Source organism: Ranitomeya variabilis, chromosome 6, assembly GCF_051348905.1.
Source record: "Ranitomeya variabilis isolate aRanVar5 chromosome 6, aRanVar5.hap1, whole genome shotgun sequence".
Classification (NCBI taxonomy): Eukaryota; Metazoa; Chordata; class Amphibia; order Anura; family Dendrobatidae; genus Ranitomeya; species Ranitomeya variabilis.
In genome coordinates, this window is record NC_135237.1 from 425,147,644 (window position 1) to 425,219,732 (window position 72,089).

Genomic DNA, 72,089 nt, shown 5'->3' on the forward strand with positions numbered 1-72,089 from the left:
TGTTTCCTCCAGGTTACACCTCTCTACTGCCAGCTGGGGAACAGGTGTTGGAGGCATACATAACAGATGCTGTTAGTGAGGCTTTATTGAAGTTAATAAAATATTATACTGTACATAAATATTTATATACATACACACATACAAATACACATATTATACACATAAGCATGAACTAATATATTTACAAAACAAAGTATATATTTTTTTATTATTATTATTATTATTTATTTATATAGCACCATTAATTCCATGGTGCTGTACACTAGAAAGGGGTTACATACAGAGTTATAGATATCGCTTACAGTAAACGAATTTACAATGACAGACTGGTACAGAGGGGAGAGGACTCTGTCCTTATGGACTTACATTCTACAGGATAATGGGGAAGAGACAGAAGGTTGGGGGTGCAGCAGCTCTGGTGGTGGTGAGGTGGCAGCTCGGGTGGTGGTGAGGCAGCAGAATGGTTATTACAGGCTGTAGGCTTTCCTGAAGAGATGGGTTTTCAGGTTCCATCTGAAGGATCCAAGGGGTGGTGGATAATCAGACGTGTTGAGGCGTGGAATTCCAGAGGATGGGGGATATTCGGGAGAAATCTTGGAGGTGGTTGTGTGAGGAACGAATAAGTGTGGAGGAGAGTAGGAGGTCTTGGGAGGATCGGAGATTATGTGAGGGAAGATATTGGGAGATTAGTTCAGAGATATAAGCAGGTGACAGGTTGTGGATGGCTTTGTAGATCAGTGTTAGTAGTTTGAACTGGATTCCTTGGGGAATTAGTGCCAGTGAAAGGATTTGCAGAGGGGAGAAACAGGGGAGTAGCAAGGAGAGAAGTGGATTAGGCGGGCAGCAGAGTTAAGGACAGACTGGAGTGGTGCAATGAGTTAGCAGGGAGGTCATAGAGGAGGGTGAGGAAGGGACGTATTCTGGCAATATTTTTGAGTTGGAGGTGATAGGAGGTGGCAAGAGTTTGGACGTATGGTTTGATGGACAGGGCAGAGTCGAGAGTTACTCTGAGGCAGCGGATTACAGGTGCTGAAGAGAGCGTGATATCGTTTACCATAATAGATAGATCGGATAGGGGACATACACGAGATGGAGGAAAGATGATGAGTTCGGTTTTGCCTACATTGAGTTTTAGGAAGCGAGAGGTGTAGAAGGAGGATATAGCTGATAGACACTCCGGGATTCTGGACAGCAGGGAGGTGACATCTGGGACAGAGAGGTAGATCTGAGTGTCGTCCGCATACATGTAAGGGGGTTACCTTCTCTGCTCCATGCCTGGAACCATGCAGCTGTGCAGCAGGTTTCCCTGGGGGCAGACTTAGAGCCCGGTCTGGAAGGAAGCCGGGCTGAGAGAGAAAAAAGGCACGCGCTCGAGTGTGAGGGCAGCGTGTGCAGAGCACAGAGCATCGAGTGCAGCGGGGAGAGCAGCGTGTACAGTGGTCAGAACAGCACGCAGCTGCGCTCCGGGGAGGAGAGATAGAGCTCCTGGTCGGAGGACGAATACAGAGAGATTGTCCAGAAAGACTGCATCTTGTGAGTACGTGAAAGCGGACTCTGCTGTGACTGCAGAGGTGCACACTGATGCCCATGCAGAGACAGTGACCCATGCAGAGACAGTGGCCCGTGCAGAGACAGTGGCCCGTGCAGAGACAGTGGCCCCTAGTACCCACGGTATTCGTACAGAGCCCTTGATTCCTGTTGAGAGACTCAATAATAGACTGAGCATAATTCTCCCAGGATTGGCTGTACTGTTAAAGCAAAAGACTCAGAGCAGAGGGGACCCCGTTTGCCTAGCATCCCCTCTGTCTATCACAGTAACCCCTTAAACCCCAGGTCGTGGGTTCCTAGAGACTGCACAGATAACAGAGGGATGACTAGTGCCACTGTTTCTCGGTGCCTATGTTAGAGGAGACGAACCTACAAGCAAGTCCTCATCAGACTGATAAGTGTTTTCTCAAGATATTCCGTTTACTACTGTTACATTGTTTGACTGTCTGGGAACTTCTACTACTTTCCATATATTTGCACAGTTATATAATTAGTTTATATCCCACTGTTTTCTCCCTGCGAGGAGAACCTTATCCCTGTTAATAAACTCCTCAACAGTTGGTCTGTCTGTTCCGTGGTGACATACTCAACACCTGCATCCTATTACATACAGGTGCTACTGGAAGCCATAGGTTTTGAGTTGTCTGAGGCCAAGGGTATAGATGGAAAAAAGTAGGGGCCCCAGGACAGAGCCTTGAGGGACACCAACAGATAGAGGACGGAATGAGGAGGCAGTGTGGGAGTGGGAAATGTTAAATGTGCGGTCAGAAATGTATGAGGCAATCCAGGACAGAGCAAGGCCTTTGATGCAAGGGAAGAAAGAATCTGTAGCAGTAGGCAGTGGTTGACTGTGTCGAAGGCAGAGGACAGGTCGAGAAGGAGGAGGATGGAGAGCTATCTTTTGGGTTTGGCTGTGAGTAAGTCATTAGTAGTTTTGGTCAGGGCAGTTTCGGTGGAGTGGTGGGGGCAGAAGCTAGATTGGAGGTTGTCAAGGAGAGAGTTACCGTAGATGAGAGGTGGGAGGAAAGTTGAGCATGTTGCTCAAGGAGTTTTGAAGCAAACAGGAGCAGTGATATCGGGCGATATCTGGGCATAGCAGTTGGGTCAAGGTTTTTTTTGAGGATGGGTGTGATGGTGGCATGTTTGAATGCAGAGGGGAACATACCAGAAGATAGCGATAGGTTGAAGAGATGGATTACGACTGGAATGAGTGTGTTAGTGAGGTTGGGGAGCAGGTGGGAAGGGATGGGGTCAAGTGCACAGGTGGTGAGGTGTGATTTGGAAAGGAGGTGAGTAAGCTCTCCTTCACTGATATTGGAGAGGGAGGTTATTAGGGAAGGGCAGAGGACTGGTATATGGAGTGGTTGGGGTGGTGGAACAGTAAAAGTTTGCCTTGCTTGGTCGATCTTATTTTTGAAGTAGCTGGCAAAGTCCTTGGAAGAGATGAGGGGAGTTGGATGTGGCAGTGGTGGGCGGAGGAGAGAGTTGAATGTACTGAACAGTTGTTTTGGGTTGTAGGATAATGAAGATACAAGGTTTGTAAAATAGGTCTGTTTAGCAGAGGTGAGGGCTAATTTGAAGTCAAGTGTAGCTTGTTTGATAGCAGTGAAGTTGTCTGGCAGGAGTGTTTTCTGCCAACGCTGCTCCGTGACCCTGGATGCTTGTCAAAGTTTTTGGGTGAGATTGTTGTGCCATAATTGTTTATTGATTTGTCTGTTATGATCCCAATGGCAGAGGATCTCTGATATTCCGGCAAGATAGCAAAAATATAAATACTGCTCTAGGGAGGTGGAAACTGGGCTAACCGCATACCTGATCCTGACACAAACAACTAAAAGTAGCCGGTGAACGTGCCTACGTTGGTTCTAGATGTCTCGAGCCAGCCGGAGAACTGACTACCCCTAGAGGGAAAAAATAAGACCTCGCTTGCCTCCAGAGAAATTGAACCCCAAAGATATAGAAAGCCCCCAACAAATAATAACGGTGAGGCAAGAGGAAAACACAAACGTAGAGATGAACTAGATTCAGCAAAGTGAGGCCCAATAGTCTAGATAGCAGAAAATAGATAGTGGACTATGCGGTTAGCAGAAAACCCTACAAAACATCCACGCTGAACATTCAAGAACCCCCACACTGACTGACGGTGTGGAGGGAGAATATCAGCCCCCTAGAGCTTCCAGCGAGTCAAAAAAACAAATGTAAAGCAAGCTGGACAAAAACACTGAATAATGCAAACGATCCAAATTGTACAAAACAGACTTAGCTTTTCTTGCATGAGGCAGACTGAAAGGAATCCGGAGGAGACCAAATAGGTCTGGATACAACGATGCCAGGCAAGAGACTGAGTCCAGAGGAGACTCAAATAGGAAACACCCGCTGCTTAACGACACAGCTGGAGCTCAGGCCTGCAACAAGACATACCTAAAACAATACCGTTAGTGACCACCAGAGGGAGCCCAGAAACACAGTTCACAACATTCGTCGCACTTTGCCATGCATGAGAGGGGCGACTGAGTTCGGTGGTCGGTATATGACAGCCATTGGAGATTAGAGGGAGAGTAGATACGGACAGAGTGAACCTCAAAAGAAGGGAGAATATGGGATGATGGGGGTTGGATAGGGTTGAAGGAGCAGTTTTTAGAAAGAAGGAAACCCACTCCTCCGCCATGTCTGTTGCCAGAGTGAGGAGTGTGGGTAAATTGGACACTTCCGTAACTCAATGCAGCAGGGGAGGCCGTGTCATCAGGCATCTCAGGGCTTGGAAGAAAAGGTTGCAGGAAGTAAAGAGATAGTGGATCACGTGGAGTTTGTTGCAGATGGAGCAGGCATTCCAAAGTGCCCCAGAGAGAGGAAGCAGGGGGATGGGGGTCAGTGGCACAGATTTTAAGTGTGAGGGATTTTGGTAGTTTCTCTTAGTGTGAGAAGGTTAGGGGTGTTGATTATTGGGATGTATGAGGCGGGGGGGGCAGGATTGAGGGATATGTCGCCAGCAGTGAGAAGCAGAGAAAGGGAAAGCAGGTGGGTGAAGGAGAGTGATCGTCTTATATTATATTTTAGTAGGAGAGGTCTGAGGTTAAAGAGCAGGTCTGCAGATGAAGTGAGGTGGGGGTAAGAGAGAGGGGGAGATAGTTATTTGGTTCGAGGGTGCAGGGGTTTGGGGATAGTGAAGGAGAGTGAGGATTAGTGGAGCAAAAACGGTGAGGGCAAATGTGAGCATGGTTAAAGAGCAGGGGAAGAAAAGAAAGGTAAGTAAAATTAGAAGACAGTGAGTAAGTTTACCTTCTGACCAATTTGTGGACTATTTCTGGTATATTTCTGATGTTACACTTAAAAGATGTCACTTCAAATAATGTCACATCTGACCAAGGTCATATCTGACCTGCTCTATTCAACTAATACCATTCAGATGTCCATGAAATGAAGCCAGGTGAGAGAATGGGGGGCCATTATATGGTTTGCAGGGCTATATGGGGAGTCTTTATATTGTTTTCAGGGCTTTGTTGATGGAAATTATGCTGTATGGAGGGCTGTGTGGGGACACAGTTGCGCCATCGTACTGTGTGGGGTCACCATACTTTGCCGGGGTAAAGGGGGATTAGTAGAGTAATCCTACTGTGTGTGTGGATAGTACTTTGAAGGAACTCACTGTGGGGGTACCATACTTTGTTTGGGTGGCACTTTTTTGGGTATCATACTTTATGGGAGGGGAATCTAGGGTCTTCAATAGGAGAACAAATACTTTGTAAGGGCTGCAAAATTGTGAGATATGCTGCTCTGTGACCCCTCCAAATTTATTTTTTTTGCAGTGGGAGGGGGCACCAATTAGAAATTTTGCTATGGAGCCCCATAATTTCTATGTTCACTCGTTTATCACCCAAAATTGTTTTGAAAAGTGGTAACCCCTTCTAGAATTATATTTCATATATAGTTTTACTGTCTATACGGAACCAGTCAAAAGTTTGAATCTATAATTTTAATCAAAAACCATAACCTAGACTATAGTATTCAGTTCCAAAAGCACAAGCACAAGGCAGGAACCAATAATGATGAAGCGGAGGGAAGAAAATATATCAAATAAATAACCTTTAGTGCAAAAAATAATTTGAAGAGAAAATATAATAAATTAAAATAATCCCAACACCCAGGACACAATTGACACATGTTCGAGAAATATTAAAAATTAATTCTAGTAGAGGGCATACTTAATGCAAAGTGAAAAATGCATAATAAGATTAAAAAAACGGCATGCCAAAAGGGAAGTATGTAAATGATGTAATAAAAATCACTAATAGAAAGCAGTAATATGCATTGTGGCCAATTTGGAGAGGCTCACCCACCAAACACCAGTGCATTTCACAAATGCTTCGTCAGGGATGGCTGGGATACTTAAATGAGACATCATCAAGGGTGCAGAAGCTTCAGTCAGTGCACTCCCTCGCCAGCTCGGATGAGAACTGATGAGTGAACAATAGAGTGAACTGTCAGTGCACATTGAAAGGAGAGAATGCAGCGAGGAGAACACCAGCCCCACCTCCAAAATCTGTTTCGGGGGTGGTACTGGTGTCTGCTCACTGTGTTCTTTCCTTACAGTGCGCACTGATAATTCTCATCGGTGCCAACGAGGGAGCACACGGTCATTGTGCATTGAGAAAAATATTTCACAGGAAGAAAGTAGCTCATACTGAGCATATGTCAGAATTGACAACCGATGCCTGCTCAGTAGAGCATGGACCATCCCAGACCCTGAAACAAACATCACTGATGACTAGAGTTGAGCGAATTTGTTCAAATTCAGTTCCGAATACAATCGGCATCGAATATTGTTTTCGCATTATTCGTCGAACACAGCTGACATCATTAAAGTCAATGTGAGTAGAACTTACCGAATATGTTCGGAACCGATCATCAAACATGCATTTGGCATGAATAGGGTACCAATATGTCACGAATATGGCAAATTCAGATTCGGCGACCAAATCAGAACAAATTTGCTCAACTCGACTGATGACGCTTCGTTTCGGTTCAGGATGGGGTCAGAGACTGCGGCAGGGACTGTAGCCTCTGCCTCCTGATGATGTCCCATTTGAGTGTCCCAGCTGAGGATACTCAAGCGAAGCAGAAATAGGTTAAAAATAAAATAAAGCAGTTATATTAGCGAAAGAGTGATGGGGACTTTTTAATTAAACCGTGATAGAAAAAGTATTATATTATTAAAATAAACTGAGAGACTTTTAGGATGAAAAATCAATATTAGTTTTGGAACATGCCTTTAAGGGCTTTGTTATTTCTATAGCACTTACATAATGTTTGATTAATCATGTATATTCTGTATTTATTTGATAGCATTTCAGCATTCTATTTTTGTATCATGTAAATCACACTTGATTTTTATATGTTTTAAGATATTTTTATTATGTGATGAATCAATAAAGACCATAATAAGGACCAGGGGCCACTCATTACAGGTGGAAGAAAGGCGATTCCGGCAGCTAAATAGGAAAGAGTTCTTTACAGTTAGATCACTCAGAATGTTGAATGCTCTGTTACAAGAGGTAGTAATGGCAGGCACTATAACAGCTTTTAAAAAAGGGCTGGTTGATTTACTCAAAAAATATAACATTGTGGTCATAGTTAACCTCTTAACGTTCAATCATGTACATAGCCTTTCATGGCCGGGTGTCTGTTCCCACATCAGGACGGGCTATGTCAGTCATGCATTTAACCCCTTAACACCCAATGACGTGCAGTGTCCGTCATTGGGTGCCTCCCCCTGTTTGGTGCGGGCTCCGGTAATGAGCCTGCACCTTTTCCGGCACACGACAGCTGATCTGTCACTATCTACACTTCTGCAGTGCACCATTAAGACCACTGGTTTCACATGCCCTCACTTCCCTCACTGGTAATTGAGAGCACTTTCTACAGTCAAGCCAGAATGTCCATCACCAGTGAGAGACGTGGGGTAAGCAAAATCATTGGGGGCAGAGGTGCACTAAGCCTCTTAGCCATGCCAAATGTGCACTGGGAACCCTAAGGCTATGTGCACACGTTGCGGTTTTTACCGCGGAACCTTAGCGTTTCTGCAGCTGCAGGTCCGCAGCAGTTTCCATTGTGTTTACAGTTACATGTAAACCTATGGAAACCGCAATCCGCTGTGCACATGCTGAAGGAAAAACCGCGCAGAAACGCAGCGGTTTACATTCCGCAGCATGTCACTTCTTTGTGCAGAATCGCAGCAATTCTGCACACATAGGAATGCATTGATCCACTTACTTCCCACATGGGGCTATGCCCACGATGCGGGAAGTAAGCGGATCATGTGCAGATGGTACCCAGGGTGGAGGAGAGGAGACTCTCCTCCAGGCCCTCGGAACCATATTTGTGTAAAAAAAAAAAGAATTAAAATAAAAAATAATGATATACTCACCTCTCAGTGCTGCACGCGGCCGTCCGGTCGCAGGGTTGCTGTGCGAGCAGGGCCTGTGATGACGTCACGGTCACATGACCGTGACGTCACAAAGGTCCTTCTCGCATAGCATCTTTGGAACCGGACCGCCGAGTGCAGCGCCGAGGAGATCGGGACGTCAGAGGGTGAGTATATAACCATTTTTTAATTATTTTTAACATTACTATTGATGCTGCATATTGCTGCATATGCAGCATCAATAGTACGAGTTAAACCCGCAGCGGAAACCGCAAGACAAACCGCGATAAATCTGCAGGGATAACCGTAGCGGATTTGCCCTGCAGCTTTATCAAATCCGCTGCGGGAGAACCCGCAGAGGACCCTCCCTACGTGTGCACATAGCCTAAATATCATATTTGATTACATTTCAGTTTCTATATAATGGAGGCATTAGAACAATAAGGCTATGTGCACACGTTGCAGATTTACCTGCGGATTTTTCTGCACTAAAAACCGCAGCTCTTGGCAGAAAACGCAGATGCGGTTTTTGGTGCGTTTTTGGTGCGGTTTTTGATGTGGTTTTCAGTGCGGTTTTTAATGCGGTTTTCTGTGCAGATTGTCTGTGTTTTTGACACAAATAAAGCTTAGAACTTCAGTGGGAAAAAAAAAAATGATGTCATTTCCTTGTTCAACCCCTTCTTCTTCCATCCTCCATTTTGGGAAAAACACACCATAATGAGTGGACGTATTTTGAACCGTGACAGCGCTCCGCAGAGTGCTGAGCGTAGCCCAGATTGCAGCGTCACCGCAAGGTAAACGGACATGCTGCGATCTTAAAAGACGCGCCACATGTCCGGAATCGCAGGGCCGCCGGGTGCGTGTTACCACTCATAGTGGAGACGGGATTTCATAAAATCCCCTCCACTGTGCTGGAACATCTGGACGCTGTGTGTTTAATGCTGCGGCTGTGCGCAGTGTCAAACACGCAGCGTTTCCTGAACGTGGAAACATACCCTAAGGGCTCATTTCCACTTGGGAGAAACACGTCCGTGTCTCGCAGGTTAAAACCAAGATCTGGCGCCGGCAATCCTGAGCGGAGCGTGCGGTTCCATGTGTTGCTGGGTGGCCTCACGCTCCGCTCTGGATTGCCGGCGCCAGAGCTTGGTTTTAACCTGCGAGACACGGATGTGTGTGGACAAGTGGAAATGAGCGCTAATCACAACACTATAGCTATCCCAACCATAACCCTAATCTCAACACCCACCCTAATCACAATCCTACCCCTAACCTAAATACTATTTTTTTTAAAAAGAAAAAAATAGGTGATGTGGCAAAAATTAGGTTGGCCTCCCGTGGAATTATCAGCACCAGAGTGGGAAAGCAGACCGCTTTAAATACCCATGGTTGTTCCCAGGCTAGGAATAATAGCACACAGCTGTCTGCGTAGCCTTTCTGGCTCTCAAATATAGGGGGACCCAAAAAAAAATGACGTATGGTCCCCCTATATTTTTAGGCCAGAAAGGCTAGGCAGACAGCTGTGGGCCAATATTTGTGGCCTGGGAAGGGGTTAAAATACTCATGGCTGTTCCCAGGCTAGGAATATTAGCCCACAGCTGTCTGCGTAGCCTTTCTGGCTCTCAAATATAGGGGGGGGCCCCAAAAAAAATGACGTAGGGTCCCCCTATATTTTTAGGCCAGAAAAGCTTGGCAGACAGCTGAGGGCCAATATTCGTGGCCTGGTAAGGGGCTCAAATACCCATGGCTGTTCCCAGGCCATGAATATTAAGCCCACAGCTGTCTGCGTAGCCTTTCTAGCTCTCAAATATAGGGGGACCCCAAAAAAAATGACGTAGGGTCCCCCTATATTTTTAGGCCAGAAAGGCTAGGCAGACAGCTGAGGGCCAATATTCGTGGCCTGGTAAGTGGCTCAAATACCCATGGCTGTTCCCAGGCCATGAATATTAAGCCCACAGCTGTCTGCGTAGCCTTTCTGACTCTCAAATATAGGGGGACCCCAAAAAAAATGACGTAGGGTCCCCCTATATTTTTAGGCCAGAAAGGCTACGCAGACAGCCGTGGGCTTATATTCATAGCCTAGGAAAGGGGCCATGGATATTTGCCCCCCCCCCCGGCTACAAATATAAGCCCGCAGCCGCCCCAGAAAAGGCGCATCTAAAAGATGCGCCAATTCCGGCACTTAGCCCCTCTCTTCCCACTCCCGTGTAGCGGTGGGATATGGGGTAATAAGGGGTTAATGCCACCTTGCTATTGTAAGGTGGCATTAAGCCCGGTTAATAATGGAGAGGCGTCAATAAGACACCTATCCATTATTAATCCTAATAAAGTTTAAAAAAAAAACAGACAGTAGAAAAAATTATTTTAATGAAATAATTACACACACTTTCTGACAATTCCTTTATTGTACTCTAAATCCACCTGAAGACCCTCGTCCTGCAAAAAAAATAAAAAAAACAAACCAAATTCATACTCCCTGTCCGCAGAAATCCAACGAGTGTCCCACGACGATCTGCCATGGAGAACAGACACATCCGGAGATGTGTCTGCTCTCCACAGCTGCAGCAACACGCTGACAGGAGCTCCGGCTCCTGTCGGTGTGTAAACTGCGCATGCGCGAGAGTTTACCGGCGTTCATTGACCCCGGTACTCTCGCTTTACGGCACTACTGCGTGGGAAAGTTCACACGCAGCTCTAGTGCCGTAAATAGAGACGCCAGAGCCGCAGAACTCCGGTAAAGTACGCGATACACTGCTAGGAGCTTCGCTCCTGGTAGTGTATCGCCGGAGAGCAAGCAATCGGCGTGGGATAGTCGTTATTGGATTTCTGCAGACAGGGAGTATGGATTTTGTTTATTTTGGGGGGATTTTTTCCTAGGGGACCGAGGGCTTCGCGTACCTGTATGTGCTGTATGGTGAGTATATACTCTATGTTATATGGTGTATGTAATGTCTGTCATGTATGTTACGTGTATTGTATGTGTATTTTATGTGTTTTGTGTTTTACTGACACTTGTGCTAAGTCGCCGGACACAGGGACAACTCTCCCGTCCTAATACCGGATGGGAATAGTAATCCCATACGGTGACTTAGCATAATTGGGTGGCACTATCGTCGCATGGGGACACATGCACACATAGACAGACTTCACACACATAGACAGACTTCACACACATAGACAGACACACACACATAGACAGACACACACACAGACAGACACACACACACATACATACCAGATCAATCAGACGCCTGACATCAATCCCCATGCGACAGTATGCCTCCATGACGACGGTCACTTCCGACTTGTACACGACCACACTCCGCCCACGCACTTACTCCCGCATGCCATCACTTCCTGCTGCAGCAGTTTCTGACACCAAACCCGCAGCAAACACGCAGATATTTTTTCATCTGTGGGTTTTACTGTGGGTTTGACCCTCACAATGGAGGTCTATGGGTGCAGAACCGCTGCAGTTCTGCACAAAGAAGTGACATGCTGCGGAAAAAACAACGCTACGTTTCTGCGCGGTTTTTCCCGCAGCATGTGCACAGCGGTTTGCGGTTTTCATAGGTTTACATGTTACTGTAAACGCAATGGAAACTGCAGCGGATCCGCAGCGTCAAAATGGCGGCGGTTCCGTGGTAAAAACCACAACGTGTGAACATGGCCTAAGGGTATGTGCACACGTTGCGGATTTTGCTGCGGATTCGCAGCGGATTGGCCACTGCGGATTCACAGCAGTTTTTCCTGAGTTTACAGTACCATGTAAACCTATGGAAAACAAAATCCGCAGTGCACATGCTGTGGAAAAAAACGTAGTGTTGTTTATTCCGCAGCATGTCAATTCTTTGTGCGGATTCCGCAGTGGTTTAAACCTGCTCCATAATAGGAATCCGCAGGTGTTAAACCGCAGATGGTATCCGCACAAAAACCACAAAAAAATTGCAGTAAATCCGCAGTAATTCCGCAGTGCGGTTTACCTGCAGATTTAACAAAATCAGTGCGCAAAAATCTGCAACACTTTCCGCAACGTGTGCACATACCCTAAAGGAGCAATTCTCATAGGGGCTATATCTCCTAAAAGGCTATGTGCTTAGCTTCTTCTGACAGTATGGGCTGAGAGGCACTTTTTAAATTTCTTATTTTGGCAGGGACTGAGTTAGAGTACAAAACAAATGGAAAATAAAATTGAAATGTCTTCTTTGGAGAAAGTGATATAGGAGTGAGAAACACCAGCAATGAGCAAGTTAAAACTATTGTAAGACTTCATATCTTTAAATATCATTTTCCTTCTTTAGTAAGCCATCATTTATCAGAGGCAATTTCTAAACAGATCATTAGTGAGTGTAAAACTGGGCACATGTGTTTGTCCCTTATCAAAAATTTCCTTGTGTGGGATTGTATGACAGATTCAATATTTCTATTAAACCAGACAATGACAAATGTTTGACTGGTGGAAGTGCTATTTTGGTGGAATCATGACAGAGAACAGGAAATGCAACTATCTAGAAGACCATCTCCAATAGATTTTGCTAGGAAGTTTTTGGTGAGACTTCCTGTAGGATATTTGGTGGGTGGTCAACTTGTGATCTGTCAACACATACATTACATCTCTACAATTCTGTGTATGGCGTCTTTTCTATCCAGGATGTGTCTAAATATTAACAATGCAATGGAAAACAGAATCTATTGTTGACTGCCACTGGTAATTTCTTCCTTAATGATTGTATTCCTAAACCTGTGAAGTATGTAGTATAATAATTGGCTCTTATTATTGTACAACTAAAACCATGGACTTAAAGTGTTTTTCCGATCTTAGATATTTATAACGAATGCACAAGATTGTCTGTATCCCGCGCTCTTAGGGTGCACATTGTGTTTAGGCTCACGTTTGCTCTGGCGCTATTATAGTCTTTGGTCCCATCGGCGCATACGTCCGAATCCCGTTTTGTGAGGGATTGTAAGCCCCGATTGGGTCACTGAACAGGTGCCTGGAGGCAGTGTGAAAGCATCCTTAGAGAAGCGAATGTAGACAGTAGTCCTTCCATGACCACTGATCCATTCATAAAGGGTGGAGACAGAGATGAAAGACTACTGTTCTAGAGATAGGTGAGGTTCCAATGGTGAAATCGGGGAGAGAAGTCTGAGGGCTAGCAGGAGATATCTGCTAGGTAATGATGATCTTGGAATTCACACAAGGTTAGACCTCACATCACAATAAAGGGGCAAAATGCATAGATGCAACCGATCTGGTATTAAGCAAATTACACTACCAGACTAATGACAGTGAGTTAGAATTATATATGCAAAAAACTCCGGGATTCTTTTGTTAAATTAACAAATTGCAAGAAAAATAAAATTAAAAGAAGTATGCCACCCCCAAATGCTAAGTAAACTAATTATATAGGTATATAAGAGACTTAACTTCTATAAAACTAATACCTGTAGTATAATTTTTAGTGTGGTAGCTGGCATAAAAAAACTATATATTTCGTATGTAAATGAGGAGGCTTTGGTGCACCCTTGGCATAGCCAAGGGCTCAGTGCTAAGTTACGACCCCTCCTTTTGAATACTGAGCACTGTCATATTGTAGTTGACAGCACTCAGCCTAGCAATGCCTGAACTCTGCAGCTGAAGTCATTAAGTGTACTGCCAGATCTCACATCACTGTCTCCTGTCTACAGTACAGTAGCAAGCAGCGACCACAGACAGAAGCGGTTGGTCAGAACCATCAATGACACCATATGAGCTGCAGTGTCAATGCAGAGCTGCCGTCACTAATTGACTGACAGCACTGATCTCAATCAGCTCTGAACCTAGTGTCTACACGGACACTGCAGTCACTCTCACAGAGTCATTTCCAGCTCTCATCTCTAGTTTCTGTCTGCAGCCACCAATCGGTTCTGTACTGCAGATAGGAAATAGCAGAGAGTCAGCAATAACCCCATGTAAGCATGGCTGCAGAGTATAGGCAGCTGTTCCTTGAGTGCAGTCAATGAAAATATGACAGTACTCAGCATACAAATTGAGGGGGTGTAATGGTACACTGAGCCCATGGCCATGCCAAAGTGGCACTAAAGCACGCTCATTTGCATAAAAATATATATTTTTTATGTCAATTACACCATAAAAAGATATACTACTGGTATGACTTTTGTAAGGGGCAAGTATCCAACATACCTTTATAAGTGGCTTTGTCAGCATTTTGGGCATGACAGAAAACCTTTTTAACAATATTTGTCCAAAAAAGTTTATCAAAGTCCAAGCTTCCCCCCCATAAAAAAAATTTAAAAGCACAAAGGTTCAAATCACATCCTTTTTATCATTAAAAAAATAAAAAAAATACACATATTTGGTATCACTGTATTCGTAAAAGTCTTATCTATCAAAATATTAAATTAATCCGAACGAGAAAAAAAATCAAAAAGCCCAAATTACATTTTTTTGACTGCCATAAGATTGCAATAAAATGCAATAAGAGGCAATCAAAACATCATATTTACCCCAAAATGGTAGATAAAAACATCAGCTTAGGGTACAAAAGCTAAAATCTCACACAGCCAGAGATCCTGAAAAATGGAAACATTATGGGTCTTGAAAAATGGCAACAGAAGAATTTTTTTTTTCCTACAAATTTCGATAAAAGTCACCACTTAAATAAAAAAAAAGCTATACATATTTGGTGTCTGTGAAAGCAGTCACAGGAATGCAGTAATGGTCAGCGGCAGAGCAAGGGTTAACGTGGAAATATACTATAACAGATATAATCCACGCAGGGAGGAGGTGTAAAATAGACAGTATGGTAGAACAAGTGATTGGAGTCTTAAAGGTAACCTGTCACCCCCAAAATTGAAGGTGAGCTATGCCCACCGGCATCTGGGGCTTATCTACAGCATTCTGTAATGCAGTAGATAAGTAGATAAGCCCCCACTGTATCCTGAAAGATGAGAAAAAGAGATTAGATTATACTCACCTGGGCCCATCGGACCCGGACCGCAGCGGGACCGCCCCTGGGTGAGTATAATCTAACTTCTTTTTCTCATCTTTCAGGATACATCGGGGGCTTGTCTACAGCATTACGTTACATTACATTACATTACAGCATCTGGGGTTCAAGGTTTTCACCACAAATCTAGATACATTCCTTGAGGGGTCTAGTTTCCAAGATGGAGTCACTTGTGTTGGGTTTCCACTGTTTAGGAACATCAGGGGCTCTCCAAACGCAACATGGCATTCTCTAATAATTCCTGCAAATTTTGTGCTCAAAAAGTCAAATGGCTCTCTTTTCCTTCTGAGCCCTATCATGCCCTCAAACAGTAGTTTTCCTCCACTTATTGGGTACCAGCATACTCAGGAGAAATTGAACAAGAAATTGCATGTTGCATTTTCTCCTGTTACTCTTGTTAGAATGCAAAATTTGGGGCTAAAACACATTTTTGTGGGAAAAAAATCCCATTAGAGGTATAGCCTGGAAGGAAATGTAGTGAAGAAACAATATATAGCCCAACCCAGAATGTGATAGGGCAACCAAAATGGGACAATGGGAAACACCTGAAGAGCAAACCCAGAAAGAAAAAATAAAGGCAATAGGACCCATCAGCATAAGGACACAGAAGAAAAGGGAGAGAGCTCAGCAGACAGGAGAACTGACCACAGAACAAGAGGTCACCAGATAAAATCCCCAAACTGTGCCATGACGCATTGCATGATGTTATTTAGTCTGTGATCTATACTCAAAGATCCTTATTTACAAGTGACTCTGCTAGTTTTACTCCTCCTAAAACATTTTGTGCTCACATTGTATTAGTGCTAGTTACATAATTTTACATTTTTCCATATTGACCATCATCTACCACGTGGATGCCCAAACACTCAGTTTGTCCAAGTAGGCACACCTACACACGGGTAGGGATAACACCATTACTGGGCGAATTTGATAAAGATTCAACAAATTGAATCATCAAATAAAGTATTGTCACGATCAGGATGACAATTTCATAAATGAATACACCTGCTGGACCTTTAGAAATAAAAGTTTCATCATCACTACTTTACCATCTAAGTGTGAACTCATTTCTCCTATGAATTAATTGAGATTCTGCTATTATTAGGTTGGAAAAGGCTACCTTGAGGTCTGAAATATAATGTTTCTGCTGTTCTCCACCCCAAGAAGTAGTTGTGGATTTACCAGTCGGATATTCGGCAAACGGTCTGGGATGGTAGGAATGATTACACTGGTCAACGCAATTTTTCTGGCAAAAGGTTTTAAAACATATTTTAAGTCAATTTTGGCTGCTGATTACGAATATGAACTCCCTTTTTGCCTACCAGATCAGGATTTCAAGATATTTTCAATTTTTGATGAAAATTACTCCTAATGTTTTATGATAAAAACACATGATTTTGGTACTACATTTTGTATATTTTTAATCAATTTAAATATACTTACAGAATTAAACTGCAAAATAGAAAAACACATATATATGGCAATGCAGTAAAAGACTGAAAGATGCGGCACTCACCCAATTGATGCTGTGTGATTCTTGAATTTTATTGAAGACAAGCTTTAAACATCCATCAGGACAACAGGTGCATACGGAGGGTGCGGTATTGGAGTACGGACTCCAATACCGCACCCTCCGTATGCACCTGTTGTCCTGATGGATGTTTAAAGCTTGTCTTCAATAAAATTCACGAATCACACAGCATCAATTGGGTAGTGCCGCATCTTTCAGTCTTTTACTGCATTGCGGATCTTCGTTGTTGGTTTTTTCATGCAGAGCACCACATACCCACAGCTGTCGTGAAACCTGCATGCTGGTTGTCCATTAATCAGCCCTATTCAATGGAGCTCGTATTTTGCTTGTGCCGTCCTATTTCTTCATGAACATATATATGGCACACAGATGCAGTTATTTGAACTTTCCTTTCTTGGCTGATCTGTGATGTACAGCTTCTGGGTTGTCTCTCATCAAGCTCCAGCAATAGTCAGCCATCATATGTGAGTCCCACTGGCCTTGATACCGTTCTTCCATTGTTTTAATGTCCTGATGAAAACGCTCCCCTTGTTCCTCGCTCACATCCCCAAGGTTCTCTGGAAAAAAGTCCAAATGGCGGTGTAAATATTGAATCTTGATACTCATTCTACATCCAAGAGATTTCGCAGACTCATTAGTAGCTCTTCCACAATCTCTTCATACAGTAGTTGTCTGCTTTCTTATTCCCTAGAAAATTCTGCACCACATTACAAAATGCATTCCAAGCTCTTTCTTCTGTCTCATTCATTGATGTGATAAAATTTGGGTCTCTCATAAGTGTTCTTATTTGAGGTCCATCAAATATTCCAGCCTTTTTCTTCTCTTCACTAAGACCAGGAAAAGTTGAACATATATAGTTAAAGCATTCTCCACTGTGATTGAGAGCTTTGACGAACTGCTTCAGCAATCCAAGTTTTATGTGTAAGGGAGGAAAGACAATGTCCTTCCTATCCACTAGAGGATCATGGATGACATTCTTATCACCAGATGCCAAACTCTGTCGCTGAGGCCATTCAGTTTTCACCCAATGCTCTGCTGTAGCTCTACTGTCCCAGTAGCACAGAAAACAAGGGTGTTATCATAACAGATGGGAATTATGCATGTTCAAAGAAAACAAAGATATTCTCACATTTATTAGGAGACTAAATGAAAACTAAATTTACCTTAGTGAACGTATAAACCGGCACTTTTCATACACTACTTATATTTATCATGGAATTCATGAAAATGGGCTATATACCTATAGCGCAAAAACGTGATGTGATAGAGAAAATATAAGATCAGATTTGAATTCAGCACCCTCAAATTAGTCTAAAACTGTTCTTAAAGTCCATGCCAGAAATTTTTGTTTTTTGTAGACCAGTGTTATCATGCCCCACTCAATGATCAATTCTGTGGTTACAGCTGTTCGTTTGCAAGCAGAAAAAAGCTTTGGTGTTATCGTTTGGACAGGAAAGCATGAAGATGCGCTCGTGTCAGCGTTGGTTGTAATACTACACTGCAAAGCATTCGATGAATTGCAATTATTGTCACTGTCACAATATTTTATTAAAAATATTTGGAGCATGTCTATTCCATGATCTATGCATTCTCCTCATATGTAAATACATGTCTGCTCTAGACTTATTATTCTTCACGCCTTTCTGGTTAAAGCTGAAATAAGAAGTAGTTACATAAAGAACAATCTGGCCAATGCAAATATAAGTAACACCTGCGCCCAGGAATGAGAGAAAATAACAATGGCAGAAACAGAGACATCTGTGACAAACGTTATGATGTATGATTATCAGAAGCTGAGGCAACAGTCTGGTTGCATCTTATAAGCGGTGACTCCGCCCTGAGTCAATACGCCATTCAAATAGTAGGCGACAAGAGCCGTCTTTAGTACTGCCTGGTACCGTACACCCGCCTGAGCTCACATGGCCGATAGAAAGGAGGCAGCATGGTTTCTGTGTTCTGATGGCAATCTGATAACAACTTGAGTCACCTGAAGCCTCATTGTTTTACTCACCTCCGCTCTAGCCCATACACGATAACAGTCTTTGCTTTTTATAGGCCTCTGTTTGAGTATGTGCTAGTTCCATTCTGATTACTAAAATATGAGATGTTGACATGCTTGCTGAATTGCTAACTAGTGGTACATGAACTGTGTGTTAGAATAAAGAGCTAATAATGATTCATGTTTGACAGCCATTGCTATGTACAACCAACTGCAGGATGGAATGTGGACACATTTGAAGCATTCACGGAATTCTTTTTTTCTTTCTTTAAAAGAAACTACAAAAAAAATTCCCTACCTTCCATACCTGTAATATGTTATTAATGATATACTTTCTTATTAGGAACATTCAGGCCATGTTCTCACAGTGGGTACCGTATTTGGTGTGTTTTTGTTGCTGCAGATTTTGCATACCACTTCGGCTGCTTGCATTTTTCATTGCATTTTTAATGAGTTTTTTTTACATGCATCTTTATTGCAGTTTTGGTCTCTTTTTGATATGTTGTATTTTCTATATAACTACTTTGTTTTTTAAACTTACTCTTTGTTGAGTAACCTAGCTTTGTTTTTTTAATAAAGTCATGTATGGCCCAAATGTGTTTATTTATTGAGTTTACGCAGCGGAAATGGACTAAAAACACATATGCAATTTCATTTGAGGATTTTCTGCATCTTATTCAAAACTATGGGGACCATCTGCAAATAAAGTGCATGTTTACCACAAGAGTAATGGACATTGCCAAGAGTTCATAAGCGAACTTCAGGTCAATGTCCATGGCATTAAACAAATGCAGAGTGGGAATAAGATTTACATGAATTTCATCCACTTTGCTGGACCTGTAAGATGATGCATTTTTTGAAAATGGAAAAAACTGCTGAAAAAAGCACCAAATACTCATTGTGGGAACGTATCCAAATAAAATAATATCCACAAATTCACAATTAAAGGGGTTGTTCTCTTTCAGACAATATTAAGTCCCTGCTGCAGTTCAATAAAATATAACAAACCACGCTGAACTAACCATTCCCAGGGCCAGTCCCACTGTTGCTCCCACTATGGGGCATTGGCTACAGCACTGAAGCCACATTTACAGCGTGACAGTCAATTTGTGAGCTCAGCAGCTCTGAATGGGGCATCATATCTATGCTTAACTCACTGATTGACTGCCACAATGTCGACATGACGTCAGCACCCTAGCCAATGCCTGACACCGTGAGCAGCAGCGGAGACTCACCGGTGAACCCAGGGAATGAGAGTACAGTGTGGTTTGTTATGTTTTAACACGCTGTAGCCAGTGCCAAACATTGTCTGAAAGGGAACAACCCCTTTAACTTGACTTTTTACTAATTGACATAAAATCTTTTATTCCAGCAACTTCCAAATATATTAACTCTAAGGCCGGGGTCACAATTGCAAGTGCACTGCGAGAAACTTGCATGAGTCTCTCACATCAACACCAGGCACTGCCGCCGGCACTCGGGGCCAGAGCGTTCAGCCTCATAGAAATGAACGCTTCGGTCCCGAGTGCCGACGGCAATGCCGTTTGTTGATGCGAGAGACTCGTTTCTTGTATTGCACTCGTAAGTGTGACCCCGGCCTTAAGGCTCCAAAAGCAAACTAACTTCCTCCTTGTGCTGGGATCTATTTTTATTCCTGATAAATAAAGATGGAAAAGAAAATTTTACATGCTCCAGTCATTTAAAAAAGAAAGGAAACTTAGTTTATAAAATATGTGTGATTTCTAATATAAAAAACTATTATTTAATGTTTCATTTATATTTTATGGACTAAAAAAATCCAGTTGACACTTTCACTCCTGTATTTTTTTGTTCTATTGTCAGCTTTACTGAACACACTTAGACAGAAAGAACAGAGTCATGTACAGTAATTATCATTAGAGGGTGATTGGTTGGTTGGTAGCACTATTATACTGCTGGAGGCCTAGATATGATAGGATAGCAACAATTTGCACTATACAAACATACAGTATGACAGCTGCGCTGTCAATTCCTAGTCTATTGCATTGCACCTTATCTTTTTCTGTATTGTAGACTTCTTTGACATTTGATTCCAATTAATTTCAGCTGCAATGATGCAAGTAACTATTCAGACCATACAGGGAGAAAATATGTGCCTCACATCTTATTTCTTAATATAGTATTAAATACATGAGAAATTCCCTTTAAATATTGATGAAAAGGAAAAATACTAGATCGTAGAGCACCAACTTTGCCATGTATGTATAAGATTTCCTTGGTGATGCCACATACTATGATTGGGCTCGATGGGCAGAAGTTTCCTACATTGGTAAGGTTCTCAGATGGCGCATGTGCCGTTTTCATGGCTCCAAAGTATGCCGCTTCATGATTCTATGACACATACATGACGTGTCCTTTTTCTATTAGCCAATTGCTGATTGAGGCAAGGTTTATATACTTATCTTCCTGCTTGTTATGCTAATGTAGTAACTTACTCTGGATAACAGGTAAAGCTAAAAACTGCAACTAAAGGTACCTTCACACGAAGCGACGCTGCAGCGATAGAGACAACGATGCCGATCGCTGCAGCGTCGCTGTTTGATCGCTGGAGAGCTGTCACACAGACCGCTCTCCAGCGACCAACGATGCCGAGGTCCCCGGGTAACCAGGGTAAACATCGGGTTGCTAAGCGCAGGGCCGCGCTTAGTAACCCGATGTTTACCCTGGTTACCAGCGTAAAAGTAAAAAAAACAAACAGTACATGCTCACCTGCGCGTCCCCCAGCGTCCGCTTCCTGACACTGACTGAGCTCCGGCCCTAACAGCACAGCGGTGACGTCACCGCTGTGCTTTCACTTTCACTTTAGGGCCGGCGCTCAGTAAGTGTCACGAAGCAGACGCTGGGGGACGCGCGGGTGAGCATGTACTGTTTGTTTTTTTTACTTTTACGCTGGTAACCAGGGTAAACATCGGGTTACTAAGCGCGGCCCTGCGCTTGGTAACCCGATGTTTACCCTGGTTACCAGTGTAAAACATCGCTGGTATCGGTGCTTTTGCTTTCAAACACAACGATACACGGCGATCGGACGACCAAATAAAGTTCTGGACTTTATTCAGCGACCAGCGACATCACAGCAGGATCCTGATCGCTGCTGCGTGTCAAACTAAACGATATCGCTAGCGAGGATGCTGCAACGTCACGGATCGCTAGCGATATCGTTACAAAGTCGTTTCGTGTGAAGGTACCTTAACTCTGCCAGTTCCTGTACATACTAGAGAGCCTTACCCCCGCAGTCCCTAGTGGTGCCTGCGTTAGCTGAGATAACTGTAACCACAATCTAGACAATAGCAACTTGGACCTATGCTGCCTGAAAGTCTGTCGAGCAATTCACGTTCCTCCTAAAGAACCAGAGGGCAGAGCAGAGTGTAAACTACCTACAACAGAGAAAGTATAGTGAAAAAAGTAAATATCCCAGAGTGAGTAAAATAAGTCACTAAATACAGAATAAAGTATAAAGTATGTACAGTTAGATAATATGCCATCTACTTCCCAAAAAGAAACAGAAGATAGGCACAGAGAAAAGAACAAAATATCAATAGAAAAATACAGGGGCCAAAGGCCCAGTCAGCACGTCAGGAGCACATGAACCCGTCCTGACCCAGACGTAGCAGCAGCTGAAGACATAAGAAATGTGAAGATTGTTCCAGCTCCTTTCCAATTAAAAGTCCTTTATTGATCCATATCCTTAAAAATCATCTCTGCACAGAAGGGAATGTAAACAACGACAAAAACCTGCTAATAGCTACGCGTTTCGATCTAAAAGATCTTCATCATGGCTTCATCATGATGAAGATCTTTTAGATCGAAACGCGTAGCTATTAGCAGGTTTTTGTCGTTGTTTACATTCCCTTCTGTGCAGGGATGATTTTTAAGGATATGGATCAATAAAGGACTTTTAATTGGAAAGGAGCTGGAGCAATCTTCACATTTCTTCTGTCTACAGAGAAAAGAAACAGAAGAAACAGCAAAGAGATTAACGCTGGCTGGCATTTCATTGACTGGTTTTAAATTACAGCAGAAGGGCTGAACATCCAAATGAGACTATCACCAGCAGGAAATGCCAGCAGGGAGAAATAATCTACAGTCGCACCCAAAAGGTGATAGGGCAGACAAATGAAAATCTTGTGTGTTATGCTTAGCAGACTGCAGCCAAGATAACAGAACTTAAACATCTGGAGAAAGTGTATCTGCTGTGGCTTGGCAGAAAGAGAAGCTAACCACAAAACACAGGCTTAATGGTTTGAACCCAGAAGCATGAAACTGCTCCTTTCCTAACACGCACCTGATAAAGCTGGGTGAAACGTGAGTTGTGCTCCTTGGGCTATACACAAGGGTTTTACCTCAGCATTATGTACGTTATTTGTAATTAATTTGTTCAGCCGATGCACATGCAACCCACAGGGATCTATACTTTCTGATGCACCTATATACTTGAGCACTTATATGTTATAACAGGTGCTGGGCAAAACAAACAGTAAAGCTCAGGGTCCAAACTGAACACCTACTGTCCGTGCATGGACCCCGAATAGGACTTCTCCAGGAAGTCTGTGTTGCTGCTCAGGTTCGGCAGCACGAACATCAGCTTTTTCCCACACTGTCATCTGCGTGACAGTGCAAGAAACACTGGCTGCTCTGATTGGCAATAAGTTTGTTGCTGCCGGTCAGAGCGCTGTGGGTCCCACTCTGCAATACAGACAAAAGCGTGTGAGCCAGCAGTTATGACCAGTGGTAAAAAGGTTACCGCCGGTCACAGGCGTCTGCTGATGAGAGTAGTACTCTCATCATCCTACACCTGCTCTCCCCGATAGCAGCAAAAGCAGGTGAGGCTGATGAGAGTATTCAACAGCCGATGCCTATGTAACAAATAAATAAATTGAAAAAAAAATTGCACAGGTTCCCCTCTAGTTTTGATAACCAGCACAGGTAAAGCTGACAGCTGCGGGCTGCAACCACCAGCTGTCAGATTTATTTTGGTTATCAAAAATAGAGGGGTCCCCATTTTTAGTTTATTAAAAAAAATGTTGTGGGGGACCCCCTTTTTTATATAACCAGCCAAGTTAAAGCAAACAGCTGGGATCTGGTATTTTCAGACTGGGAAGGGGCCATGGATATTAGCCCTCCCCAGCCTAAAAATAGCACCCTGCATCCACTCCAGGAAAGACGCATCTATTAGATGAGCCAATTCTGGCACTTTGCCCGGCTCTTCTCACTTGCCTTGCTTCAGTGGCAAGTGGGGTAGTAGGTTTGGGGTCTATAAGACACCCCATTACTAGCCCCATAGTCAGATTGTTAAAAATACACAGCCAGCATAAAGTCCTTTATTTGAAATAAAAACTCTCTACCCTCTTTGACCAATTTACTGTCAAATAGTAAAAATAAAAAAGCAAAGTTATACTCATCTTCCCGCCAATAATCCATTAATGCCCATGCCTCACCGTAAAAGGCAAAAAATAAAAAAACACCATATTCCTCACCTGTCCGAGGAGAAGAACATCCATATCTGTCCCACGACAATTCAGATGGCTTGGAGAGCAGTTACATCAGTGATGCGACCACCCTTCATGCCAGCTGGAACACACTGAGCAGAGCTTGAGAAGTGCTCAGCATGGGCCTGTGTGATTTCAAATGCCAGGGCTGAATTTCAGCCCCAGTCTGTCCCTGTAATACGCCCACGTCGGACTCCCTCCCTTTGATATGGGCTCCAGCGCTGAGCCCACATTGTTCCCGGCACATGTCAGCTGTTTTGAAGAGCTGACATGTGCCTCTAACAGCTGCGAGTGGAATCTCAATCCACCCGCTGCTGTTAACCTGTTAAATGCTGCTGTCAAATCCCACCCATTGGTGACCCCGACACGTGAATGCGGGTCATGATAGGCTGGCATGACAAACAGAGGTCTCCATCAGACCTCTATGGTTGGCATATCCAAATTGCTATGAGCGCTGCCCGGTGGTCAGGCTCATAGCAAGTGAGCATTTCTGCTACATACAGGCAATCTGATCATTACCTGTATGCAGTAGAGCTGATCTATCAAGTGCAGCTTCTAGTTTCCCATAGAGACTATTGAAGCATGGAAAAAATAAAAAAATAATGTTTTTAAAAATATAAAAAAATAAAAAAAATATAAAAGCTCAAATCACCCCCTTTCACCCTATTCAAAATAAAACAATAAAAAAATCAAACATACACATATTTGGAATCACTAAATTCAGAATTACCCGATCTATCAATATAAAACAAGAATCAACCTGATCACTGAACGACGTAACGAGAAAAAAAAGTACAAATGCCAGAATTAAATTTTTTTGGTCCCTGCTACACTGCAATAAAATGCAATAACAGGCAATCAAAAGATCATATCTACACCAAAATATATCAATAAAAACGCCAGCTTAGTGCAAGAAATAAGCCCTCACCCAGCCCCAAATCACAAAAAATGGAGATGCTACAAGTCTTGGAAAATTGGAAAATGGAGCCTTTTTTTTTTTTTTTTTTACTAAAGGTTGGATTTTTTTCACCATTTACTGTAAATAAACAAGAGCCTAGATATGTTTGGTGTCTATGACTTGGAGAATCATAATGGCAGGTCAGTTTTAGCATTTAGTTTTAGCATTTAGTGAACATGGTAAAAAGAAAAACAACTGTGGAATTGCACTTTTTTTGCAATTTCACCGCACGTGGAATTTTGGTCCTGTTTTCCAATACACAATATTTTAAAACCAATGGTGGTGTTCAAAAGTACAACTTGTCCCACAAAAAAACAAGCTCTCACATGGCCATTTTGACTGGGGGTTAAGGGGTTAATCATTTCTACCACACTTGTTTGTCAAACCTAAGTTACAAGTCAGAAACAATGGACATAGTGTGTGAGATATAATCATCTTTGGTATTGACAGCGTTGCAATGTATATGGAGCTTCATGATCATTTTCTCTTTTTTGAATGTGTTAACTAACTAGCTATAACGCCATTCACATCACATCTGGGATTTTCACTTTCCTGCACATTTCTGTTTGAATTTAAAGTGGAAATATCCATTCACCCCTGATTATATCTTCTTTCTGCACCTTAACTTCTGCTTTTCCTTTTCCCTATTGGTATGTAAATAACATCCAAACTCAAGGCTATTGAGCACAGTCTCACTTGAGGACAAGTAGCATTTTTTCAAGGTTTGCACTGGCTCATTTTTATTTTTTTTTATTTGCCCGTCAAACCTTGGACATAAACAATCTTTAACTGGAAAAAGTAATGGGAACTACCCAAGGTCACACATCTGCTGCTTTACACACTTTGTTATCAGTGACGTCACAATCATCAAGGACCTTCTATTCATTAAAGTTGACTCATCAGGAGGATAAAATATGTGACTCTTACAGCTTCACCCCTACAAATATAATAGAAACTTCAAGTGAAATAATGTTTTGAAACTTCAAGTGAAATAATGTTTTGAAGCCCCTTTTAGTTTTCACTAAGGTATTACATTATGAGTAGTGTTGAGCGATACCGTCCGATACTTGAAAGTATCGGTATCGGAAAGTATCGGCCGATACCGGCAAAGTATCGGATCTAATCCGATACCGATACCCGATACCAATACAAGTCAATGGGACTCAAGTATCGGACGGTATCCCTCATGGTTCCCAGGGTCTGAAGGAGAGGAAACTCTCCTTCAGGCCCTGGGAACCATATTAATGTGTAAAAGAAAGAATTAAAATAAAAAATATTGCTATACTCACCTCTCCGACGCAGCCTGGACCTCACCGAGAGAACCGGCAGCGTTGTTTGCTTAAAATGCGCGCTTTTCCTTCCTCCCGGAACGTAATTTTAAAATCCTGAATGCCTAGAATTCGGCATTCAGGACCTGAAAATTACGTCACGGCTTGCTGTGATTGGTTGCGTCGCGGCCACATGGGCGGCATGCGACCAATCACAGCAAGCCGTGACGTAATTTTCAGGTCCTGAATGCCGAATTCTAGGCATTCAGGATTTTAAAATTACGTTCCGGCTTGTGATTGGTCGCGTCGTGGTCACATGGGCGACGCGACCAATCACAAGCCGTGACGTAATTTCAGGTCCTGAATGCAGAATTCTGCATTCAGGACCTGAAATTACATCACGGCTTGCTGTGATTGGTCGCGTCGCGGTCACATGGGCGGCACGCAACCAATCACAAGCCAGGACGTAATTTTAAAATGCGCGCGTTTCCTGCCTCCCGTGACGTCATGGCTTGTGATTGGTCGCGTCGCCCATGTGACCGCGACGCGACCAATCACAAGCCGGAACGTAATTTTAAAATCCTGAATGCCTAGAATTCGGCATTCAGGACCTGAAAATTACATCACGGCTTGCTGTGATTGGTTGCGTCGCGGCCACATGGGCGGCATGCGACCAATCACAAGCCGTGACGTCATGGGAGGAAGGAAAAGCGCGCATTTTAAGCAAACAACGCTGCCGGTTCCCTCGGTGAGGTCCAGGCTGCGTCGGAGAGGTGAGTATAGCAATATTTTTTATTTTAATTCTTTCTTTTACACATTAATATGGTTCCCAGGGCCTGAAGGAGAGTTTCCTCTCCTTCAGACCCTGGGAACCATGAGGGATACCGTCCGATACTTGAGTCCCATTGACTTGTATTGGTATCGGGTATCGGTATCGGATTAGATCCGATACTTTGCCGGTATCGGCCGATACTTTCCGATACCGATACTTTCAAGTATCGGACGGTATCGCTCAACACTACTTGTAATGTGATTTTCCATAGTTAAAGAGGAAACAATTTTAGGCTCTGTGCACAAGCCAAGTTGTTCATGCAAATTCTCTTCATGAGAATGCAGACGGTCATTTTCCTAAAGCAGCTTCATCTGCGGCTTTACTGCCGTTCTTGTGTAGGCTTCGCTAACAACTTTTGAGGGTAGAGAGCAGGAAGCCACCATAAAAATGAGCATGTCACTTTTTTAACTGGTTCAGGGTCTTCAAACCCTTAAGTGGTTAAAAGATGTGACATATGATGGAACATGTACACAGCAATATCACTGTGGCATTACTGTGCATTATGTACATTTTACTGTCCTACTTTGTGACAATTTTTCAGAAAAAGACACCTTAAAGGGCCACTGTCACCCCCCTCCAGCCGTTATAAACTAAAAGAGCCACCTTGTGCAGCAGTAATGCTGCAGTCTAACAAGGTGGCTCTTTTAGTTTTTGATTAAGTTATTACCTCAATAAAGCGATTTGAAAATTGTCCACAAAGACCAGCTATTGTACTGGGAGGTGGTCCGAAGCGTCCTGTATGAATCCCCCAACGGCCGTCACTCTTCTCTTCAGGGGCGCTGGTTTCCGCCCCCTGAGCGCTGTTATCTTCTGAAATCCGGCGCTTGCGCTGTTCTTTCCTGCCTGGGGCCTGCGCAGTGTTTACTGTGAGTCACAGCACAGACGCAGGGTGCCTGACTGCGCCTGTGCCGGCAGTGCGGCCGCCCTGTTACTGAATCCCCGCCCCGCACTGTGTTATTCATTATGCACAGTGCGGGGCTGGCATTCCTGGGCATGCGCACTGCGCTGTTCAGGCCCTCCCCCATCTCGGACGTTCTCCCTTGTCTGACGTTCCGCCTGCTCCCCCGCCTTCCAGCATTGTTATTTTCGGCTGCCAGATTCCAAAAGCTGGTGAGGATTAGTGTATATTGCGGCAAGCTGCTGTGTGCTTTGTCTCTCTCTATGTGTTTGTATGTTTTAATGCAAATGCATATTTACACCAGCAGCAATGAAAATTAGGTACTTGTGTGGGTGGCCATAAATTACAAAGCACTGATGATCAATACTGTTTTTTGGGTGAGCATTATAGGTTCACATTGCGTTCGGGCAATACGTTTTGCGAATATAGCTAGCGTATTGCACCAGCGCAATGTCTTTAGCGGGATTGCTTTTGCCGATCCCGCTATCGCAGATCCACGATCTGCGCTAGCGAGGAACGGAGCTGGGATGCTGAAAGCAGCATCTGAGGTCCGACTGAAAATAACGGCACATCGCAAGGGCATGCCTAAAAAATGGCATGCGCTAGCGATGCGATCCAGATCCTAAACACATTGCCGTCAATGTGTGCGCTAACGGACCCGTTGCATGGCGTAACTTGCGACAATCACGCCATGCAGCGTACTCCTTTAGCGTTAACCCCTTAGTGAACCTATTCGTAACGCACTGAACATCACTAAAGGAGGAGGGGTCTGCATTATACCGCATCAAAGAACAATAAACGTTGAGGGGTGACCATTATTACACCGTACTGCAGATCAATGCACGGTGAGGGGTCTGCGCATTATTATACCGCACTGATCATCAATAAACGGTGAGGGGGGATCATTATTATTCCGCACTATAGATCTATAAACGGTCATGGTGGAGCATTAAGTGGAGAACTTAAATACGTGGCACTGAAATACGTGACACAGAAATACGTGGCACTGAAATACGTGGCACGTGGCACTGAAATACGTGGCACTGAAATACGTGGCACTGAAATACGTGGCACTGAAATACGTGGTACGTGGCACTGAAATATGTGGCACTGAAATACGTGGCACTGAAATACGTGGCACTGAAATACGTGGCACTGAAATACGTGGCACTGAAATACTGGAAAAAATATTTTAATGAAATAAAAACACACACTTTTTGACAAGTACTTTATTTTACGCTTAATCCATTTGAAGACCCTCGACCTGCAACAGAAATAAAAAAAAAAAAAAATTAATACTCCCTGGCCCTGTCCGCAGAAATCCAACGAGGTTCCCACGTCGATCTGCCATGGAGAACAGACACATCCGGAGATGTGTCTGCTCTCCACGGCTGCAGCAACACACTGACAGGTGCTCCGGCACCTGTCGGTGTCTTACTGTACATGCGCGAGAGTTTACCGGCGGTCATTGACCCCGGTACTCTCGCTTTACGGCACTACAGCGTGGGAAAGTTCACCCGCACCTGTAGTGCCGTAAATAGAGACGCCGGCGCCATTGAACTCCGGAACAGTGCACGATACACTGATTTGTTTTGTTTTTTTTTGGACTTTTCCCCTAGGGTGAGGGCTTCGCGTACCTGTATGTGCTGTATGGTGAGTATATACTCTATGTTATATGTACTGTGTGTCATGTATGTTACGTTTCTTGTGTGTGGATTGTGTGTGTTTGTGTTTGTTACTTACAATTGTGCTAAGTCGCCGGACACAGGCACAACTCTCCCATCCTAATACCGGATGGGAGTAGTAGTCCCACACGGCGAATTAGCACAATTTGGCGGCACTATCGTCGCATGGGGACACACACACGTACACAGACACATAGACAGACACACACACATACATACCAGATCGATCAAGCGCCCGACATCGATCCCCATGCAACGATATGCCTCCATGATGACAGCCACAACACTCCGCCCACGCAATTCCGCCCACGGACTTCCTCCCGCTTACCCGCACTTCCTGCTGCAGCGGTTTCTCCACCCATAACCGCAATCAAACCCGCAGATATTTTTTGATCTGCGGGTTTCACAGCGGGTTTGACCCTCACAACGGAGGTCTATGTGTGAAGAACCGCTGCAGTTCCGAACAAAGAAGTGATAGGCCACGTTCACACTTTGCGGCCTGCTCTGCGTGTTAATCCCGCAGCGGAATTGATAAATCTGCAAGGCAAAACCGCAGCGGTTATCCCTGCAGATTTATTGCGGTTTGTTCCGCGGTTTCCGCTGCGGGATTACTCCTGTACTATTGATGCTGCATATGCAGCAATATGCAGCATCAATAGTAATGTAAAAAATAAATAAAATTGTTTATACTCACCCTCCGATGTCCGGATCTCCTCTCTGCTGCAGGCGGCTGTGTCGACAAGGACCTTCCTGACGTCACGGTCATGTGACCGCGGCGTCATCACGGTCATGTGACCGCGACGTCACCACAGGTCCTTCTCGGCACAGCAACTGAGACCGGACGCCGCGGGCAGCGCTGAGAGGTGATTATAGCATCATTTTTTATTATAATTCTTATTTTTACACCAAAATATGGTCCCCAGGGCCTGGAGGAGAGTTTCCTCTCCTCCACCCCGGGTACCATCTGCACATTATCCGATTAACTTCCCACAACGTGGGCACAGCCCCATGCGGAAAGTGAGTGGATCAATGCATTTCTATTGGTGCAGAATCGCTGCGATTATGCACCAAGAAGTGACATGCTCCTTCTTTTTTTCCGCAGAAAAGCCGCGCGGCTTTTTCCGCGGAAATTCGCAGCGTGGCCACAGCGGGTTGTGTTTTCCATAGTGTAACATTGTACTGTACCCTGCATGGAAAACTGCTGCGGATCCGCAGTGTCAAATCCGCTGTGGATCCGCGGCAAAACCCGAAAAGTGTGAACATAGCCATATGCTGTGGGTTTTAAACCGCTGCGTTTCTGCGCGGGTTTTCCCGCAGCGTGTGCACAGCGGTTTGCGGTTTACATAATTTTACATATTAATGTAAACGCTATGGAAACCGCAGCGGACCCGCAGCGGCAAAATCAACGCGGGTCCGCGGTAAAAACCGCAAAGTCTGAACATGGCCTTAGTATGCAATATTTACCTGTCCCGTTCCAACAATGCGCGATGCTCTGTCCTCCACATCCTCTGCCTGTGACGTTCAGTTCATAGGGCGCCCGCTCTGTGACTGAATAGTCACAGGCAGAGGACACGGAACATGTAGTGGCACGCATATGTGGAACGTGGGACAGGTTAACATTGCAAGTCCCGGGGCAATTAACTATCAGCTCCTACAGCTACTACAGCACCTGACCCCAACAGGGCGCCGGTGTCCCCGCCTGCTCAGGCCACCAGCAGTCGGCGCCCAGCACAGCCACGCACGGCCTGCCGCACTCATCACAGCCGCCCGCACTCAGCAACGTCACCCGCACTCAGCACCACCGCACTCGGTCAGTAGAGCCTGAGAGAGAAAGAATTTAACAACATATGGCAGAATGTAAACAGTAACAGTCAGAATGGGTGCAGCACATTACCACGGAATGGGAGCGCAGAATGGGAGCAGCACATGGCAGGATGGGGACGCAGGATGGAGCATCATATGACAGGATGTGGGCGCAGGATGGGAGCACATGGCAGGATGGGGGCACAGGATGGGTCAGCACATCACAAGATTAGAGAGCAAGATGGGAGTAGCACATACCAGGAATGGAGACCATATACCAATAAAAATGCCCGCCAATCCGGCGTAGATCGTGTTCAATAGCTAATAAATATATTTATATATATATACATTTACATTAATAGATAAACAATGTAATATCTATTTTTTATATGACATCTATATTCCTATCTACAATATTTCTAAATTTTTATTATTGATTTTATTTATTATTTTTTAAACATTTTCCTCTTGTTTATATTTTTCAGGTCACTACACAATACTGAGAATGCCATCTTGCATTAATGGATGTGTTTTCAAACCTGGCAGGCCTGACCAGGCTGACCGTCCAATTTTACACAATTTTCCAAAGCATATAGTAATCATAAAGGAATGGCTTAGTGCAATGGGTCAGGAATTTGAAAATATAGATGTCTTATCCCAAAAAATTTTTGAAGGGAAAAAAAAAAACTCCTACAGATTATGTTCGAGTCACTTTGATTCTGATTCTTATATTGTGGATCAGCGAGGAAGAAGATTGCGACCGGGTGCAATACCTTCCATATTCCCTGTGTTAACACAGGGCGAAAATGTTATTTCTGAAAGTTTAGGAAGGAAGAAATTGCGGAAAAGGCAACGTCAACAACTTCTACCAACAAACACTGTGTCACATGATATTGCTGACTGTGCTTCCACACATAGTTCTAACACATCAGAATCCATTTCTAACGCAAGTGTACACGTGACTGTTGACTCTTCGTGTTCAGATGTTAGTGGTAAAAAGTATGTTAGCTTCGGCATACAGACAGATTTTTCTTTGGAAAATTCTACTATATCATACAGTAACAAATTAGATATAACAGCTCCTCCTCAACTACCTCAAAATGTGGACTATGCCACTCCAGCAAAGGTTCAACTTGCTATATGTACTCAAGATCACGAAAATGATTTCAGTTCCCCACTAAAGAAAAAACCAACTTTGTCTCACAAAAATAAAAAAAAATTAGATTTTGAAAAAGATTTCTTTGGAGGAAGTTCTACGCTATCACCTTTAACAAGTTTGACCCAAAATGAAGACACAGTGTTGGAAGAATTTTCTAAAAGCATGGATGATAGTGTGTCAGATGAAGATCTGAGGTCTGCACTTTGAACTCTAGTAGTGGAGTTGATAATTTCCCTATCATAGCCGATGACAACATAACAAGTCTAAAAAAAACTGTTGCTGATCGAAAACTCCTTGTTTTTGAGTCCTGTTTGGATATTCTAATTAAAAAAGTTAAATGTCAGTATAAATACGGTTGCAACCATACAGTTATTTCATTCAAAAAAGAAATTGATGGTTGCAGCATCACAGTTACTGGATATTGTACTGTTGGACACAAGTTCAAAATTTTTAATTCACAGCCCAAAATTGGAAATTATGCTGCAGGAAACATTTTGATGGCTTCATCTATTCTTTTTAGTGGACTAAATTTTGAAAAAGTGAAAGAACTCTTTAATATATTGGGATTGCTGTCCATCTCATCCAAAACTTTTCATAGGTACCAAAGTAAGTTCCTTTTCCCGGCCATTGATCTTGCATGGAAAGAAGATCAAGAAAAAAATCGAAATGAACTTAGAGGGAAGAGCTTAGCCATTTCTGGTGATGGACAGTGTGACAGCCCGGGGCACAGTGCTAAATACTGTGTGTACACAATGATGGACACAATAACGGATAAGATTCTTGACTTTGAAGTTGTCCAACGTTCACAATGTAGTTCATCGGTTGCTATGGAGAAATTTGGTTTCAATATAACCATGAATCGTTTGTTAAATTCAGGTTTGCACGTCAAAATGTTTGCCTCTGATCGTCATGTAGGGATACGGAAAAAAATGCGCGAAGATTATGCTAACATCAACCATCAGTTTGATGTTTGGCACTATGCGAAATCCATTAAAAAGAAGCTCCAAAAAGCAAGTCATCCGAAGCTATGCAAGGAAATCATTCCATGGATAGACAAAATAGCATTACACTTTTGGTGGTGTATCAAAACGTGTGACAATCAAAAAGAATTGCTTGAAGAGAAATGGCTTTCCTGCTTGGAACACATTACCAACAACCATCAGTGGGAAGGCAGGCTTTACAAACAATGCAGCCATGAATCTATTTTTCAGTCAGATGAAGAGGGGCGGATACTCTGGTTAAAAAAAGGAACACCGCCATTCCTAAAGATCAAGGACATTGTATCTAGCAAACAGTTACTAAACGACTTGCCGCACTTGGTGCTTAATTGTCACACTGGTTCACTTGAAAATTTTCATAGCCTTGCCTTGAAGTACAGGACCAAGCGCATACATTTCGGTATCGATGCAATGGAGGCACGGACAAAGCTTGCAGCGTTGACACACAACTGTAATGTGGGTAGACCGATAGCAACAGTCAAAGTTCAAAAACACAATACAGAGTCAGTTGGAACAAAACGGACAAAGTTAGTTTTTCCAAAGGGAAATTCAAGGTGGATCGTTAGAGATGTATTTGAAAAAGTCAATGTTGAATATCTTGAAGAAATGTGTGTCACAGTATTGCAGCTTGTAAATGGTGACATACAATCAACATGGATGTCGAGAGCTCCCACACTTCCCAGAAATCTCTGCAACTTAGAGCGACCACAAAAGGAAGACATTAAACGAAGACGTATTGCAAGATTCAAATAGAATTAACATTAAAAATTACACTTTAAGAATTTTTATTGTTTATAAAAAAGCGATGGAAAACAAAGTAATGATACATTATAAAAAAATATACATTAACATGTTATTTTATCCCAAGTTGTTTAATTAATAAAAAATTATTGTTTAATAATAACTTTTTGTTTTGATGATTATTTATACAACATTGTGTTATGCACCACCTAGAGGCAGACTCTACAGCAAGAGCCATCCGCCGCCACAATAACATCATTACTATTAGTCAGACAACACATAGCAAGATTATGTATCACTATAAGTTGGCACAATACAAAGGCATCAGCTGTTCTACAATAGGCATTTCCACATAGTATATTGAACAGCCCACGTACCAGATTGCACAGACAATTACTATTTAGCAAAGGTAAGTACGATATTGAACATGGACATAATATATTGCCCAGAAACGTGGCTTTTATGAAACACACTTATCTGTGGTCACAGGTACTTACTATCTTGAACTTGAGGACATATTATATTGCACAGCCATGTAGTATTATGAATAACGACATAGTATGCAGTCCCGAGCAGCTTAGTATATTCATCAGTGATATAGTATTTTGAACACCGACTTAGTATCTATACACGACACGTATTATAGTGCACAGCCACATATGTCAAAGATTAATAACTACAAAATAAATATAACGACATAACGACCCAAGGGCCACTTTTTGGTTAACATACTCAACATTCTCGTTTCTTCTTCTCAGCGTATATACGCCTCCTCATATACAATGGCGCTGCACCGATGGGCGCACGGCTGCCTACATCTTTCGTTCGTTCTCTGTATACATTGCGAAAACACACAGTTGACCGCTAAGTCTTAAGTGAAATTTCTCAATGCATTGCTAGGAAATGAAGATGGTCATAGAAAAAAAAAAATAAACGCACAGAGGATGCCGAGTATAGCATCAACTGTGATTGCTTACTATTTATTAAAATTACTTTTTGTACTTTATATACAGCGTAGGCATCATTTACAGGACAAACGTGGTAAATCACAGGGTTAATAGCGAAGGAAAAGGATTGCGTTCCCAGCGTAATAACGCGGTCCGTTAATGCTAAAATTTACCAAGTGTGCCACGTATTTCAGTGCCACGTGCCACGTATTTCATTGCCACATGCCACGTATTTCAGTGCCACGTACCACGTATTTCAGTGCCACGTGCCACGTATTTCAGTGCCACGTATTTCAGTGCCACGTGCCACGTATTTCAGTGCCACGTATTGCAGTGCCACGTATTTCAGTGCCACGTATTTCTGTGTCACGTATTTCAGTGCCACGTATTTCAGTGCCACGTATTTCAGTGCCACGTATTGCAGTGCCACGTGCCACGTATTTCAGTGCCACGTATTTCAGTGCCACGTGCCACGTATTTCAGTGCCACGTATTTCAGTGCCACGTATTTCTGTGTCACGTATTTCAGTGCCACGTATTTCAGTGCCACGTATTTCAGTGCCACGTGCCACGTATTTAAGTGCCACGTATTGCAGTGCCACGTGCCACGTATTTCAGTGCCACGTGCCACGTATTTCAGTGCCACGTATTTCAGTGCCACGTGCCACGTATTTCAGTGCCACGTATTGCAGTGCCACGTATTTCAGTGCCACGTATTTCTGTGTCACGTATTTCAGTGCCACGTATTTCAGTGCCACGTATTTCAGTGCCACGTATTGCAGTGCCACGTGCCACGTATTTCAGTGCCACGTATTTCTGTGTCACGTATTTCAGTGCCACGTATTTCAGTGCCACGTATTTCAGTGCCACGTATTTCAGTGCCACGTATTTCAGTGCCACGTACCACGTATTTCAGTGCCACGTATTTCAGTGCCACGTGCCACATATTTCAGTGCCACGTATTGCAGTGCCACGTGCCACATATTTCAGTGCCACGTATTTCAGTGCCACGTATTTCAGTGCCACGTATTTCAGTGCCACGTGCCACGTATTTCATTGCCACATGCCACGTATTTCAGTGCCACGTATTTCAGTGCCACGTATTTCAGTGCCACGTACCACGTATTTCAGTGCCACGTATTTCAGTGCCACGTATTTCAGTGCCACGTATTTCTGTGTCACGTATTTCAGTGCCACGTACCACGTATTTCAGAGCCATGTGCCATGTATTTCAGTGCCACGTATTTCAGTGCCACGTATTTCAGTGCCACGTATTTAAGTTCTCCACTTAATGCTCCACCATGACCGTTTATAGATCTATAGTGCGGAATAATAATGATCCCCCCTCACCGTTTATTGATGATCAGTGCGGTGTAATAATGCGCAGACCCCCTCACCGTGCATTGATCTGCAGTACGGTGTAATAATGGTCACCCCTCAACGTTTATTGTTCTTTGATGCGGTATAATGCAGACCCCTCCTCCTTTAGTGATGTTCAGTGCGTTACGAATAGGTTCACTAAGGGGTTAACGCTAAAGGAGTACGCTGCATGGCGTGATTGTCGCAAGTTACGCCATGCAACGGGTCCGTTAGCGCACCCATTGACGGCAATGTGTTTAGGATCTGGATCGCATCGCTAGCGCATGCCATTTTTTAGGCACGCCCTTGCGATGTGCCGTTATTTTCAGTCGGACCTCAGATGCTGCTTTCAGCGTCCCAGCTCCGTTCCTCGCTAGCGCAGATTGTGGATCTGCGATAGCGGGATCGGCAAAAGCAATCCCGCTAAAGACATTGCGCTGGTGCAATACGCTAGCTATATTCGCAAAACGTATTGCCCGAACGCAATGTGAACCTATAATGCTCACCCAAAAAACAGTATTGATCATCAGTGCTTTGTAATTTATGGCCACCCACTAATTTTCATTGCTGCTGGTGTAAATATGCATTTGCATTAAAACATACAAACACATAGAGAGAGACAAAGCACACAGCAGCTTGCCGCAATATACACTAATCCTCACCAGCTTTTGGAATCTGGCAGCCGAAAATAACAATGCTGGAAGGCGGGGGAGCAGGGGGAACGTCAGACAAGGGAGAACGTCCGAGATGGGGGAGGGCCTGAACAGCGCAGTGCGCATGGCCAGGAATGCCAGCCCCGCACTGTGCATAATGAATAACACAGTGCGGGGCGGGGATTCGGTAACAGGGCGGCCGCACTGCCGGCACAGGCGCAGTCAGGCACCCTGCGTCTGTGCTGTGACTCACAGTAAACACTGCGCAGGCCCCAGGCAGGAAAGAACAGCGCAAGCGCCGGATTTCAGAAGATAACAGCGCTCAGGGGGCGGAAACCAGCGCCCCTGAAGAGAAGAGTGACGGCCGTTGGGGGATTCATACAGGACGCTTCGGACCGCCTCCCAGTACAATAGCTGGTCTTTGTGGACAATTTTCAAATCGCTTTATTGAGGTAATAACTTAATCAAAAACTAAAAGAGCCACCTTGTTAGACTGCAGCATTACTGCTGCACAAGGTGGCTCTTTTAGTTTATAACGGCTGGAGGGGGGTGACAGTGGCCCTTTAATAGTTTGTATAAAAAACTAATCTACATACAGAGGCCAGAAGAGGAACAGGACAAAGCTGATGGTGACGGCTGATGGCTCTGATGTTGGAGGAGGTAAGGCAAAGTGGCTTGGCCAAGAAGGTTACCTGGTTCCCTGAACCTGCATCCCAGTTGGAAGTAGAGGCCTACACCCCAATTTGGTCCCTGGCCCAAGGATGTGCGTAGCGTTGTAAAGCTCTGAGGACCAGTGAAACAGAAACAGAGTTGGCTGCTGAAGTCCACGTTGTGTTCATTGCACATTTATCTGAAGCAGCTTGAAGCTTCAGGAGGACTAATGTTTTAGACATCTGTCTGGAACTCCATGTTGTTGGCCGTGGACAACCGAAGGTTTGGTTTGCCCCTTTGTTTATTTCCCTGCTGGTTTGAGGAAATTAGAGCAGTGAGAGTGTTATAAATCCTTTGACATGGATCTTGTCCAACCAGTTGGGGACTTTACCCCAATGCCCCTATGGACTTTGACCCACATCTACTGTGTCATTGTCAGAGGACTATTGTTGAGGCAGGGGAGATGAAGGACACGATTTCCCAACCGGGTTGAAGCCAAAGGAGCTGTGTGCCTGTCACTTGGACAGGACTTTAAAAGGATTGTGCCTCCGTTAAATGTATGCTGATTCTAAGGACTGTGTCCTATCCTCATGGACTGATGGGGACCCATGGACTGTATTGTTGGCCTAAGGGCCATTCTTTGGTAATGTTAGACTAACTAGAAGGACTGATGTCGGGTTGGAAAAGTACTAACATTAACTCGGAAGGTTATGAGTTCTAGGTTGCTAACCGAGAGGACCGGCTTATATGGAACAAAAAGAGCTGTTCAATAACTTAAGAAATGTGCAGGAGAGCAGTTCGGGAACTTCGGGAACTTCGGTGACAAATGGGCATTGGAAGCTTGACTGATGAGAACTAATAATTCAAAGTAATGTGCGGGAAGATGTCTGGGTGCAATGTTTTTGGTGCATTATAGGTTCCGGATGGTTGAGGATGACCATCATTAAAGTAGGGTGAAATATAAGAGTATGGACATGCTGCTCTCGTTTCCCCTTGAAGAAGACATATTGTTGTAATGTTTTGTGAATTGTGTCCTGCATCTTTTTGTAAATACTGTGTAATGTGAGTCATGTTGAAATGTAATATGTTCCTGTGTAGTGCATAATGTAGGATGTGATAATGTGATATGTGATAATGTAATGTATTATAATGTATAGCAATGTAATGCATGATTGAGATAGGTGTTGTAATGTTTGCATAGAACTGTGTGAAAGGTTAAGTCTGCCCAGCAAAAGACTGTAGGTTCAGATACAGTTTATTTTTTGACTAGCCCACAGTGGGAGGGGTCAGCTGCTACACATTCCTTGTGGTTCTGCTCTGCTTTGCTTTTATTGCTGCGCTATCTCTTGCTGCTCTACCGCTCCTATCCGCAGCCTTGCGGTTCTCTTCCAGTGTGAACAGGTCCCAATCTGTTTCTTCTTTCTCCTTTCCTTCTGGCTTGTTTCCGTACCTACACCTCCTATGTGAACAGGTCCCAACCTGTTCCTTCATAGCTCATTCCTTCTGCTTGTTTCCTTTCCTGCACCTCCTGTGTGAACAGGTCCCTACCTGTGTTGAGGAGAGCCATAAGATCAAATACTTAATTAACCTCAAGACATAAGGTAATTGAGAGAAGCAACCCATAACATGTATTGTTTAACCTTACATAAGTTTTCCTCAGATCAAAGTGAGACACTAAAGATGGCCGCCATCTCCTGTACCAGAGCCATGTGCTCTGGTATGCAAGATGAACAATGAAGACACTAAAGATGGCCGCCATTTCCTGTATCAGCAGACCGTGTGCTCTGGTGTCCAAGATGACGCCCACCCTGATGACCTCATGGATCCACCCACAGTGACGCCCACCCTGATGACCTCACAGACCAACCCACCCTGATGACCTCATGGATCCGCCCATGGACTTGCTCATGCCCAACCCACTAACCAATGGAATATATCCGATCACTCCCATTTTAGAGCTAACCGAGCCGCCTTACAGGAGATATATAACATTGTGTTTGACTAATAAACTCCCCTTCTTGGAGCTGAGCCTCACATTGATCAAGGAGAGTTACAGCTGACTGTGTCTGGTGTATTTCTTTAGTGCACATGATCAATATCCATTAGGCCAGGAGTAGGCAACTAGAGAATTGAACATTTTATTAATTGTTCAACCCTAATATTTGGCCGCCCAACCTGGGGCCAGCAGAGGAGAGCCCTGAACCCTGAGGACCGGCGAGTGGAACGGCTGGAAGCACTGAATACCCCGAACCTGGAGACTGATCACCTCCTGAACAGAACACGGTAAGTCTGCTGATTTTTATAATCTGTAGTCTTTACCTGTGTCCTTCGGGGTATCCTGTGCAGATTGCCTGACCGTGTCCGGTTTTCTTGGTATATGTAAGACGGCAGAAAGGTCTCTCCGATGCTGGTCATTTAATTGCAAGAACCGTCACATGTTTTAGTTGCCTACTGCCTGTTGCATGTTGTGAAGAGGGAAATGACTGTTATGACCCCAATGGCAGAGGGTCTCTGCAATAAATACCAAGTCTGCAAACACAAAAAACCAGCTCATAGGGCAGTGGTAACTGGGCTGACCGTATAGCTAATCCTAGCACCACAAATAGCAGCAGCCGGGGAACGTGCCTACGTTGGTTCTAGACGTCTCGCGCCAGCCAGAGAACTAACTAACCCTAGAAGGGAAAAGATAGACCTTTCTTGCCTCCAGAGAAAAGACCCCAAAAGTTGGATACAAGCCCCCAACAAATAATAACGGTGAGGTAAGAAGAAAAGACAAACGTAAGAATGAACTAGGTATTTAGCAAAGAGAGGCCCACTGACTAATAGCAGAATATAGTAAGATGACTTATACGGTCAGCAAAAACCCTATCAAAAATATCCACGCTGGATATTCAAGAACCCCCGAACCGTCTAACGGCCCGGGGGGAGAATACCAGCCCCCTAGAGCTTCCAGCAAAATCAGGAATCACATTTAGTACAAGCTGGACAAAAAATAAGAGCAATACAAATAACCAAAAAACAAGGAAGCAAGACTTAGCTTAATTTAGCATGAACCAGGACCAGCAGACAGGAGCAAACAGAAAGGACTGATTACAACGATGCCAGGCACCAGACTAAGAATTCAGGAAGTTCATATAGCAACACCCCTGGACTAACGACCCAGGTGGGTGCCAAACTAGGGAAAGACAATCTCAGAGTCATACCACTAGTGACCACAAGAGGGAGCCAAAAAGTCTAATTCACAACAGTACCCCCCCTTTAAGGAGGGGTCACCGAACCCTCACCAAGACCACCAGGGCGATCAGGATGAGCAGCGTGAAAGGCACGAACTAAATCGGCCGCATGCACATCAGAGGCAACCACCCAGGAATTATCCTCCTGACCATAGCCCTTCCACTTGACCAGATACTGAAGCCTCCGTCTGGAGAGACGAGAATCCAAGATTTTCTCCACCACGTACTCCAACTCGCCCTCAACCAACACCGGAGCAGGAGGCTCAACAGAAGGAACCACAGGTACAACGTACCGCCGCAACAAAGACCTATGGAACACGTGAATGGCAAACGACACCGGAAGATCCAAGCGAAAGGACACAGGATTAAGGATTTCCAATATCTTGTAAGGACTGATGAAGCGAGGCTTGAATTTAGGAGAGGAGACCTTCATAGGAACAAATCGAGAAGACAGCCATACCAAATCCCCAACACGAAGTCTGGGACCCACACCGCGGTGGCGGTTGGCAAAACGCTGAGCCTTCTCCTGTGACAACTTCAAGTTGTCCACCACATGATTCCAAATCTGCTGCAACCTATCCACCACAGAATCTACCCCAGGACAGTCAGAAGGCACCACATGTCCCGAGGAAAAACGAGGAAGGAAACCAGAGTTGCAGAAAAATGGCGAGACCAAAGTAGCGGAACTAGCCCGATTATTAAGGGCAAACTCAGCCAACGGCAAGAAGGTCACCCAATCATCCTGATCAGCAGAAACAAAACACCTCAAATAAGCCTCCAAAGTTTGATTAGTTCACTCCGTTTGTCCATTAGTCTGAGGATGAAAGGCAGACGAAAACGACAAATCAATGCCCATCTTAGCACAAAAGGATCGCCAGAACCTGGAAACAAACTGGTATCCTCTGTCAGACACAATATTCTCAGGAATGCCGTGTAAACGAACCACATTCTGAAAGAACAAAGGAACCAGATCGGAAGAGGAAGGCAGCTTAGGCAAAGATACCAAATGGACCATCTTGGAATAGCGATCACATACCACCCAGATGACAGACATGCCCTGAGACACCGGAAGATCTGAAATGAAATCCATGGAAATGTGTGTCCAAGGCCTCTTCGGGATAATGACCAAGGAAAAAAGATCATGTCCATACAAATGGGAGCACCTCAATCCAATTTCAAAAAAATTTATTTTAGACAATAAAGGCTTTTATTGATAAATAACACAGCAATTCACACAGAATACAAGATTAAAAGCATTTAAAAGTGCAAAGTGCAACAACAAAACCTGCACATCCGTCACTTCCTAGTATAGGGAAAAGTGACAAACCACATCCCTGCCCTCTCCCACTGAATAAATTCAAGGTGCAATAAACAGAGTATTATGACCAAAAGACATACTGGGATAAACTGAGATTAAAGAATGCAGGAAAAAAATATATAATCAACCTGCAACTCTGAACCCATAACTGTAGAAACATGCATGTATATATATATATACACCTGGTATGCACACATACAGGGCCCTATCTGTATCACAGTACCACCTGGCCTGCTAGATATATCATAAAAAAAGAGTTACCAACAGGTGAAAAAAATGTCAGATGAAAAGGGTATACATACGCCCTATGGTCCAATACTGAGCCTGGCAAATGCAAAACGTGCGAGAGCGGAAGCAAAAAAGTAATAAAGTAATGAGGGGGAGGGAAAGGGGATGTGGGGTGCATCTTCGCTATTACAAGGCCTCTTCGGGACAGGCAAGGGCAAGAGCAACCCACTGGCACGAGAACAGCAAGGCTTAGCTCGAGCACAAGTCCCACAGGACTGCACAAATGACCGCACATCCCGCGACAAGGAAGGCCACCAAAAGGACCTAGCCACCAAATCTCTGGTGCCAAAAATTCCCAGATGCCCTGCCAACACCGAGGAATGAACCTCGGAAATGACTCTGCTGGTCCATTTAACAGGAACAAACAGTCTGTCAGGTGGACAAGAGTCAGGTCTACCAGCCTGAAATCTCTGCAACACACGTCGCAAATCAGGAGAAATGGCTGACAAGATTACTCCCTCTTTAAGAATACCAACTGGTTCTGCGACTCCAGGAGAGTCAGGCACAAAGCTCCTTGAAAGAGCATCAGCCTTCACATTCTTTGAACCTGGTAAATACGAGACCACAAAGTCAAAACGGGAGAAAAACAATGACCAATGGGCCTGTCTAGGATTCAGGCGTTTAGCAGACTCGAGATACATCAGATTTTTGTGATCAGTCAAGACCACCACACGATGCTTAGCACCCTCGAGCCAATGACGCCACTCCTCAAATGCCCACTTCATGGCCAGCAACTCCCGATTGCCAACATCATAATTCCGCTCAGCAGGCGAAAACTTCCTAGAGAAAAAAGCACATGGTCTCATTACAGAGCAACCAGGGCCTCTCTGCGACAAAACGGCCCCTGCCCCAATCTCAGAAGCATCCACTTCAACCTGAAAGGGAAGTGAGACATCAGGCTGGCACAAAACAGGCGCTGAAGTAAACCGGCGCTTCAACTCTTGGAAAGCCTCCACGGCTGCAGGAGCCCAGTTAGCAACATCAGAACCTTTCTTGGTCATATCCGTCAAAGGTTTATCAACGCTAGAAAAATTAGCGATAAAATGACGGTAGAAGTTAGCAAAGCCCAAGAACTTCTGAAGACTCTTAACGGACGTGGGTTGAGTCCAATCATGAATAGCTCGGACCTTGACTGGGTCCATCTCCACCGCAGAAGGGGAGAAAATAAAACCCAAAAAGGGAACCTTCTGTACTCCAAAGAGACACTTTGAGCCCTTAACAAACAAAGCATTCTCACGCAAAACCTGAAACACCATCCTGACCTGCTCTACATGCGAGTCCCAATCATCAGAAAAAAACAGAATATCATCCAGATAAACAATCATAAATTTATCCAGATACTTCCGGAAAATATCATGCATAAAGGACTGAAACACTGAAGGAGCATTAGAGAGCCCAAAAGGCATCACCAAGTACTCAAAATGACCTTCGGGCGTATTAAATGCAGTTTTCCATTCATCTCCTTGCTTAATGCGCACAAGGTTGTACGCACCACGAAGATCTATCTTGGTGAACCACTTGGCACCTTTAATCCGGGCAAACAAGTCCGACAACAGAGGCAAAGGATACTGAAATTTAACAGTGATTTTATTCAGAAGCCGATAGTCAATACAAGGTCTCAAAGATCCGTCCTTCTTGGCCACAAAAAAGAATCCCGCACCAAGAGGGGAAGAGGAAGGACGGATATGCCCCTTCTCCAGAGATTCCTTGATATATGAACGCATTGCAGTATGCTCAGGTACAGACAGATTAAATAATCTTCCCTTAGGAAATTTACTACCCGGAATCAAATCTATAGCGCAGTCACAGTCCCTATGAGGAGGAAGAGCACTGGACCTGGACTCGCTGAATACATCCTGATAATCAGACAAATACTCAGGAACTTCCGAAGGAGTAGAGGAAGCAATAGACACCGGTGGGGAATCACCATGAATTCCCTGACAGCCCCAACTTGACACAGACATTGCCTTCCAATCCAAGACTGGATTATGGGTCTGTAACCATGGCAGACCCAAAACGACCAAATCATGCATTTTATGCAGAACAAGAAAACGAATCACCTCCCGATGTTCAGGAGTCATGCACATGGTTACCTGTGTCCAAAACTGCGGTTTATTTTCCGCCAATGGCGTAGCATCAATACCTCTAAGAGGAATAGGATTAACCAATGGCTCAAGAACAAAACCACAGCGCTTGGCAAACGGCAGATCCATAAGACTCAGGGCAGAACCTGAATCCACAAACGCCATAACAGGGTAGGAAGACAATGAGCAAATTAAAGTCACAGACAAAATAAATTTAGGTTGCAAATTACCAATGGCGACAGGGCTAACAACCCTTGTAAGGCGTTTAGAGCATGCTGATATAACATGTGTAGAATCACCACAGTAAAAACACAACCCATTCTGCCGTCTATGATTTTTCCGTTCATTTCTAGTCTGAATTCTATCACATTGCATTAAATCAGGTGTTTGTTCAGACAACACCACCAGAGGATTAGCAGTTTTGCGCTCCCGCAAACGCCGGTCAATTTAAATAGCCAGCACCATGGAATCATTCAGGCTTGTAGGAATGGAGAAACCCACCATCACATTCTTAATGGCTTCAGAAAGGCCATTTCTGAAATTTGCGGCCAGAGCACACTCATTCCACTGAGTAAGCACGGACCATTTCCGAAATTTTTGGCAATACACTTCAGCTTCATCCTGGCCCTGAGAAATAGCCAGCAAGGCTTTTTCTGCCTGAATTTCAAGATTGGGTTCCTCGTAAAGCAATCCGAGCGCCAGAAAAAACGCATCAATATTCGCCAATGCCGGATCTCCTGGCGCTAGCGAGAAAGCCCAATCCTGAGGGTCGCCCCGCAAGAAAGAGATAACAATTTTAACTTGCTGAGCTGAGTCTCCAGACGAACGGTGTCTCAGAGAAAGAAACAATTTACAATTATTCCTGAAATTCCTAAACTTAAATCGATCTCCAGAGAACAGTTCAGGAATACGTATTTTAGGTTCAGACATAGGACTACTGGTAACAAAATCTTGTATGCCCTGCACACGAGCAGCAAGCTGATCCACACTTGTAATCAGAGTCTGGACATTCATGTCTGCAGCAAGCTTAAGCCACTCAGAGGTAAAGGGGAGGAAGAAAGAGAGGAAAAAAAAAAAAAAAAAAAACTCAGAATTTCCTTTCTTATTATCCCACTTCTGCAATGCATTAAACATTCAACTTTGGCCTGGCATACTGTTATGACCCCAATGGCAGAGGGTCTCTGCAATAAATACCAAGTCTGCAAACACAAAAAACCAGCTCATAGGGCAGTGGTAACTGGGCTGACCGTATAGCTAATCCTAGCACCACAAATAGCAGCAGCCGGGGAACGTGCCTACGTTGGTTCTAGACGTCTCGCACCAGCCGGAGAACTAACTAACCCTAGAAGGAAAAGATAGACCTTTCTTGCCTCCAGAGAAAAGACCCCAAAAGTTGGATACAAGCCCCCAACAAATAATAACGGTGAGGTAAGAAGAAAAGACAAACGTAAGAATGAACTAGGTATTTAGCAAAGAGAGGCCCACTGACTAATAGCAGAATATAGTAAGATGACTTATACGGTCAGCAAAAACCCTATCAAAAATATCCACGCTGGATATTCAAGAACCCCCGAACCGTCTAACGGCCCGGGGGGAGAATACCAGCCCCCTAGAGCTTCCAGCAAAATCAGGAATCACATTTAGTACAAGCTGGACAAAAAATAAGAGCAATACAAATAACCAAAAAACAAGGAAGCAAGACTTAGCTTAATTTAGCATGAACCAGGACCAGCAGACAGGAGCAAACAGAAAGGACTGATTACAACGATGCCAGGCACCAGACTAAGAATTCAGGAAGTTCATATAGCAACACCCCTGGACTAACGACCCAGGTGGGTGCCAAACTAGGGAAAGACAATCTCAGAGTCATACCACTAGTGACCACAAGAGGGAGCCAAAAAAGTCTAATTCACAACAAATGACGTAGTTAAGAGAAGTGTTTACAGAAGGAAAAGCATTGTGTTTGGAACAGGAAGAGCAGGTTTTTAGAAAAGAAAAGAAGCAAGTGTTTACAGAAGGAAAACCGTGTGTCTGGAACAGGATGAGCAAGTTAAGCAATGTGTGTTAAAACAGGAAAAGCAGGGTTTTTTTTAGAGAAGGATAAGCAAGGAAGTGTAGAAAAAATAAAATAATTTTTGTCTGTGGTATACGGTTGTCGCCTGTGATAAGATTTTCAGTTCTGTATAAGAGAGACTAGGACCTGGAGTGATTGACTCGGCCTAGGGGGGGCCCGGTAAAGCTTGGAGTGAATTGACTCAGTTCGGGCATAATAAATTGTGTAGCGGCTCATTAAAACTTGGAGTGAATGACTCAGTTCGAGCCAATTAAATTTATAGTTTTTGCCCCGTGACATCGAGTGAGTGACTCTGCACGGGGACCGGTAAGTTAGGGAGCAATTTGACAAAAGTAGGGAATAATTGGTTTGTAAAGTACGGAGCACGGAAGTCAGACAGGGACCACGTGACAAGAAGCAATAGGATCTGAGTACTGCAGACTCAGTTCCCTTTAGAATCTCAGGTTTGAGTCATCTCCCCCGTCTTATTGTTTGTTTGGTGTTTGTTATCTTGATACCGTATATACTCGAGTATAAGCCGAGATTTTCAGCCCAAATTTTTGGGCTGAAAGTGCCCCCTCGGCTTATACTCGAGTCATGATCGGTGGTGGGGTCGGCGGGTGAGCACCGTCATATACTCACCTGCTTCCGGGGCTCCTGTCGCCCCCCCTACACGTCCCACGGTCTCCGGGTGCCGCAGCCTCTTCCCCTGAGCGGTCACGTGGGACCGCTCATTAGAGAAATGAATAGGCTGCTCCACCCCCCATAGGGGCGGAGCCGCCTATTCATTTCTCTAATGAAGCGGTGCCGGTGACCGCTGACAGAGGAAGAGCTGCGGCACCGAAGACCAGCTGTCCGGGGGAAGGAGCGGGACGCCGGGAGCAGGTAAGTATTACATATTTACCTTCCCTCGTTCCACACGCCGGGCGCTGTCTCCATCTTCCCGGCGTCTCTCCGCACTGACTGTGCAGGTCAGAGGGCGCGATGACGCATATAGTGTGCGCGCCGCCCTCTGCCTGATCAGTCAGTGCAGAGAGACGCCGGGAAGATGGCGCCGAGGAGCTGCAAGCAAGACAGGTGAGTATGTGTTTTATTATTTTTATTGCAGCAGCAGCAGCACAGCTATGGGGCAATAATGGACGGTGCAGAGCACTATATGGCACAGCTATGGGGCAATGGTGCAGAGCACTGTATGGCACAGCTATGGGGCAATAATGGTGCAGAGCACTATATGGCACAGCTATGGGGCAATAATGGTGCAGTGCACTATATGGCACAGCTATGGGGCAATAATGAATGGTGCAGAGCACTATATGGCACAGCTATGGGGCAATAATGGTGCAGAGCACTGTATGGCACAGCTATGGGGCAATAATGGTGCAGAGCACTGTATGGCACAGCTATGGGGCAATAATGGTGCAGAGCACTATATGGCACAGCTATGGGGCAATAATGGTGCAGAGCACTATATGGCACAGCTATGGGGCAATAATGGTGCAGAGCACTATATGGCACAGCTATGGGGCAATAATGGTGCAGAGCACTATATGGCACAGCTATGGGGCAATAATGGTGCAGTGCACTATATGGCACAGCTATGGGGCAATAATGAATGGTGCAGAGCACTGTATGGCACAGCTATGGGGCAATAATGAATGGTGCAGAGCACTATATGGCACAGCTATGGGGCAATAATGGTGCAGAGCACTGTATGGCACAGCTATGGGACAATAATGGTGCAGAGCACTATATGGCACAGCTATGGGACAATAATGGTGCAGAGCACTATATGGCACAGCTATGGGGCAATAATGGTACAGAGCACTATATGGCACAGCTATGGGGCAATAATGGTGCAGAGCACTATATGGCACAGCTATGGGGCAATAATGGTGCAGAGCACTGTATGGCACAGCTATGGGACAATAATGGTGCAGAGCACTATATGGCACAGCTATGGGGCAATAATGGTGCAGAGCACTATATGGCACAGCTATGGGACAATAATGGTGCAGAGCACTATATGGCACAGCTATGGGGCAATTATGAACGGTGCAGAGCACTATATGGCACAGCTATGGGGCAATTATGAACGGTGCAGAGCACTATATGGCACAGCTATGGGGCAATAATGGTGCAGAGCACTATATGGCACAGCTATGGGGCAATAATGAACAGTGTAGAGCACTATATGGCACAGCTATGGGGCCATAATGAACGGTATGGAGCATCTATTTTTATTTTTGAAATTCACCGGTAGCTGCTGCATTTTCCACCCTAGGCTTATACCGAGTCAATAAGTTTTCCCAGTTTTTTGTGGCAAAATTAGGGGGGTCGGCTTATACTCGGGTCGGCTTATACTCGAGTATATACGGTAGATAAATATATATACTGTATATCTATAGAAAGATGGAGAAATTAATGCAGTTCTGCCGTATTGGCACTAAGCCAAATTCAGATGGCAAGTTAGACCCGTGCACATTAGTAGCGATTCGTGAAGGGAAGAGTCATATTAAGCAATGTAAAAAGCTTATGAAGTTGTGTGGAATGCCAGAAGGGGGAAGGTTGCAGCCCCTGGACTGGAAGCTTGTCTTGAAAGAAAGAAAAAGTATCCTAGAAGATAATGGATTGTTGTCTATTGCTAGGGCAGAAGAAAGAGTCTCTGAAAGTCTGTATAGAAAAAAAAAAAAATTGGAAATTGGGTAGAAGAGGAAAGGAATAGAAAGAATAGAGTTTTGACTTATGTGTATTACAAAGGTATATCCTGTGAGCGGCCACCACCGTATAATGGTGGCCCAGAGCCATGTGCTAAATGTAATAGCGGCCATTTTCTTGATGGCAAATGTGTTAAATGTAATAGCAGCCATAATGGTGGCCCAGAGCCATGTGCTTATTGTAACAGCAGCCATTTTGTGGATGGCAAATGTTTTAATTCTAATATCAGCCATTTTGTGGATGGCAAATGTAATTCTGACGGCGGCCATTTTGTGGATGGCAAATGTAAATCTAATAGCGGCCATTTTGTGGATGGCAAATGTAATTCTGATGGCGGCCATTTTGTGGATGGCAAATGTAAATCTAATAGCGGCCATTTTGTGGATGGCAAATGTAATTCTGACGGCGGCCATTTTGTGGATGGCAAATGTAATTCTGATGGCGGCCATTTTGTGGATGGCAAATGTAAATCTAATAGCGGCCATTTTGTGGATGGGAAATGTAATTCTGACGGCGGCCATTTTGTGGATGGCAAATGTAAATCTAATAGTGGCCATTTTGTGGATGGCAAATGTAATTCTGACGGCAGCCATTTTGTGGATGGCAAATGTGCTGCTCCTGGTGGTGAACATCTCAGACTAAGGCTACACACCACATCACCAAATCCTTGTTACCCAGTAATGACCACTAACGGCCAATACTATATTCCTTCGGGAAGTGAACAGGCTTTACCCATGTTTCCTATCTCAGTGGTTTCCAATGGGGCACCAACCCTTTACCCTATCACTCCTGTCGTGAATCCAGCAATCCTCCCACCTGGATCGTCTCCGGCACCTACCCTTTCTACTGTCACTTCCACTGCCAATTTAGCCGCACACCCTCATGAGTCATGTGGTCAGATAGCGGTTGGGGACATAGCGGTGACTAAAGCTGGCAATCCTCTGTGTAGAATGATCATACACGCTGTGACCCCTACTTATGACCCTATTCTGAAGTCAGGTTAATTAGTAATGAGGACAGGACTGTTAAAGCTTTTAAGACTGCCTGTGTCACCTGGACCCCACACCATGATACTGGAGCTGCCCAAATAGAGCCCCTCATTCCAGGACTGTTACCGCCTCCTGCTCCTCATACAAAAGTGATTACATCTGTACTCCCGGTGCCATCTCTACTCCCGCCTCAGGTGCCACCACCAACAGTGCCGACGCTCATGTCTGAAGAGCCCACCTTCTATGTCAAGTTTACACCCCAGCAAGCTGCTACTCTGTTGAACCAACTTCCAGATCCAGAAAAACAGCCAATGCCTTTCAACAGAAGCATCCTTCAAATCCAAAGGAATCACTCCGCCACGTGGCAAGATCTCATTTCCTTGCCAAATCTTACAGCAGGCGATGCACATTGGCCTGTTATGGATATCGTGTTCAATTATGCTTCACTTGCCAGTGACGAGACATGGGACTCTGGTGTTGAGTTCTACCAAGAACCTAAGACATGGGCCTCGGATGAGTTGGCTGACCTATCACTTATTGTCGCCAAAGGTTTCCAGACGCCTCAAAGCTGATGCAGCCATTGTACGATGACCTCAAGACGTCAGCGTTTCCACTATGTACCAAATCCGTGGAAACTTTCTACGCTCTTAAACAGGCCATACAGTCTGCACCAGCTCTTGGAATCCCAAATCCTGATATCATCTGAGGACATCCAGTTCTCTTAATGGTTCCACACGACATAATTGCTATTCTTGGAACCTAAACATCTGTTGGTGCAGCATCATATGAGACTCCAATGTTCGCTCTTGGTTCCGGATAATATCACTCTTGTCCGCTGCAGCATCTTCAAACTGTCCACGCTGCTTCCTCTTTCCAGGGGGGATGTGGATGATGATACTGATGCTCTCGGAGAAGATGCCTCTACACACTCAGAGGATCATGACTGTCTCGAACAAATGCAGGAAGAAGTAGCCTCCCAGAAAAACGTGTCTGAAGACCCATTCCCACATGCTGACCTGGCGTTCTTCACTGATGGTTCCAGATTTGCAGATGAAACAGGAAGGTTCCATATGGGATATGCCATGGTTACACATGACCAGGTCATCTCAGCCGGATCGCTACCACCGCACGTCTGCACGAGAAGCGGAACTTAAAGCTTTGACGTTGGCTTGTCAGGAAGCGATGGAGAAGGTGGTCAACATCTACACGGATTCAAGATACGCTTTTGGAGTGGCTCATGACTTCGGCAGTATCTGGGCAGCCAGAGGATACCTAACGTCCAGTGGAACTCCTGTAAAACATGCTGCTACCATGCAAGAACTTGTGGTCACTCTGGATATACCTTCAGAGGTTGCAGTGATCGAGATCAAAGCTCACGGGAGATTGGATTTTCCAGAAGCAAAGGGGAACTTCTTTGCTGACAAAACAGTAAAAACCTATGCTGTGGATCCATTTGGGAAAGAGAAAGCAGCGGTGTACGTGTCACAAGACACTGAAGAAGGGACTAAAGCCTCTCTTATGAGGATTATCCATCTACATCAAGGCAAGACATCAGATGATGAAAAGAAGTCATGGCAAGAAGGAGGAGCTAAAAAAAGGATGAATATGGAGTCTGGAGGGTGAACAAAAAGCTCTGTCTACCCCGTAATCTGAACCCCTCGGTGACAGAATGGGCACATGGTATCACCCACAGAGGCAAGAATCAGATGAATGACCTAATTTGGAAGACTTATATCCCACCTGGAATTTCTACTGTCACCCAAAAATATTGCAAGTCCTGCCTTGTGTGTGCAACATGCAATCCAGCACCGCCTCAGAAAGTTACTCAGAAACATTTGGCTAAACCACTTTATCCCTTTCAGAGGATTCAGATCAATCACATTCAAATGCCAAAAGTAGGGAAGTACGAGTATGTACTGGAAGTGACTGACATGTTCTCAGGATGGCCCGAAGCCTATCCAGTAACCAACATGACTGCCAGAGTGACTGTTAAGAGACTGATGACTGAAGTAGTCTGCAGATATGGGGTCCCAGAGGTAATTGAGAGTGACCAAGAATCAACAGCATTCATTCCAGCACTGACTAAGGAACTATGGACATTGGTGGGAGCGGATTTGGGTTTACATACTCCATATCACCCCCAGAGCAGTGGGAAAGTAGAAACACTAAATGGCACCTTCAAAAATAAAATACTGGAAGCCAGTTAGGAGGTCAGACTTGAACAGACATTTTGCTCACTGCCTTAAACTCAGTCAGAAACACTCCAAAGAGTCCCACTAAACTCACACCATACGAGATTCTTTTTGGGGGGCCTCCAAGGTTGGGTCAATATTTTCCACAACAGCTAGCCTTAGGAAGTGATACTCTGGTAAAATATGTAATTGTTGTTACTAAAGAACTGTCAGTAACACATGTATGAGTTTTATCATCCATTCCAGGTCCAGATTCCAGTGAAGGTACCCATGCTCTCCAACCTGGTGACTACGTGCTTGTAAAGAAGTTCATCAGAAAGGCATCCCTGGAGTCGAGATTTGAGGGTCCCGACCAAGTGCTCCTGACTACTCATACTTCGGTCAGGGTTGATGAGCGCCTCCTGGATCCATCTCTTACATTATAAACTTGTTAGACAGTTAGGGACAGAGTAGCATCTGACCTGCTTGTCAAAGTCCCGCTACAAAGGGAGGTTTTCCACAAGGGAAAACTTGTCTCAAACTGGTGAAAACTCCAATTCCCCCCTCCCGGGCAAGACGGTCAGATCTAGGATGTGTAAGTAATATACACCGCACACTCAGTGAGTATATGATGCAAAAAAGGGAAGTACAATTTATTTGTATAACATTAGACAAGGTAATCAATAGTGCAGAGGGCGGCCAGAGGAATAAGCTGACGTTTCGACTCTTCCTGAGTCTTTATCAAAATTGGTCGCTAAAAGAAACAAAACATATGTGAGCACATGATGTAAACAAAACGAGTACCATATATACAAAATAAATATAAAGGGGTACAATGAAAATATACAAGTAGAAAAAATAAATAAGGCCCCAGAGTATACAAAAGGCCACGGCGGGTCTATAGCGATCAGTAGGCACCAAATCCTGGATTAAAGAGTCGAAATACAGAGTAAAAAAAAATAGCCAACGAGCCAATAAAAACATCATTATAAAACCGGCAGACAAAGGGGGTGCCACGGTCGTCATGGATCGTTCTATGTATCACACCGAGGTCCTCCGACAATTATCCGATACACAAACCTACAAGGTAATACCTAGGGACCCTACACCCAGAATTACCTGTCTTATCCAGGACCTTCTGTCTTTTTATCAGGATCTTAAGACTATTGATACTAAGACGGCCTCTTTTCTCAAAAATCCTCATCCTATAACTCCGGTGTTTTACACCTTACCCAAGATCCACAAATCTCTGACTAATCCTCCCGGGAGGCCCATTGTGGCCTCCACGGATTCTATTCTGTCACCCCTGTCTGTCTTCCTTGAGAGAATTCTGACTCCACTTACGAAGGATACCAGGTCCTTTTTATTGGACACTAGTCAATAAATTAACTGGACACAATTAAACGGATCCAGCAAGTCCCTACACAGAGTTTATTAGTCACACTTGACGTAAATAGTTTGTATACGTCCATCTCTCATGAAAAGGGTATCACTGCAACCAAGGACCTCTTGCAGAAATCGGAACTGTCCCCTAATTGTATCAATCTTTGTCTTGACCTACTAAGGGTAGTGCTTTATGAGAATTTCTTCCTCTATGGTGACACCTATTACGTACAGGCACAAGGGACCGCGATGGGCTCGAACGTAGCCCCAGCCTACGCAAATGCCTACATGAACTATTTTGAGGAACATTTCATTTACAACAGCGAGTCCTTTCTCCAACATGTTACCAGTTACCACAGATACATAGATGACATCTTCTTGATCTGGACAGGCACACCAGCTTCACTCGACTCCTTCTATGTATACCTCAATTCTATATTTTCGGAGCTCCAGTTCACCATTCATTCTAGTGGGACTCAAATCGCCTTCCTTGACACTCTGGTCCTAAAGGACAACCAGGGCTTCCTTACCACCGACCTATATACCAAACCAACAGCTTATTATTGTATTCCAGTTGTCACCCAAAATCCACTAAAGACAGTTTACCCCGTTCCCAGTTTAAAAGAGTCACCCGGATAGTTACAGACCCGGCGGCACGACAGGACAGACTCAACAATATGTCACAGAAATTTCGTGACAGAGAATATCCCCCTGTACTCTTACAACAGGAACTGACACGCTCCCTCAATACATCGTCTGATGCGATTCCACGACAGCCGCAAGAAAGAATACCCTTCGTACATACGCATCATCCCTTCATGCCCAAGGTCCACTCAGTAATCCGTAGGCATTGGCCACTTCTGGGGAGGGCGTACCCCAACATATCTTCTTTCCAGACCCCTGCATTAATGAGTACTAGGAGACCTCCGAACATTAAGGATCAGGTTGTCAGGGCCGACATTGGTAGTGCCCGTCCACAACATACCCAAAAGCTGCTTGGCACACGCCGCCAGGGCACCTTTCCGTGCTTGAATTGTGCCTCTTGCTCCAACATCATCCGAGCAGACAATGTTACACACCCTAGGACTGGCAAGTCCTTCCCCATTCGAGGCTTCTTTACGTGTGACTCTAACTTTGTCGTGTATGTCATCAAATGCCCTTGTGGCTTGCTCTATGTAGGGGAGACAATACAACACGTGAAGGATAGGATTGCCAGCCACAAGTCCACAATAAGATGTGGCAAGACGTGGCTCCCCCTTCCTGAGCACTTCGCAGCAGCCAGACACTCAGTGGCACAATTAAAATTTCAGGTCATTGAACACGTACCACGACCTAGACGTGGGGGGGACCACATTAAGCTCCTTAAATCCAGAGAGGTGTACTGGATTTATACCTTAGATACGTTATCACCCAGGGGCCTTAATAGAGAGATGGACTGGTCCACTTGATTATGACTAATTTTGTTCTCTTTTCTTCCTCACTACAGACCCGATGATTTCACCGGTGAGTCCCCTATATAATACCCAGATCTTCTCCTCATCCCCTCCGCACTCTATTTATTTTTTTGATTTTTTTGATTTTTTTGATTCTTTTGATTGGCATTTTTCAATTCCTGTTTTTTTCCAAATTTTTTTTATATAAATATTTTTTAGATTTTTTCACCTTCCCTCTTTTTAAGTTCGTTATTATATTTTTACATTTACCTTATACCTTTTTTCATTTTTTCCTCTAATGCCCCCTTACATTATATTATATATACCTCTATTTCCCTTTGTCAGGTACATCTATTCCAGGGGTCTCATAATATGGAAGGAATATATATTATTTCACGTACTATTGTCCCATCATACATATATATCCACAGGACACTTAAACATAGATGCCAGGTTATATTATTCCATATTCCCCCTGCGACCGCCCCTCGCCAGTAACGCACACACAAGTGCACACTAGGGCAGTACGATTCTATCCCATCTCCCAGCGATTCTGCAATTCTCCTTACACAGGCGCAGTAGCGCTCACTACTCGCGGTACGCCACTTCCGGTCCCGGATGACGCACTTCCGGGACCGCGGGTCCTCACGCGCTCATATAACGGAGCGCTCTCCAGGCTAATTACTTGCCACATGCAGCTAGGCGCAGGAGCGCTGCTAGGACCACAAACTCCATACAGGTAACATGCTGCCTCACTGTATGTATGCACACCTATGCCCAGACTGCCACCAATGTCTAACCATTTAAATTCATTGCAGACCTATGCCCGTTGGGAAGGCTACCTATACCCCCACCCCATGCCAACAGGTACCATGTACACAACATCTGGGTGCCCCCCCGCCCCCTCCCCCCCCTCCTTTTATCTCCTTTCATGTCCTCCTTCTATATCTCTATTAACCCTATTTATTTTCTGCAGGATTTCTCTATCCCTACAAGGGATCCTCCCATTGTTACTTCTATTTGTATTCTTAAAGGTAAATCTCCTTTTTGTGGTTGTACACTTCTACCTGTACTTGCGCCTATACAGCGCCATACTATTACTCATCGGTTTAATACACATCTTGGTCTTTTAGTTCTTCCACCTCGGCACAACCCCTAACTTTCCTTCTTGTACACGGCTTCTCATTCAGCTGTTTAACACAATTTTATATTATGTACATGAAGCTATTTTTTTTTTACTCTGTATTTCGACTCTTTAATCCAGGATTTGGTGCCTACTGATCGCTATAGACCCGCCGTGGCCTTTTGTATACTCTGGGGCCTTATTTATTTTTTCTACTTGTATATTTTCATTGTACCCCTTTATATTTATTTTGTATATACGGTACTCGTTTTGTTTACATCATGTGCTCACATATGTTTTGTTTCTTTTAGCGACCAATTTTGATAAAGACTCAGGAAGAGTCGAAACGTCAGCTTATTCCTCTGGTCGCCCTCTGCACTATTGATTACCTTGTCTAATGTTATACAAATAAATTGTACTTCCCTTTTTTGCATCATATACTCACTGAGTGTGCAGTGTATATTACTTACATTGATGTTTATGGGCTTATTTAGTCCACTACACCAGCACCTCGCCTAGTTCTATTTCCTAGTGCGCTCCAATTTTTTTCTTATAGATCTAGGATGTGTACATCAGGGTTAGTCGCACATGTGTATTTTATGTAACCATGGAGATGGGAGATTGGAGAGTAATAGATCCAGTAGGTAGGAAAGTCCCGAGGACATGGGTAACGCGCTCCGATATACCTTCTCAGTATACCCGTAATTGATCACACATTATCTGGTGTCTATAGCATCCATATTGTCATGAAGCTTCTGATGTCATAATAACACTTAACATCGGTGGGTTAGGGAACCACGGTGGAATCAAGATAAAAAAAAGGTGGTTAATAAAGTATTTAGGGGGGACTGTTGAGGAGAGCCATAAGATCAAATACTTAATTAACCTCAAGACATAAGGTAATTGAGAGAAGCAACCCATAACATGTATTGTTTAACCTTACATAAGTTTTCCTCAGATCAAAGTGAGACACTAAAGATGGCCGCCATCTCCTGTACCAGAGCCATGTGCTCTGGTATCCAAGATGAACAATGAAGACACTAAAGATGGCCGCCATTTCCTGTATCAGCAGACCGTGTGCTCTGGTGTCCAAGATGACGCCCACCCTGATGACCTCATGGATCCACCCACAGTGACGCCCACCCTGATGACCTCTTGGACCAACCCACCCTGATGACCACATGGATCCGCCCATGGACTTGCTCATGCCCAACCCACTAACCAATGGAATATATCCGATCACTCCCATTTTAGAGCTAACCAAGCCCCCTTACAGGAGATATATAACATTGTGTTTGACTAATAAACTCCCCTTCTTGGAGCTGAGCCTCACATTGATCAAGGAGAGTTACAGCTGACTGTGTCTGGTGTATTTCTTTAGTGCACATGATCAATATCCATTAGGCCAGGAGTAGGCAACTAGAGAATTGAACATTTTATTAATTGTTCAACCCTAATACCTGTTCCTCCATACTACATATCCATACCTGCACCTCTAGTTTGAACAGGTCCCTACCTGTTCCTTCATAAACCACATCAACCAGTCCTGTGTTCTCTGCCGTGCCTTCCTATCCAGTGTTCCTGCCAGTCCTGTGTTTCCTACCGTGACTTCCAGTCCTGTTTCCTGCCGTCCTAGCCAGTCCTGTGTTTCCTGCCGTCCTAGCCAGTCCTGTGTTTCTGCTAGCCCTGTGTTCTGTGCCGTGTCTCTGCTAGCCCTGTTTCTCAGCTGTGCCAGCGTACTCGTCTGAGTTTCAGCCGTGCTCTTCTGCCAGTCCTGCCTGATGCCCGCACCAATTCCTGTCTCCCAAGTGGGATCAGAAGCCACAGCCAGACACCGCCCTGGAGTAGCACCTGGCAGCTGCCTGCTGCACAAGCCTGATCTCACCATCAGAGGCTCCAGTGAAAACCCAGGCAGCTGTCATAGTCACGCCCCTTCCAGGGTAGTCTGGTTTGTGGCACAGTGGGGCCACAAACCCCCCGAGCTCACGCCCACCAGTCAGGGCGTGAGCGTGACAGTTTTCACAGGCCATGGTCTCCGCTGTATCCCATGTCTTACCACTCGCAGAGCATGATGAACTTTTTTGCTGCCCGTATGAGCAACCTGAATAATTTCTTCCACCAAGGGTGGTTCAGATTGAAGAGACTTCTGACCCAATTATAGTCTCTTAACGCTCTATTCAAGCAACTTCAGGCCTATGAGGAGGAACATGACCCAGCAGACCCGTCTATGTTCTATGGGAATCCTGAAGAATGCCAAGGGTTCCTGAAACAGTGCTTGCACTACATTCTGCAGAATGCAGCTTGTTTCTCCTCTGACCGGGTCAAGGTGGGTTACATCATGTCCTACCTGGCCGAAGATGCTCTAATATGGATCACTCCCCTCTGGGAAGCAGGGGATCCTATCGTCATGAGTCTTGGGGCCTTCCTGGTGGCCTTCTGTAAAGTCTTTGACAAGCCTCGTCCTGCTGCTCCTGAGAAGTCTTCCCCATCTATATCCGAGAGGCGCTCCAGACGGGCAAAACCCGTGAAGAAACCCCCACGTCAAGCCATGACCGTCTGTGACCCTCCAGTTCCTGTACCCATTAAAGCAGCTACCCGTGTGAAGCCTAAGAAGGTTGATGAGAGTAGGCTGGCAAAGCAGCAGCCTGGAGTCAGCCATAAGAAGGGCATACAATGTCGCTGCTGTTGTGAGGAACACCTGGATGGCCTCTGTCCAGGGGATCTAAAGCTCAAAAACCTCGGGCCAGTAGGAGAGACTGCCCTTGGTGAGAATAACTCCCTTCCGCTAAAGTCTGTGTCTGTTCCAGTGCCTTGTGGGAGCTTCGGTCCTGCAGATGTGTTCAAGCTGCAAACTAGACAGAGTCTAAGTGTGATTCCTGTTCCACTGCTCCTGAATCCTGTGAAGGTGTTTGGTGTTTGCCGAGTCCTACTTATGAACAGTCCAGTGTCGAAGGGACAACTACAGCTCCAAATTGGAGCATTATATGCGAAGAAATTTGTTTTCCACTTGTTGACCAGTCTGCCCGTTGGTCGTTCTGAACTCGATACTCTGCTGCCTGTTCCGGTCCGAAGACCCAGCATGGTTCTGCGTTTGGAACTATCAAGTCTCCAGAAGTTTCTTGTTCCTAAACTGCAAGGTCAATCTACAGTGTTGATATCTTCGCTACCTAATCAGCTGGCTATTGAGTCATGGTGTGCTGACCTCACTGAAGTAAAGAAAGCAGTGGCGTCCTCTCCGCACACCTCCAGTGACAATACCAGTGACCAGTTCCCAGGAACATCCCTGTCACTTAAAAAATTTTCTCTGAACTTTGGGAAGAAGATGCTTCCTGTAATGATGCTTTCAGATTCCATGTGGCAGGTGGATGAAGAAGTTGAAGCTGAAGCTCTTGCATCTCTGTTCTTCACCAATCTGGAGGAAGAAATGGTCCAGTTTTGTCACAGTAACTGGCTGATGGGACTTGCTAAATGTATGTCTTCTGCTTCCAAGTGGCTACGTGCTGATAATACTAAGACAGAGACTTACTCATCCTCTAATCTAGAAGAGGAGGTCCAGTTTTTTCAGGGTACCAGGCTGAAGATGTTTCCTATATGTATGCCTCCAGTTTCCATCTGGCTATCAGGTGAAGATCCCAAGACTGAAGTGTTCTCAACTCTGCTTTCCACCAGTCTAAAGGAGGAGGTTCAATTTTCTTGTGATGATGGGCTTAAGTTGGATCCAGTGAAGGTGTCTTCAGTGTCCAAAGAATCAGATTATGTTGTGCTCAAATCAGAAGCTTCCAAGTCCCTGCTTTCAGTTAACCAGGTGAAAGACGTCCTGTCCCTTGCATCTTCTGTGTGGGAAGCTGATCTTACTGGACTCAAAGAGACTGGGCAACCTGAGATCTCTAATGTCTCATCTACCTCATTCTACCAGAAGAATGTTGTGATGGCTCTGACTATGTGTGCTCCTATCCTTCTTCTACAAGTTATTCTGGCGGGCTTGAAGAAGAGGGGCCGTAAAGGGGGGGGTACTGTAACAACTCTGCTGGCATCACGGCATGGCCTCCCATCTCTCACACTATCTTACCCACTGCTCCAGGTCATGATGTGGTTTCTGTTTCATGCCAGCTCCAAGTTCTGTGTCTCTGCTCTCTGCATGCTTCATGGCTGTGTGTATAGGGGGGCGGTGTTGTGAACTCTGTTTTTGGGCTCCCTCTTGTGGTCACAAGTGGTACTGTGTGAGTGCTATCTTTGGGTCATTCTGCAGGTCTGAGGCTGGATCAGCTGTCTCGTTATCTGTTAGCTGGTTTCCTATTTAGCTCACCTGGACTATCAGTTGTTGCCTGCTGTCAATGTATTCAGTGCTATTTTGATCTCTCCTGCCTACCTTCGTTACCAGTCTCTCCAAGAGAAGCTAAGTTTTCTGTTTGTTCATTTTTTGATCATCAGTGTTCAATATGTTTCTTGGTTATTTATTTGTCCTTGTCCAGCTTGCTAATATGTGATTTCCTTGCTTGCTGGTAGCTCTAGGGGGCTGAGTTTCTCCCCTCGCACCGTTAGTTGGTGTGGGGGTTCTTGAATTCTCAGCGTGGATATTTTATACAGGGTTTTTTACTGACCGCACAGTTCCCTGCCTTTCTTCTGCTATCTAGTATTAGTGGGCCTCATTTGCTGAATCTGTTTTCATTTCTACGTTTTGTATTTTCCCCTTACCTCACCGTTATAATTTGTTGGGGGCTTCCTATATCTTTGGGGTCATTTCTCTGAGGCAAGTGAGGTCTTACTTACTCTATAGGGGTAGCAAGTTTCTCAGGCTGCGTTGAGATGTCCAGGAATTTAGGCACGTTCACCGGCTACCTTCAGTGTGTTTGGTTAGGATCAGCTTTGCGGTCAGTCCAGTTACCACCTCCCTAGAGCTCGTTCTATGTTCAGTAACTTAGCTAGTTCATTCTGTGATCCTCAGCCACTAAGGATCATAACAGTACAGCAGGCCAAAAAGTGTTTAATGCATCGCAGAAGTGGGATAAAAGAAGCCCTGAGTACAATTTTTTTATTTTTTTTCCTCTCCCTTTGCTGCAGTCTGTCCAGCGTCTCTCATCCCCTTAATCTCTGGGTGGCTTTGAGTTCAGCTGCAGACATGGATATTCAGAGTCTGACTTCTAGTGTGGATCATCTTGCTGCAAGGGTGCAAAGCATTCAGGATTTTGTTGTTCACAGTCCTATGTCTGAGCCAAAAGTACCTATTCCTGAGTTGTTTTCTGGAGATAGATCAAGGTTTCTGAATTTTAAGAATAATTGTAAATTATTTCTTTCTTTGAGACCTCGTTCCTCTGGTGATTCCGCTCAGCAAGTTAGAATTGTTATCTCCCTGTTACGTGGCGACCCTCAGGATTGGGCTTTCTCCCTGGCGCCAGGAGATCCTGCATTGCTGAATGTGGATGCATTTTTTCTGGCGCTTGGATTGCTTTATGAGGAACCTAATCTTGAGAACCAGGCAGAAAAGGCCTTGCTGGCTCTCTCTCAGGGCCAGGATGAAGCTGAGGTGTATTGTCAAAAATTTCGGAAATTACTCAATGGAATGAGTGTGCCCTGGCTGCAAATTTCAGAGAAGGTCTTTCTGAAGCCATTAAAAATGTTATGGTGGGGTTCCCCACGCCTGCAAGTCTGAAAGACTCAATGGCTTTGGCCATTCAGATTGATCGGCGTTTGCGGGAGCGCAAATCTGCGCACCATCTGGCGGTGTTTTCTGAACAGAGACCTGAGTCTATGCAATGTGACCGAATTCTGACCAGAGTTGAGCGGCAAAATCATAGACGTCAAAATGGGTTGTGCTTTTACTGTGGTGATTCAACTCATGTTATCTCAGCATGCTCTAAGCGCTTAAAAAAAATCGCTAAAACTGTCACCGTTGGTACTATACAGCCTAAATTCATTTTGTCTGTTACTTTAATTTGTTCTCTGTCATCTTACTCTGTTATGGCTTTTGTGGATTCAGGTGCTGCCCTGAACCTGATGGATTTGTCGTTTGCCAGGCGCTGTGGTTTTGTCCTGGAGCCTTTAGAATTCCCTATTCCACTCAGGGGAATTGATGCTACACCATTGGCTGAGAATAAGCCTCAGTATTGGACTCAAGTGACCATGTGCATGACTCCTGTACATCAGGAGGTGATTCGCTTTCTTGTGCTGCATAATTTGCATGATGTTGTCGTTTTGGGTCTGCCATGGTTGCAGGCCCATAATCCAGTACTGGATTGGAAAGCTATGTCTGTTTCAAGTTGGGGTTGCCAGGGGATTCATGGCGATGCTCCTTTGGTGTCAATTACTTCTTCCACTCCTTCTGAGGTCCCTGAGTTTTTGTCGGACTACCAGGATGTATTTGATGAGCCCAGATCCGGTGCCCTGCCTCCTCACAGGGATTGTGATTGTGCTATAAATGTGATTCCTGGTAGTAAGTTCCCTAAGGGACGACTTTTTAATTTGTCTGTACCAGAACATGCCGCGATGTGGAGTTATATAAAGGAGTCTTTAGAGAAGGGACATATTCGCCCGTCCTCCTCCCCTCTTGGTGCAGGATTCTTTTTTGTGGCCAAGAAGGATGGTTCTCTGAGACCTTGTATTGATTATCGTCTTCTAAATAAAATCACGGTTAAATTTCAGTATCCTTTGCCATTATTATCTGATCTGTTTGCTCGGATTAAGGGGTCCAGTTGGTTCACCAAGATAGATCTTCGTGGTGCATATAACCTTGTGCGTATTAAGCAGGGGGATGAATGGAAAACAGCATTTAATACGCCCGAAGGCCATTTTGAGTACTTGGTGATGCCTTTTGGACTATCTAATGCTCCTTCTGTGTTCCAGTCCTTCATGCATGACATCTTCCGAGAATATCTGGATAAATTTATGATTGTGTATCTGGATGACATTTTGGTCTTTTCTGAGGACTGGGAGTCCCATGCGAAGCAGGTCAGGATGGTATTTCAGGTCCTACGTGCTAATGCCTTATTTGTGAAGGGCTCAAAATGTCTCTTCGGAGTACAGAAGGTTTCCTTTTTGGGTTTTATTTTTTCTCCTTCTACTATTGAGATGGACCCAGTCAAGGTCCAGGCTATTCATGACTGGACTCAGCCTACATCTGTTAAGAGTCTTCAGAAGTTCTTGGGTTTTGCTAATTTTTACCGTCGCTTCATTGCTAATTTTTCTGGCATGGTTAAACCCTTGACGGATTTGACCAAGAAGGGTTCTGATGTGACTAATTGGTCTCCTGCGGCCGTGGAGGCCTTTCGGGAGCTGAAGCGCCGGTTTTCTTCAGCTCCAGTTTTGTGTCAGCCTGATGTCTCTCTTCCTTTTCAGGTCGAGGTTGATGCTTCTGAGATTGGAGCAGGGGCTGTTTTGTCGCAGAGAAGCTCTGATTGCTCTGTGATGAAGCCTTGTGCTTTCTTTTCGAGAAAGTTTTCACCTGACGAGCGGCATTATGATGTTGGTAATCGGGAGTTGTTGGCTATGAAGTGGGCATTTGAGGAGTGGCGACATTGGCTCGAGGGAGCTAAGCATTGTGTGGTGGTCTTGACTGATCACAAAAATCTGATTTATCTCAAGTCTGCCAAGCGGCTGAATCCTAGACAGGCTCGTTGGTCGTTGTTTTTCTCCCGTTTCGATTTCGTGGTCTCGTACCTGCCTGGTTCGAAGAACGTGAAGGCTGATGCTCTTTCTAGGAGTTTTGTGCCTGATGCTCCGGGAATTTCAGAGCCGGCTGGTATCCTCAGAGAGGGAGTGATTTTGTCTGCCATTTCCTCAGATTTGCGACGAGTGCTGCAGAAATTTCAGGCGGATAGACCTGACCATTGCCCACCAGAGAGACTGTTTGTCCCAGATAGATGGACCAGCAGAGTTATTTCTGAGGTTCATTCTTCGGTGTTGGCAGGCCATCCTGGGATTTTTGGTACCAGAGATTTGGTGGCTAGGTCCTTCTGGTGGCCTTCCTTGTAGCGGGATGTGCGTTCCTTTGTGCAGTCCTGTGGGATTTGTGCTCGGGCTAAGCCTTGCTGTTCTCGTGCCAGCGGTTTGCTTTTGCCTTTGCCTGTCCCGAAGAGGCCTTGGACGCACATTTCCATGGATTTTATTTCGGATCTTCCAGTCTCTCAGAGAATGTCTGTCATCTGGGTGGTGTGTGATCGTTTTTCCAAAATGGTCCATTTGGTGCCCTTGCCTAAGTTGCCTTCCTCCTCCGATTTGGTTCCTCTATTTTTTCAGAATGTGGTCCGCTTGCACGGCATCCCTGAAAATATTGTGTCTGACACAGGATCCCAGTTCGTGTCCAGATTTTGGCGGATCTTTTGTGCTAAGATGGGCATTGATTTGTCTTTTTCGTCGGCCTTCCATCCTCAGACGAATGGCCAAACCGAGCGAACTAATCAGACCTTGGAAACTTATTTAAGATGTTTTGTTTCTGCTGATCAGGATGATTGGGTGACATTTTTTCCATTGGCCGAGTTTGCCCTTAATAATCAGGCTAGTTCTGCTACTTTGGTTTCGCCTTTTTTCTGCAATTCTGGTTTTCATCCTCGTTTTTCCTCGGGTCAGGTTGAGCCTTCTATATATAAACGCCGTGTGCACAGCTGTATTTTCGGTGCAGAGACTAGGTTCCCAAACCATACAGTAAACAATAAAAAAGTCTCGCACTCAACTTAAATCTTTTAGTTTGATAAATTTAATGGTATTGGAGTAGCACTGGAAACGTTTCAGCCCTTAACGAGCTTTCATCAGTCACTACAATATTCAAAATAACAATTATACAGTGTGTAAACCAAAACAAATACATAAAGAAACAAAAGTATATACATAATTTCTAATAATAGCCAAATATGCAAAAAATATATATCATAGATACAGTATTGCAGTGGATATACGCATATACATACTAGTCCGACACTTTATTAACTCTAAGGATACACATACCGTGCTGTGCCTTTTAGTGTGTGTTAACCATATCTTTGGTTAGAATACAGATCATAGATTGTGCCTAATGGAGCATAAGAAGAGGACAGATATGTGTCATAGTATAGCAGGGGCTATAGGTGTTGTAGCCCAAATAGAATGGAGTGAATACTCACAGTAAATGACTGCCTAGTGGTAACGTGGTATATATTGGTGGTATGCAAAGTGCTTAGGAGCTGGAATTGAAAATAACAGAGGAGGAGAGAGGTTCATGTAGATTTATTGTATATTATATTGGGTCTATGTTCCGTAATCATCCCTTTTAAAAGTTATTACCTCATATATGTCATATACGTCGTCAGAGGAAATAGCCCCCGTTTCTATGCCGGCAACTCCCCTCCAGGTATGACCTGATACTCTGTCACACAGCATTTGTAAGTAATTCCATATATACAGATAATCCTCTTTATCACATTTCTCATAGCCTTTACCTAAGTGCTGGCCCTCCCCAGTGAGGCTATTTCCTCTGACGACGTATATGACATATATGAGGTAATAACTTTTAAAAGGGATGATTACGGAACATAGACCCAATATAATATACAATAAATCTACATGAACCTCTCTCCTCCTCTGTTATTTTCAATTCCAGCTCCTAAGCACTTTGCATACCACCAATATATACCACGTTACCACTAGGCAGTCATTTACTGTGAGTATTCACTCCATTCTATTTGGGCTACAACACCTATAGCCCCTGCTATACTATGACACATTTCTGTCCTCTTCTTATGCTCCATTAGGCACAATCTATGATCTGTATTCTAACCAAAGATATGGTTAACACACACTAAAAGGCACAGCACGGTATGTGTATCCTTAGAGTTAATAAAGTGTCGGACTAGTATGTATATGCGTATATCCACTGCAATACTGTATCTATGATATATATTTTTTGCATATTTGGCTATTATTAGAAATTATGTATATACTTTTGTTTCTTTATGTATTTGTTTTGGTTTACACACTGTATAATTGTTATTTTGAATATTGTAGTGACTGATGAAAGCTCGTTAAGGGCTGAAACGTTTCCAGTGCTACTCCAATACCATTTAATTTATCAAACTAAAAGATTTAAGTTGAGTGCGAGACTTTTTTATTGTTTACTGTAAGGTTGAGCCTTCTGACTGTCCTGGGGTGGATTCTGTGGTGGATAGGTTGCAGCAGATTTGGAACCATGTGGTGGACAATTTGAAGTTGTCACAGGAGAAGGCTCAGCGCTTTGCCAACCGCCGTCGCGGTGTGGGTCCCCGACTTCATGTTGGGGATTTGGTATGGCTGTCTTCTCGGTATGTTCCTATGAAGGTCTCCTCTCCTAAATTCAAGCCTCGCTTCATTGGTCCTTATCAGATTTTGGAAATCCTTAACCCGGTGTCATTTCGTCTGGACCTCCCGGCGTCGTTTGCCATTCATAACGTGTTCCATAGGTCTTTGTTGCGGAGGTATGTGGTGCCTGTGGTTCCTTCTGTTGAGCCCCCTGCCCCGGTGCTGGTTGAGGGCGAATTGGAGTACGTGGTGGAGAAGATCTTGGATTCTCGTATTTCTAGACGGAGGCTTCAGTATTTGGTTAAGTGGAAGCGCTATGGTCAGGAGGATAATTCCTGGGTTGTCGCCTCTGATGTTCATGCGGCCGATTTGGTTCATGCCTTCCATGTTGCTCATCCTGATCGCCCTGGGGGTTCTGATGAGGGTTCGGTGACCCCTCCTCAAGGGGGGGGGTACTGTTGTGAACTCTGTTTTTGGGCTCCCTCTTGTGGTCACAAGTGGTACTGTGTGAGTGCTATCTTTGGGTCATTCTGCAGGTCTGAGGCTGGATCAGCTGTCTCGTTATCTGTTAGCTGGTTTCCTATTTAGCTCACCTGGACTATCAGTTGTTGCCTGCTGTCAATGTATTCAGTGCTATTTTGATCTCTCCTGCCTACCTTCGTTACCAGTCTCTCCAAGAGAAGCTAAGTTTTCTGTTTGTTCATTTTTTGATCATCAGTGTTCAATATGTTTCTTGGTTATTTATTTGTCCTTGTCCAGCTTGCTAATATGTGATTTCCTTGCTTGCTGGTAGCTCTAGTGGGCTGAGTTTCTCCCCTCGCACCGTTAGTTGGTGTGGGGGTTCTTGAATTCTCAGCGTGGATATTTTGTATAGGGTTTTTTACTGACCGCACAGTTCCCTGCCTGTCTTCTGCTATCTAGTATTAGTGGGCCTCATTTGCTGAATCTGTTTTCATTTCTACGTTTTGTATTTTCCCCTTACCTCACCGTTATTATTTGTTGGGGGCTTCCTATATCTTTGGGGTCATTTCTCTGAGGCAAGTGAGGTCTTACTTTCTCTATAGGGGTAGCAAGTTTCTCAGGCTGCGTCGAGACGTCCAGGAATTTAGGCACGTTCACCGGCTACCTTCAGTGTGTTTGGTTAGGATCAGCTTTGCGGTCAGTCCAGTTACCACCTCCCTAGAGCTCGTTCTATGTTCAGTAACTTAGCTAGTTCATTCTGTGATCCTCAGCCACTAAGGATCATAACAGGGCGGCGCCTGAACTCTCTGGTTCTTATAGGAATCAGGTGCATCTGTCTAATCTATTCCTGACCAATTACCAAGAGGCCTCAAGTATACAGTGCAGCTCTACCCAGTGTTCTGGGCCTGTGCAATGTGTTTGCTCAGTTAGTGTTTTGCTGCTGAGTTTGCCAGGCCTTGCTCTATGTTACTCCCTCGCTGTAGCCTCTACTCTGTATTCTAGCCTTGATCTTGTTGTCCGCCCTCCAGGAGGCAGAATATCCTGGTCCCTGTGTCTTTGTCCTTGTGTCTTGTTCCATTACCTTGTCTGTACTTAGTCTTATCTCCGTCCCCTTGTCTGTGGCTTCCTTCCCTGCTGTGTCTTTCCTTGTGTTCTCAGTCTGCTTATGCTCTGCACTCTTGCAGCTCTGCCTGCTCTGTACCCTTGTGGCTTTTACCTCTGATCCGCACTCCTGCGGTTTTGCTCCGTTCATCTCTGCTCCGCTCCCGTTGCTGTAAGAATCTCTTTCTGCAGCTCCTCTCCGCATTCCTTGCGGTCCTGCTCCGTTCATCTCTGCTCCGCTCCCGTTGCTGTAAGAATCTCTTTCTGCAGCTCCTCTCCGCATTCCTTGCGGTTCTGCTTTGTTCATCTCTGCTCCGCTCCCGTTGCTGTAAGAATCTCTTGCTGCAGCTCTTCTCCACATTCCTTGTGGTTCTGCTCTGCTTTGCTTTTATTGCTGCGCTATCTCTTGCTGCTCTACCGCTCCTATCCGCAGCCTTGCGGTTCTCTTCCAGTGTGAACAGGTCCCAACCTGTTTCTTCTTTCTCCTTTCCTTCTGGCTTGTTTCCGTACCTACACCTCCTATGTGAACAGGTCCCAACCTGTTCCTTCATAGCTCATTCCTTTCTGCTTGTTTCCTTTCCTGCACCTCCTGTGTGAACAGGTCCCTACCTGTTCCTCCATACTACATATCCATACCTGCACCTCTAGTTTGAACAGGTCCCTACCTGTTCCTTCATAAACCACATCAACCAGTCCTGTGTTCTCTGCCGTGCCTTCCTATCCAGTGTTCCTGCCAGTCCTGTGTTTCCTACCGTGACTTCCAGTCCTGTGTTTCCTGCCGTCCTAGCCAGTCCTGTTTCCTGCCATCCTAGCCAGTCCTGTGTTTCCTGCCGTCCCTGCCAGTCCTGTGTTTCTGCTAGCCCTGTGTTCTCTGCCATGTCTCTGCTAGCCCTGTGTCTCAGCCGTGCCAGCCTACTCGTCTGAGTTTCAGCCGTTCTCTTCTGCCAGTCCTGCCTGATGCCCGCACCAATCCTGGTATTCCTGTCTCCCAAGTGGGATCAGCAGCCACAGCCAGACACCGCCCTGGAGTAGCACCTGGCAGCTGCCTGCTGCACAAGCCTGACCTCACCATCAGAGGCTCCAGTGAAAACCCAGGCAGCTGTCATAGTCACGCCCCTTCCAGGGTAGTCTGGTTTGTGGCACAGTGGGGCCACAAACCCCCCGAGCTCACGCCCACCAGTCAGGGCGTGAGCGTGACAACCGGACTGGAGATAGCGTGATCGTCAAGCAGTGGTTTAAGCATTGGATGACAACAATGAGAGGGCTGCAGACAAACTCTCGAACGAGCGTCCCTAGACTGAAGGAGCCGGATTACAGACTAATGGCCAGGCCCCATAACTGTCAAAGTACTGGGTTATATTCACTGGCAGGTGAGCGTAGTCAACTTCCTGAGTGAGCTGTCCCCAAGTGTCTGAGCTTTACTCTGGTCATGATGGGACCGTTAAGGAGACCAGATGTGGAACTGCTGGAAGGGAAGGTGACGATCACAAACTATATAGTTGTGTTGGGCTGGGTTGTGCTGGAACTCAAAGGACCAGTAACATTGGGAACAACCCAGCAGGAACAGAAACTGTGTCTGATGATGTGTTGTAAAACTTAAATGTTTCAGAAGGGATGTGCCTATTATCTCATGTGTGAAGGTGTAACTAAGGAACTGTAAAGAATTAATGTATAAGATGAACTATTGGCCTTTTGAGTTGTCTTATGGTCTTAGCCAGTCGAGAACAGTGGCAGGCATGAATACACAGCCCACATGACCAAAGTCCACACAGTCAGAACTGCATCTTCCATGTAGCGTGCTGGGGCATTGGGAGTCTGTCTCTCACCCATGACTACCGCCCCGTGTCACTCTACACATATACACCTGATACCTAATGGACAAAAAGTGTGATACCAGACAATGACATTATTAACCCCACTGGACTGATAGTGGTCCTGCCTAATGAACAGCAAGGATTTAGTATCCTCAAGTGTAAAATTGAAGGAGCTTTAAAATATAGGTTTACCAGATTTTAGATTATTATTGCTCTTTCCCTGAATTGTAAACCCCTCAAAATACTTTTTGCAGTAGCTATATTGATATATGGAGCATAAAAGTGAAATTATAGGCCGCCAGCAATGAACAATGTCAGCTTTAGGCCTCTAATAGGCCGGCAACCACTATAGCTATTATGGTGCACGGTGTTGGTGGAGCTCTGCATCACAATACATTTCAGCTGAATGTGCATTCTCATAAGCACATTCAGCTGAACAGGGGACTGACATCAGTGGCCCCCCTCCTTCAGTGGAACGACCACATTGTCAGTGACCACAAACGTTACACCTTTGACTCACTCCTACCCAGGGCCGGCGTTTGGGGCAGGCAGACCAGGCAGCTGTCTAGGGCCCCTGCTGCTCCAGGGGCCTCTAGCCAGTGACCACTATGCCCCCTCGCCGCATCGTGCATTTAACTTATAGGCATCATACATGCTGATAAAGTTGAAAGCAGTGATGGAGGAGAGAGCGTTATGTGATGCTCCCTCTCCAATCACTCTTCCTCTGCCTCTGACACAGCATGTTTAAGCAGTGGAGCTGATGAGACGCTGAGATGCTCTGCAGAAGTCAAAGCAGCTGGGGAACGAGGAGGAGAGGTAAGTATTGTGTGTGTAAGTGTGTGTGTCTGTCTGTCTGCATTTAGTGTATGTGTGGGGGACTGCACTATACTGTGCATGTGGGGGGGCTGCATTGTACTGTGTGTGGGGGCTGCACTATACTGTGTGTGTGGGGGGCTGCATTATAATGTGTGTGGAGGGCTACATTATACTGTGTGTGTGGGGGGCTGCACTATACTGTGTGGGTGTTTGAGGGGGGCTGCATTATACTGTGTGTATGGCTGCATTATACTCTGGGGGACTGAATTATACTCCAGGGGCTGCATTATACTCAGAGGGGGCTGCATTATACTGTGTGTGGAGGGCTGCACTATACTGTGTGTGTTTTTGGGGGGCTCCTTTATACTGTGTGTAGGGCTGCATTATACTCTGAGGGGGCTGTTTTGTACTCTGGGGGCTGCATTATACTCTGTGGGGCTGCTTTATACTCTGGGGGCTGCATTATACTGTGTGTGGAGGGCCTGCATTACACTGTGTGTGAAGAAGGCTGCACTATACTGTGTGTGTTTGTGGGGGTGGGGCCTGCATTAAACTGTGTGTGGGGCTGCATTATACTCTGAGGGACCCACCCAGATTCTTGGCCATTCTAGAGATGAGTGGATACATCTGCAACATTCTGAGCCGGAGCTGGCAAAACTGAGAAAATGGGCAACTCTAGGACAAAGTCCCGAGCAGGAAGGTAGGACTGCATTACCTGCAAGCACCCTGCAGATCTTGGCCTGGTGGCAAAGGCCTGCTGTGCAGAAGGGTTCAGCTCACAAGAGAGTTCGATGTTACATGGCAGGTGTTGAATCCAGAAGCATTGTTGGTGCAGGTGGCTAAAGAAGCTGATGAGAGAGGTGCTCACCTTGGAGTAGAGAA